General features: G+C 39.2%; 1 protein-coding gene across 2 annotated transcripts; it reads left to right on the top strand.

Annotated features, from left to right (window-relative positions):
• The first annotated feature begins 30,593 nt into the window (after positions 1–30,593).
• On the top strand, positions 30,594–61,123 carry CEMIP2 (cell migration inducing hyaluronidase 2). 2 transcript variants are annotated; one of them, XM_067315658.1, is made up of 21 exons: positions 30,594–31,099; positions 33,724–33,893; positions 35,351–35,539; positions 37,891–38,060; positions 41,318–41,527; positions 41,917–42,122; positions 42,709–42,778; positions 45,618–45,746; positions 47,499–47,587; positions 49,285–49,416; positions 49,931–49,966; positions 50,676–50,831; positions 51,666–51,843; positions 52,233–52,448; positions 53,203–53,411; positions 53,899–54,084; positions 55,372–55,591; positions 55,765–55,863; positions 57,016–57,164; positions 57,965–58,068; positions 58,591–61,123. In XM_067315658.1, the coding sequence occupies exons 1-21, from the start codon at positions 30,621–30,623 to the stop codon at positions 58,785–58,787; spliced, it is 3,594 nt and encodes a 1,197-aa protein (XP_067171759.1). In that variant the 5' UTR covers positions 30,594–30,620; the 3' UTR covers positions 58,788–61,123. The 2 variants fall into 2 exon arrangements, with proteins under 2 accessions (XP_067171759.1, XP_067171760.1); XM_067315659.1 differs by lacking the exon at positions 53,899–54,084.
• Positions 61,124–72,089: the final 10,966 nt, after the last annotated feature.

The following is a 72,089-nucleotide window of genomic DNA, read 5'->3' as shown; positions in this document are numbered from 1 at the left end:
AGATAAAAGGAGCTAAGAACTTTTGGCTTTATAAAATAAAACATTTTTGAAGAAAAGTGAAACTAATCCAAATGGGAGTGGAGAAAGCATGGGACACAGAAGTGCCAAAAATTAAAAGCAGAGGGGAAGAAGGAGAATGGAAGAATAAAGGGAAATGGAAGGGGATGGGGGGAGAAAACCCTACAAATAGACTACTTTTTTCCAATACCTATGTTTTGTCATATGTCCTTGGGAAAATGGTTGGTCTGATAAAAGAGGATAAGTATAATGGTGATGTGTATGTCTTAAAATATTCCTATGGAAAGAGACATCTCTATTTTTATTTGTTGATACCAGTACTGTAGTAGTGCTAGACCATGATGCAATGTCTCAAGTTATGTAATGAGCTCTCTCCAAAGCTCTAGCTGACATTTCTGGTGACCTTGGCTTATATTACAAGGTGCAGAGCTGTCTTGGCTGTTTGTGGCAGTGGAGTCTGAGTGTCTCCAGCACTGCACAGGAACAGATTCTAATGTATATAGTTAGTACAGTAGAAAAACAAATATGTGATCATTCAATCTGACTACATTTGAATTTTCTAGGTTCTTGTGATCTTATTTTTACCAGCCAGAAGGACCAAAATTATGGATTTCCAAAAATATCCACAAGTCTTACCAAAGGTGGTGGCCACCAGTTTGAAAGTTTCTAGTCCTGCTGGGAAAAAAAAAGCGCTTGCTAAAGATGTTGAGAATTTTATTCTACTTAGAGACTTGTATATTCTTCTCATATTCTACTCAGATTAGGATCTGTGAACGGAGGTGTGTTTTGTAAGCCCTCTGAGGTGGACCTTTCTTCAATCATGCTTTCAGTTGCACAGATAAGATTAGACTAACCACTTCAGGAGTAACTTTATTTACTTGTGTTGACTCTTAAGTTTTGAATGTATTTAATATAACACATTAAAATGACATTCAAAACTTTAAATCAAACTGGGCTTTCTTGAGAAGAGTAAGTCTGAAAGCACTCGCCTTCATTTTGTCATCTTCCCAAGCTTTTCTTTGGAAATTTTATAACAAAGTTTATAGGAAGATATAGCCATAAGCAGACAAGCAGAAACTTCTACTTTAAGAATATTTCTCTTTAATATTTGCATTAATTTTTTAATAATATTAATTTTCTCACACCCAGAAGTAGGCACTTCAAGCAGCAACAAACCTCAAATGTTGAAAATTATATGAAAACACGCTAAAACAGTGGGTTTTTTTAAAGGTTATTTTTGGATTAGATTACAACTAAAAACTTTATAACTGTGTATATGCCCTCTGCTGACATATACCTGAATTGCCAGAAGTTAATACATTGAACACTGTAAGTTGAGGAATCTTGCAAATGGCATTTGATACAGTTCAAAGGAAAGGCTCTGGGTCTGAGTGCTGTAAGAATAGGTATGTATATATTAATGTCAGCAGGAAAATATGAAAATTCACTATCTTTAGGTGATTTTATACTTACGTTTCAAATATGTTCTTGCATTTCAGGTGTTGGGTTTTTTTTCCTGACTTCTGTGTTACTTTACATATTTTCTTGAGACACTGCATCAACTGTATTGATAGTCCTTGTGCAGAATTGGCAGAACTCTGACCTGAAAAGAATTTTTTTTAACCTTCTTCAGCCTGACCTTTCTGCTGAGAATATGAACCAAGACAGTAACTGTTACAAAACAGATATTGGTACACATGGTATTAGACTGAGAAAACTGCTTGTCTTCTGTATACTTCCACATGGCAGCATCAGGCAATTCCCTTCCACTTTGTTTTCAACTCACTTTATAAACATGAATCCATCATTCTTTTCAACTGTTGGAGCACCGGTTGAAGATGCCTTTGAGATAAAGGGGGCTGTATCCTGTTAGCTATCTGTTACCCTTTAAATAGTATTTAATGGCTATACTGTTTGGGAGAGAATACAAGCTGAATGATAGCAAGATAATACTGCATTGTGAAATATAAAAAATACTATCAATTAGATAATAATTAAACTTCCATAGAGCTTTGTGTAGATAGTACATCCGGAATTTTGTTCCAAATAGAATGCATTCTGTAAAGTTTTATAAGAGATCTGTTTCCCTGAGGATGTTTATCAGTCTTTTGAACAAGGAAGAGGGCCCAGCCCAATCCGGTATATTAAAAACACATGTTGGGCCACAAAAAATCTCCCTTAAAATAAACTAGACCAAGCCGAGTTCTTCTGATTTACCTCTTGGGTTTTGAACTTTCAAAGGACAGTCAAACTACACTGCTACCAGCTGCAATGCAGAGGCTAAAAATACCCCTTTTTAAAAAGGACTTAAAAGTATAACTACTGTATTCTAGGGGCTGGACTTCATGGCAAATGTTGAATTAAGCTTCAAGCTAATGAAAGAGCTGTGGGACTTGACAACACCAAATACTAAATGCGCTTACATCTGCACTTTTCCTTATGTGCTCCTGCTTACAGGGTCAATTTGGATATTCTGCATTAAGGAGATTAAATGACCGAGCACAGGTGCCTGAGGTCATGTAAGTGGTGGGTATGCTGCGTTATGTGACAGGAAAGATCTCAGCATTGGTCTCTCTAATTCGCTGACTTCTCAGACTTTCGGACATCTGTAGTCCAGAGGAGGAGATTTCAGTGCTGCAACTGGAGGATCAGACAGGTTGCTGAGGGTCAGCCAGATACCAAATACAACAGTATCATGCTGACCGTATTAACTTTGCCAGGTTCATACTGAGATGTGGCTTTTTCATTGCTAGCATTATCTGAATGTTTAGAAGAGCCCTAAGCCATGAAGAGCTTTCCCCTAAGCTGTTCTTACTGATTGCTGTGAAAGGATTGTCGTCTCTTCCAGGGCCCTGTTATTGCTTGGTCCTATTCAAGTACAAGGGAAACAAATGGCCTTCACCTGACAGACCTCTTCAGACCCTAATTACTTCTCTAACTTAAGTTCAGACTCAAGAGTAGTCTAACAAAAGAAAAAGGCTTCCTATGAAGTTTGAGATGTTCTCAACTGCATCTAAAAATGCTAAAGGAAAGACCAGGAATGGTCAGGCTCCCCAGCCCAATAAAAGGGCAGAAAGTCTGTAATGGGAACTGCTGCCACTTCCCTCATTCCAAGTCAGGAAAGGGAATGCTTTTAGATCTTGATTCCGAAGTGCAAGGATACTGAGAACACTGACACCAAAACTGATAAAAACCTACTTAAAATAAACCATCTATGCCAAATCTTCCCCTTGTGTCCTCAAAGCCTCCAACTTTTGTAAGACCAGCATTTGTTGACAAAGTGAGAAAGAGAAAGCATGTAGCTGTATTCTGGTCCTTGCCTCTTCGTATTGGCAGGACCGTGGATCTCTAAGGATTCATATTCCAATCATTGGTCACTCTGAGGAGAGGATCCAAATTATACCCAGTCCCAGACAGCTTCTTGTTCTGACCAATCCTGTTCAAGGACATCATCTTTTCTGCAAGTAGAAGTAGCTCTCACCATACACGTCTTTGTTTTCCAAGTTCATGTGTTGACTCTCTTTGTTCTATGTTCCCTAGGATTACAGCATGATTCTGGTTCAGATCCAGGTGGAAGTTTTGTCCAAAACCTGCATGAAACAGGGGCCAACAAGAAGCTTTGTATATTGTTAAGCCTTTGCTTGAGTTTCAGTTTCAATCCGCAAACAGGCCTAAGTATTGTATTAGCTCAGCACAGGAGTGAATTCCACCATCTGTGACTCCTTATGCTTGTAAACAATGTAAATCATATGTATGCTGGGGAGCACTGTGCTGAAAACATTGGCCAAACCAGTCTTTTAGACAGTCTGTGTAATGCATAAAGCCTGCAAGGCCTTTTCTGTTCAATGTCTGTTACTGTCCAGCCATTACCTCAAATTCTCTAATGGGTTGGTTGTGGGTTTTTTTAGACTCCAACTGTAGCATACTTTTTCCTATGGTTTGGCTTGAGTTATGGTTACATTTCTCATCTCCATAAAGCCTGTGCTTTGTCTAATTCATAAATGGAGAAAATTCCTTTGACAGATATAAGCTGTTATTATACTATCTGGATGCTCAGCTCTAAGTTTTTAACTGAAAAATCATCATCTAGAAAATCTTTGTTGTCTGAGTTTCAGATGCATTAGCTACAAAGATGCAGTATGTTCCCAGCTGTAGGCTTTTTTCTTCTCTTGCGGCACACTGCTTGCTCCATGGAGTTTTGTGGAGGTAGGACTTGACTACAAAATTTTGGTATCAGTCCAACATGAGCATCTGGCTTGCTTAGTAAATCTACTTCTACAGCAATAAAACAATAGGCAATGGGGGAAGGGAGCGGAACCAAAAAGCAAGAGACAAATGACTGATCAGTAGTAAGAGAACTTGAAGGAAAATTAAGGGGTCGGCAAAAGTGAATTTTGCTGATCTAGTGGCATTTAGCCTCATGTGTATAAAAATGCCAAGGCTGCACAGAGAACGGTGTCCTGCCTTGTGTATGTGTTGTATACCATATACTTTACTAGGTATTTTTCCTGAGCTCCCCGTTTCCCTCCCCTCCCCCACTGTTTATCTTAAAATTTAGATGCTGATGCTTTGAGAAGACAACAGGAAAATCATGTTCTGTTTCTTTAAAGGAGCTGGTGTGTTGTGAAGTTGTTTTTTCATTGTTCCTTTACATGGAGCTTTTCAAGAATGGATGCATCTCAGTTGTCTGTCATTTTCAGCGCTCTCTGGAGGGCAAGTTTGAATGTGAACTATCTGCTTTCCCTTTCAGTGCTCTTAAACGTGACCAAAAAAAAGATTTTTAAAAAATGTAGGTGTTTTGAGCCTCAGTGTAATTCTTGAAGTCCTTCAAAGTCCATGTATCTGTAGGAAATCAAAGAGATTATCATGAAGTGTCATTGAGTTATCTACAGGATGTTACAGCCTACATTGAGTTACCAAATGAAGTAATTTGACTGCTTGTTTCTTTGCACCTGCAAAATAAAACCATGGAGCTGGCTTAAGTGAACTAGCTTTATTTTGTGACTGACTCAGAATAGGAACATGCAATTATTCTGAAAGGTAAAGATTTACTGATCTAATTGTGGTAGTATGTTGTACTTATCAGTTGTTGGAAAGTCTTAAATATACAGTGATAGGCTCTAAACCATTGCTGCTTGGGGAATAAGGTCTTGGCATTGCAACGAATACTACTAAGCAAACATCAGCTGAGTATTCAGTGGTGGCCAAAAAAGCAGGTGGAATTTAGAGATGATTCAGAGAAGAGAAGAGAATAAAAAGAAAACATGTTTTTAAATCCATGGTGCCTATATTGTGGACACTTCTGCAATCTGGTTCTCTCATCTTAAAAAAAAAAAAAGAAAAAGTAGCAAAATTGGCAAAAGAATGATAAAGGACAGAAGATGACAAGAGATGAAATGGCTTTCATGTAAGAAACAAATAAATACACTGTATTTATTTATTTAGACAGAAATAGAGATGACTTGGGGAAGTGTGGCTAAGTGGCAGGGAGAAGGAGAACAAGGAATGACTCTTTCTTTCAGTGTAAGAGCTGTGTCAAAGGGGTGGTGTCAAGAGGGGTGTCAAATGAAACTAGTAGGTGGGCATTCAAAACCAACCAAAAAACAGGCACTTCTTACAAGAAGTAACTGCACTGTAGAACTCCCTGTCACAGGACACTGTGGATGTTCTGAGTTTGCTTGAGTTCAGAAAGCAAAAAATTCTTTCAAGGGCTGGTGAATAAAAATATCCCATCTCTGGTGGTGGCAGAGCTTCAAATCACTGCAGGCCAGGAGAGCAGACAACCCAGTGTCAACGTTTACTTACCTTCTTCTTATACACTTGTCATCAGCTGCTGTTGGAAACAGGCAACACACGAACCTTTGATATGGTATGCAAAATCCCATTTTAATATCACTTTCTTTATTTTTTCCTAAGAAAGAGACCTAGGAAACCAATGATGGTCACTGTATTTTCACCTCAAACTCTTTTTTACGAGCTGACTTTAAAAAAAATGGCATGACTTTTGGCATTATTGAGTACCTCAACCTGAATTTCCAGTTGTTTAAAGTGATACAGTGAAGTGGTTCTGTAGCAGTGCAGATGCCTCTCTGCTCTGAGAATCTAAAGATTCATTTCAAATAGGCAAACAAACGTTTCTCATTTTTACATTTGGCTGTCATTCATGTGAGATACTTTAATTCCTGTTTTTGTAGAAAACAAAAGGTCAGGATGATATCCTATGTAGGGAACCCAACAGATAACTTTTCCTGTAACAGTCATTAGTCTTTGTATTTGCTCTTTCCCAAAAGGAAAAAGGTTCAGTCAGCCATTTGGTGACACACTGTGCTGGTAAAAAACTGAAAATTTACTGGAAGCAAACCCCTTCAGTTTTACATACACATACGATTGCTTTGATACAAAACAAGGTAAGCAGAAGAACTGTGATTTTACAATATTACTTAAAAGTGTGCCAAATGTGTTTTAATGCTATTTCAGAGAAGTTTTATATATGAGAAGAATTTTGAGGGCTATGATCTGAATGTATATCAGAATTGAAAGCCCGAAACTTTGTACAAAGTTTTGCAATACCAAGTATGAGAGATGTCTTGTACTACTTGATGGCATAATCTGTTTTAAACTTGGATTTAATGACCCCTTGATATGTGTTCCCTTGAAATCCTTGGGTTGCAATTTACTTGTTACATTTTCAAAAATACACAAAGTATTTTTACATGTATATGTTTCTTCTCAGAGGAAGTGAGTTACCAGCAAATACAGATTTTCAGCACTTTTGGCATCTGTCTTTGACAACAGTCGAGAAACATTGTAGATTTCTTCTTTTTTCCAGAATTATTTATTAATGCTTTTGAATTATTTGATATTCCTGAGCATTTCTGTTTGTGAAAATATGTATATTGTCTCTTATCAGCTATCTAGTAACTAGCTTTATAAAAAAAGAAAAAAAACCCACGAAAACAAAGTGTATGTGGAAGTCAGACTGCCCCTCTTTCTTCAAGATGAAGAGGACTCATTTTTGTTATATAACTGGCTGACTTGTATATATCTCCAGATCAGAACTGTGTGGTTTTAGCTCAGTTCTGCTTATTGTATACTTCTTGGTACCTAAAGCAAAATCACTCTCAATTAAGATCAAACTAAAGACTAAAAGTTTCAGGACAGAAATCTATTGCTTAGAAATATTGCGTGTGTAGTTTTAAAGTGATTACATTAAGCACATGAGATGAAACACAACCATAATAGATATTCCAGATAGTCTCCCTGAAGTTTGGTAAATAAACTTGTAGAAAATAATGTATTACACAGTTTTCAGTCTACCTTATAGTTTATGAAATGTCTTGTAAGAGCTCATAATCCATTATTTGTCAAAAAATTTCTGGCTAATATATAAAAATCTGTAGACTGTGTCTTTTTACTTAAGAGTATACTGCTCCAAACTCAACTGTCATGGGACTGACTAGACACAGGGTTTATGTGGTTATATACTGCTTCTGTTTCTTGACCAAATAAGCATAGTCCAGAAGGTTATGTTTCTGGTAAAAATCCTCACAGTTGCTCATTTAAAAATTAGTTTCCTTTAATATTTCCATTAAATGTATGCCAAATCTACTATTTCAGTTTGCTAAAAAAAAAAATGGCATATGTATCAATCCAATTCATGTTAAAATAAGTATTAAAGAAACCTGGAAGGTAGACACCTTCCCAAGGAAAGCCTTCCCAGGGAAAATGTTTAAATAAGGAATGCAATTGGATTACATGTTTTTAATAACACTGAACCAAAATGTAAACACAATGGGAAGATAATGTCTGTATTTCTTAATATGAGAATACTTAGTGTTTTGTTTGGTGTGAACTGTGACTTTGAAACTGTGACTTAACGATTTTACTGATTCACTATGAGTGTCTGATTACAGAGGAGAAAATCTAAAGATCACAGAAAAGTTTTGTCAGTTTTTCTTGCTGGATTTCAACAGTTTCTAATCTCTATATGACTCTGAATCTTGAAATTCTGACGTTTCCCCACTGTAAATTTCTGATAACAGCTGGAGTGAGGGGGGACAATGTAAGATAGGATTTTGACAGAACTCAGTAACAGATCATTAGTCCAAAAAGTGATTTTGGCCTGTAAATTGGTGCCCATGGTGTGCTCACATTCAAGTAATCTTAATAATTATAAACAGATGGAAAACATCCTTTGCCAGCTACCACGTAATACTTACCTCTTACTGATTCATGCTAGCAAATTGAACAGATTTCAATATTAAATATTTGATACAAAAAAGTGACTTGAGACCTCTGTAAAGCTATGTCCTTAAAGCCATGAAAAGACTTTGTATTTTGCAGTGACAGCAGATAAGCAAATTCTTTACGAATCTTTTACAGGTAAGATTGACTCAAACCTGCTGTGTATATTGCAATACATGAAAAGTTCACTTTGCTAGCTTGGGCAAATTGTTCGTTCAGTGATACCGCCAGCAGTTGAATAACTAAGTGAGGATACATTTAACTTGCAAGCTCTCTGTGTTTGTGATGGGTATATGTGCGGAATTTCAGCTATGCAATTGAGGGTGCTTATTATTCTTTAGGGAAAAATCTAGACCTGACATTGACCCCAAGCACATCAACTTGGGGGAAGTTTGTGAAATCCCTGAAGCACCTAGAGCAGACACTGCAGGCCTGAGCCACGCATCTCCTGCCAGCATCGCGGCTGTGGGGGAAAGAGTCACTGTCACTAATACACAGGAATTTGTGTCAGAACAGTAAGAACTGAACCCAGACTTCTGAACTCCTAAAGGAATGTGTTTGCCACCTGCAGGGGTTTCTTGTTTGTTTTAATGCTACTAATTTCAGTAATAATAAATTAGGTCTCTAATGACTTTCTTTACATTTTTTTCATAGACCTGCAAAAAGAAAATGAGTTGTGCATTGCTTTGTTTTGACATATGTAAGCAAAAAGGCATGACAGCTAAGAAGTTTTATAAGCATTAACAATTTTTCAATGAGCCAGGGAAGATTATACAAGGGGAATTATCAAAGGGGAATGGTAACATAATGTGAAACAGGAAATTACACTGAAAGTATTCTGTACTAAAATCTGGTTAAAAATTATTCAAACATTCCCCAAAATATGCATTTTAAGCTCTTTCATCATCTTTTTTTGAATTGTTGTTATACTTTGCTAACTGTTGTTAACTTTGGTTAAAACACAGTATTGGAAAATTTGAACAGGCTTTCGCCAAGAGCAAATCTTCCTTCAACCTAGGCAGCCTTTGTATTATTTCAGGAATTTAACTTTTCTTTGCCACCCAACATGTTAGATTCCCATAGAGGTAATTAAAAATACATATGCTTAGCGAGATAATGTAAAACACAGCTACTATATGGAAAAGGTATTATCACAGAGTACCTGGGAAGTAAGCCAGAAAGACTTAAATAAGGAAAGAAATATGCATGTTTGTGCTCTTATCCACAATATAGCAACAGTAAGCTTTCATGAATCACAAAGATCTAGATGGGAAGTCAGAGAAAAGGCCATAATTTTTTGCTAATAACTGAATCATGCTTGACACTGCCCCCTGGTCTAACAGTACTTCATTTTGTTTAGGAGGACAAGAAATTGCTTCTTTCTTACTTATTTTGAAATGATCAGAGATAGTCACCATATCAATGACCTCTTTTAATGTATCTTTTGCTACTTTTAAGCTTTTTAGGATATACATTTAGCACAAGGATTTGTCTGCTTAAACTCAGAGCAGTGTGAGTAAAGAAGTTGTACCAGATGTAATGCTTTAGTGCTATATTTGGGCTTGACACAGAGATTTCAAATATTCAGGTGATCTTTAAATCAAATCTTTCACATGCTTACAAGATTTAGGGATTGTTTCATCCAAATGCATCTATAACTTTTTAAAATTACAGCTAAGACAAGACCTTAAACTTTACTGAATGATAATTCCATTCTATAAGATACCTGGCGTTTTTACAGCTGACAGGTATTTGTGATTTGCCTAGGATTAATAGGTATGCACATGAGTGTGCATGTGTGTTTGTATAGGTACACCTGAATCAAATACTGGAATTGCTGCACAATACTGGACTTGCAAACAATTGCAAACCTATGGCCAGTCTCATTCGAGATCCCATCTCAAATAGATAGGCATAGCACAAGATTTTTCTTTGGAAAATACAAGAAAATAAACAATTATGCTCATGTGAGATAATCTTTCTGATAAAAATCTCTTTTGAATACTGCCTGAGACTGTCTTAAGCCTTGAATCATATGGATTTCTGTGGGTGTATAGATTAATATAAATAAATACACACACACACACACACACACACCATATATATATTTAGCTTCAGACTGCCTTGTGTATATAAAAGTGTTTCTACTTTATTCCTCTATATATTTGGTACCCACAAACACAGTGCCTATCATGTGTATCACTGAAATGAGCTCTTTGCAGGCTTAGGACTGGGAATGATGATAATTTTGTGTTTTGTGTTTCTTAATTTTGTTTACAAGTATGTAAAAAGTAAATAATTCTTTGTATTCTTGGATCCAGAGTTTTCCAATGGATAAGCAATGTTGTCTGTTAATGAAAAACAAAAGCATCTGAAGAAAAACACATTTTAAGTTTAGTCCTACTATTTACTGAGAACAGTAACCATCTGGCAAAGTTGCCTTTACAGATTTTTTTATTGTTGAAGTACCACATTAAGTGAAAATAATTTCTCAAAAGAGAAATTAGCCTTCTAATTATTTAATTGAATTTGGGAGGGTTCAAAAATTAAATTGGGTGCACATTTTGTTACAATGGGCATTCTCAAAGAATAATTCAGTGTATATATATATATATATATTTTGTAGAGGATTATATAAGGATAGTTGAAAGAGTGCCTTGGTAAGAAAAAAAAAAAGGCACAAATTTCAAAAGGTCAGACATATGCTAAAAAACAGGGCATAGCAGCGTTTTTGCCAGTTTCATTTTATATGAAACTAAGGCAATTTTCCCATCCAAATAGGCAACTGAGCTAATAATTGGTCATCTACATTTCATGGCCAAGCATTATATTACATGTGTAAATTGGATGTCCAGTGCCATGCTGAGTTTTTCTTTGTTTTTAAATTGGGCACCTTGTCAGCTGAAATGCTTGAATTTCACACCACAGAAAAATAAACTGCTTCCAACTTGACTTGTCCTTCAACCAAGGTCATTCAAAAATGCAAATATGCAATTTGCATGTGCGTTTGCCAAAATAAGGCAAAGATTTAGGATCACATGAGTTAGTAGGATTGCGTTCCTTGGCATTTAAAAAATTAAGCTAGAGGAGGAATAGTAACATGGAGACATGACCAAAGAGAGAAGAAACTGCCTTATTCAGATAGCTAAAAGCTTATCTTCACTGTAGTGAGGTACTGATCTTCTTCAAGTTAAGGATCGTCCCAAACCATTTTGTGTCTATATGGACAAAAATGTCGAGTAACGTAGTACTCTAAACCTGAGCCCTCAAAGCCGGGGCTGAAGCCCAAGTAACGGGGTGCAATTGCAGTCGCAGTCTATGGCTTGGGCCGGTGCAGCTGCTCGTTCCATTTCTCTGCGTGGTGGCCGTCTGCAGTTGTACTGCCCCCAACGCTGCAGCCCGAGCGCGGTGCTCCGGCCTGAGGGTCCTGCTGTAGGATTTCAGACGGAGCTAACAGGAGTTGATTTGCAATTTGTTGTTCAGTCACTAGGTGTCTCCATATGCTGCAGGCAAGCACAGGATATGGTTACTGGTAAACAAAGAAGAAATAGCTAGAACTAAAGTTACGCAGGGCACTGTTTATGGGAATATAAATGAGTTATCACTTGGTTTCCAGCTGTCTGGAAAATTTCCAAGGAAACAATTATGTTGGAAAATGTTGGCTGTTCTTCCCGAGCCGTTTCATTCAAAGCATCTCGGATCCGGTCAGGGTGGTGGTTTCTTTCTTTTTTTTTTTTTTTTGGATTTCTAGTGAGGTTGGCCCAACCTCGGTACAGTGGGAGGGGTGGGAGGTCCCACGCTTAAGAGAAGTCCATTGTCAGATCTACATCAAAGCGAACAACCTGGGGGGCTGCGGCGCCCTGGAGCTGCCGCGTCCCAGCGAGAGGTAAGTCCCGGAGCTCCCAAGCCCGCTGATCCGCTCAATGAAACTGATGGTTTTTTCCTACACGCCCTGGTGCCTGGAAGATCAGAACATTTGGGGGTTTGGTTTGATTTTAGTCCAAATAGGACTTAAAAAAAAAGAAAAGAAAAAAAAGAAAAAGAAGTTTCCCAGAAGCCAGGATGAGAGTTTCCAGGCAGCTCCGTCCCGAGGTCAGACGCCGTCCGGCTCCGACTCTTGCGCGCAGCTTCCCTGCGCATTCCCGGCCGGCCGGGCGGGCCGCGGCGCGGCGACAGCCAGCTTGTACTTCGCCTCTTTCGGTTTTTCACCACTGTTGCCCTTTCCTTCGCGTATGCGCGTCCCCCCGCCGCGGCCGCAGAGACACAGAGCACGTTGTGTCCCTCCCTCCCCCTCCTCCCTACGTGTCCGGGCTGCGCGCGTGCAACGGGGACGTTTTACGCCTCCCTGCGCGGCACCTGCACGCTTAATTTTTTTTTCCGCGCATCCAGCGCGGCCTTTGGCACCTCGCCGGCTGCTCCCTCCGCGGCCCGGCCCGCGCCGGGCCTGCGCGCCGCCGCCGCGCCGCGCCGCGCTCCTCCCCCCGGGGCTGCGCGGGGCGGCGCGGAGCTGCGCGGGGCGGTGCCGGCGGCAGCGGCCGGGAGCGACATGCGGCCGCGCTGAGCGCTGCGCTGCGGGGCGCTGGGCCCGGGTGAGTGCGGGCCGGGCGGCGGGAGCGCTGCGCGGAGCCGCGCGCAGCCGCGCGCAGCCCTTTGTTCCCGCGCGCTGCCCGCGCCGCGGGGCTGGGGCGGCCCCGGTTCCGTGTTTCGGGGCCACCGGGTTTGGCAGCAGAAGCGGGGTGGCAGGTGCTGCGCTGCTGCGGATCCTTTGCGCGGAGCCGACGCTCCTTGCCCTACGCCCTCGGTGCTGTTTCCAGCCAGCGAGACCCAGTTTGCACCGTTTCCACCGCGATAACATCCCCTCGCGTTTGGGTTAGCACGGGTTGCCTTTGCTGTTTGCGATAACCCAAGGCATGCTTTTCTTGCCCGAGGGCTTGGAAAAGGCACAGTGGGAGCTGCATATCCCAACTCCTCTAAGGAAAGAGGGTGTGCAGTGACAAATGTGCTGCGCTTCCTGTACCTCACACCTCGGATTAGAGGTGTGCCTTGGAGAGGCTGCTCTTTGTTTGTATTTTAAAGATGAGTTCGTGGCACAGATTCGGAAAAGGAAAGAGGTTTTATATTCCTTATTAGCTATAGAAATTAAATATTATCTGGGGCTTGACAGAGATAAAAGCAGTAAAAAAGATAAAGTGGTACTTGGAACTGCTAGGTGGTATCAGTCGGGTTTCAGCGCAGAAGAAGATTTGTAGCAGTGTATCAGTGTATGTGAAATGGCCTATCAGTAGCCTGGTATGAACTACACAGCAGTAGGGAGGAGAAAAAGACTCTGTTCTTACGGAGTCTGTAGTTCCCTGAGCTGCTTTGTCTGCAGGGATCCTGCATGCAGCCCGTGTGAACACAAAGTCTTCTGCCAGGTAGAGTTTGGGCTCCATGTTTAGCTTGTTTTTCTTGCTCTCTCCCTGCCAATTCAGCATCCAGCAGAGCATTTGTCGTGGGCTCCATCTAGGCAAAGTGTCCTGGAGAACAACAATTTTATATCAACTAAAGGTAATACTTTTTTTTCTTTTTTCTCCCCCCCCCCCTTCCTGAATCCCATTTATGGTTCAGGGTAAGAGGATTGTTGTGAGGTCCTGGCTAAAGCGAAACTGCAGAAACGTTCTCTGAGATCTAGTATCTGACCTGAAAGTTAGCTGTAGCGAGTGTTGTTTAGACACATGGATAGGTATTTTTTTCAGTTGGGGACTGTAGGGTTTCTTTAATTATGAACATCACTTTACATTAATAATATTCTATGAGGAAAGTGGTGGCAAGGGTTGGCTGGAAGCTTTTAACCTGTTCATCAGACTTGTTGCTAGCTGTTGAATTCTGGAGATACTAAGTGGTAGATGATGGTGGTGGTGATCCCTGTGTGAAAAAACTGTGTTATGTTTAGCAGGCACTGTGAAATCTTCCAGAGGTGTCCCAGCTGTAACTGATCCCATGACTGGAAGAGAGGTTTCAATCTCATTTTTTCCAATTTGAGAAACCAAGGGATGGGATAGGAGAACAGAAAAAAGTTGGTTTTCCTCTAATATGTGAATCTAAAAATAGGTGCAGTAGAATGAGATTTACTAATCCTAGAAGCTTGAAGGATAAGCCACAGGATTTTCTCAGTTAGTTAGTAGCCTGATTTTTCAAAATCTTGTTTGACATGTATTTGAATAGCTTATATCTGAAAGGAGATTAGGAGATTTTATTTCAGTGGGTAATGATAAGGTTTAGTGGGACAGATGATTTTCAGTCTAATTAAAATGCTTGAAAGCAACATCATTATAATAGATGCAAATATATACCTACATACCTTGGACAATCTGAACTACTTGAAACATTCTTTGATTATGGATAATAACTTATTAATTTGTTTTTATTACCAAATAGTCATTAAACTACCTTTATTAAGTATCCAGCATATAGTAGGAAGCTATATATTACACAGTTTTAGCAAACTATTTTTGTGTATTTTTAAGTTGATGCATTCTTTATTTCTTTGTGTTGGAGTTTCATTTGAAAAAAAAAAGTAGTGTTTTGGAGCTTGTTATTTTTCCTCAAATGTGAAGAGCCATAAAGGAGGATGGGTATTAAAAAGTCATGGATGTTATGCAGTGAGTCAAGTATGCTTATCTGATTTGTTGAACATGAGGTAGCCTCATGCCTCTTCACTGGCACTGAGCGGATCCCAGCTGTCCTTCCTCTTGGTGCTGCTGCCCTCCTCCCTACTGCTTGTCCTTCGCTTACAAAATCTCTTACAGCTTGGCCTCTCCTCTTTATTCACGTCCGAACTGGGCAGCTCGCAGAGCTCTGGTGGGCTCTGCAGACCAAATTATGCTGTTTTATACAGGAGATGGGATGGGGGGAATCTGCTTCTGACCTGCTCTGCAGCGATTGCTGAGGGTTGGAGCCCCAAAGCCACAGCCTCCACAGCTTCTTCTCTGGCATCTTCTCCCCCCTCCGCAAACTAAGGGACTCCTCAGCTGACTGGCTTCATCATGCATCTCTGCAAGGAAGCTTGTTCCACAGCTCTGTTCCTCTCCTTTACATGATTATGCCACTGATTTAAAAACTACTGACATAAATGAGTGGGAAAATTATCATCTAGTAAGTCTCACTTTCTGCATATACAAAGGCTTTGATAGCAGCACGTGATGTTACACAGTTGTCTAAAGTGTATCTGTGAAGTTCATTCTTTGGATTAGCAAAGGCAATTCCATAAAATCACTTAAAATATTCATCAAAAGAAGATGAAAATCCATATGTTTGTTTCAGCTTCTTGTTTGCTGAATCCAATCATGGTTAGATGAGATAGTAAGGTCCTTTATAAGTTGTGTTTTACTGGAAAGGATTTCACTATTGATTTAGTGGAGATGTTTTTGGCAAGACAGATGGGGACAACTTGTTTATAGATATGGATTTATTTAAATATTTTCTTGGAAGAGTAATACTACGAAAGGAAGTGGAGGGGGAATAGAAATCTGTATACTTTGAAGAAAGATGTGAGGAAGAAAAGTGATGTATTTGCCAATATGGAAAGGAAATACTGAAGATGTTAAAGAAAGCATACTTTAAAACTTGTATCTGATTTTCTGTTGCAAAGCAGGTTAACAAAAGGAACGAACTAGCTGCTCATCTATCATTTTGACACATAGGATTTAAAAAAAACAAAAGAAAGTAGTACAGTCGGTCATGCAAAATGACTAGCTGTACCTGGCAGGATATTGCAAGGCCTGGATACTGGGTGCAAAGTTCTTGGAGTAAATTCCCTAGAAAGAAATTTACCACAGTAATGCAAAATATGAATACAGCCACCAGCTCAGCAGAATGCATACTTAATGGTGGATCTGAAGCCTTTGTTTTGCTTTTAAAAATTTGCACCTATTGTCAGATATCCCAAATACTCTGTTTCTCTTTGTGATTCTTACAGATGGGAAATATTTTTGTTTTCTAAAGTTGTACTAGGGTTTTCTGTACTGTGGGTTAGGTCACTGCACATTATTTACTGGGCTCTCCACTCTTCAGTATTTCTGTGACTCTGGTGACTCTGTAAAGCTATGCAGAATGTAAATGTTCAGACATGCAGTCAAGCTACCATGCATTAGCTGAGGTGTAGCAAGTGTTTTTAGTGTGCACCAGAAACAGATCACTGTGGAATTAGGGCTTTGAGCTCTCATGGATTAGGTGATAGTTGCCCTACCCTTCTGCTGGAGGCCACCATCCCTATAGCAAATGGGAAGATGTTCCCGTGCCTCAGCTACTGTATGCCAGTCTGGCGCATTAATTTAAGTCGTCAGTTAAAGGTATATTTTGTGCTGATAATGTTGACAAAGAACTGCCATGGCTGGACTGAGGGATTTTGATATTTATAGGAGGTGGTGAGTTTGAAAAAGTGGGGGCAGAAGGTGACGGATAACTGGGAGTTTAAAGCATAGTACAAGAATGGCCATAGCATGTCAGACCAAGTATCTGTCCAGACAATTACCTGACGTCTGACAGCGGTGAGCAATAGATGTCTAGTAAAGACTGTACAGTCATACCACTGCTTCTAGCCCCTGGCAACTTACGGTTCAAGGACTTCCTAAGCTGCCAGCAGTGCCTTGTATGCAGCAATCCTTGGCTGACTGCTTTTCTATGACTTTGTTATTTTCTGAACCTACACAACCTCTTAAAACCCACAAAATCCAGTGTTATGTCATGTTCAAAAGGTTCTCTATGTCTCTCTCTTTCTTGGAAGAGGCATGAAAAGTCATTGACCTTTTCTGTGCCACTTGTGACTTTATGGACCTCTGTCATATATCCTTTTAGTCATCTTTTTCCAGGATAAAGAATCCTCTGGGAGTTCACGCAGCTAAGAGGTGCAGATGTCGCTGCTGTTTGCTCAGTGGGTGTGCCCTGGAGCTCTTGGCTTAATCATCTTTTAATGCAAACTCACGTAACTTAGAGTTGCCTTATGTTTGAGTCAAAAGAATGAAGGTGCAAAATTACAATAGACAGAAGGCAGTTTTTCAAGCAGCGTTGTTTTCTTCTGCACAATTAAAAAATTTTTTGAAAAAAATCCTTCAAGTAAGAGAAATAAGGGGTGACATATCATCACTTGAAATCTGAATTGGATGAATAAACTTGTAAGAGTAAGATTTGAGAGCTTTAGTAGAGAGGAAAATCGCAGTAAGTACAAAGAACTGGGATGAAGAAGAGAGAGAAGCAAATGCATATGCTGATATGGAGTAGAGCATATTGTGCTAGTGATCAGTATTTTAAATATAGTTTTGTGACTTAAGCCTTTCTTTTTTTTAACATGAAAGCCCATCAATATACTCAGGCGTTGCCTGAAGCATTTATGCTTATGTCCATTGACCAAAGCTAAACATGAGATCTGTGGTTTTTTTCCTACTGTGTGTTGTGTTCCGTACTGTCATATATGATTATAATCTTTTTATAAGGGCTTTTCAATCATAATATTTAATAAACTAGAATTAGGTATGTAGTCTTACCGTCCTCCTTTGGACTGCATTACAAGCCAGAACTTGATTGTCATCAATCACTCAAGATTGTCCCAGAAGTGGAGTTCACTTCTTTGAAATGTATTGCCATTGCATAGAATTTTTTTCTGAAGTGAAGTCCTAAGCTGTAGCAGTTTTGGATGGGATTTGTGTACTTTTAGAGACTGCAGATATCTTTAAATGCAGCCTCTTGTTAGCATCAGTATGACAAGTAATTAAAAAAAATTTGGTTTTAATTTTTTTTTGGGGGGGTGGCATCTTCTTCAGGTTCTCTAAGGCAAATGAAGTTACTTTCACATGGAAGCTGTCCACTTAAACAGACTTCTTTATTTGCTTAAAAGTAGGCTTGTACTTAAAGGTATCGCTTGAGCCGAGGGACACCCAAGTGTTCTGTAAACTGAGCTTCGCGGCATCACAGTGAGGCTAGCGACCGTTTCTCTCGTGCTGTAGCCTTGGTGCTCAAATGAACCGTGACTCTCTCAGCAAGCTAATGATGGATGCATGATTAAAATGCAGGTCTCCACTTTTGATCTCTTATGCAAATTATTAAAGCTTTCCTTTCTGAAAGGGTTGAAGTGAGAAGCATAGTAAAAATTACTCCATTCAGCTTGCCCAGTTGAGGATGCGTGCAGTGTTTCCTAGTGTGCTGTCTTGGATCCTCTGTATTTGAAACATGGGTAGATGCAGTTGTATGCGAAGAAACAGTTAGTTTCAGTGTAACTTCCTTGGGCAGAACATTCTGCTCATTTTAACAAAGAATGAAAACCAGAATAGTGTTCCCCAATCTGTAAATGATTTCTAAAGGAAACAAAAGGGAAAAAAAATGAAGTCCCTGGAAGTGTTAGACATGGCTTTATCTATAAGGACCACAGTTTGATGCTGTGGTTTCTGGCTTTTGTTTTAATGGGCAAGATCTTAAGATGTTGCGGTGCTCTATTAGAGCTCTATTAGAGCAGTACTAAAAATAGCAGTGCCTTGACATGAATTAAGAACATTTGAATGCTTATTGTATGTATAAAGCTTAGTGTCCAAGAATTAGAAAAGGCGGACATGTCTCAGCAACCTCCACAGTAAATACACTTGGAAAAGAATTACAAAAATCCCTACATTTCATATGTGAACTTTCTGAAGAGTTAGACATTTCATCTGCTGCTTTCAAATGCTTTCCTGATAATTATATAAGTGAAACTAAATGGCTGCTGCAAGCCTTATTCACACAAACTGTTGATAAAGGACAAAAACATACCCAGTTATCATTGGAGAGGGGAACCACTTTTTTTGCCCCAAAAGTCACTTTGCCTCTGATCTTTCAGGCGTCATCCTTAAGGGAGATCTACAGAACACCTCCAGAAGAGACTGGGAACTAAATTCCTAATAGCTCTGCTGTATGCTACAAGTCATAAACATGAGAGTGGTTTCACCTGACAGGCCATAATTTCATACTTGTTCCCACAGTCAAACTCATATTCCACATACTACAAATTACCTGTTTCCTTCCCTTGGGAAGTAATTTTATCACCCTCTTCCTCCCAAAATCTTTTCTAATCCATAGATAATAACTAAATTGCTTCCCATATCATCTGACACGTATGTAATTAAACTCAGGACAATTGTTCCCTGCTTGTATAGAGCTTTGAAATTTGCTTCTGCTTCTGTTTCTGACCTGGAGAAAGGCTTTATGCCCAAAATATTTCATTAGACTAACTAAAAAAGATTACTTTTACCTACATGCCTTGTCTTATATTGTTGATATTAGGCATGTGCGTACTTCTCCCTCTTGATCTGTGGTGCTTTGGGGAGGCTTGTTTTTGGAAATGTGATACTCAGTTTGAATCATTTCCAGTGCTTGCATATCATGTAATTTTGTGCGTTTTCTGTGTGCCTACAAATTCAGTTAAAAGGAATAGTCAATATACAGGAAATTCAGAAAATCTGGCACAATATGACTTTTTTTTTTGTTGCTGAACCATGTTTTTACTTCTTATCTATCTTGCTTACATCTCTGTTTCTCATTGACTATTGCTGTTTGCCCCCTGACTTTCTTCCGAAACCTCTGGGCAAGGGAGGTGACTCATTTTGGGGGGCATGCAACAGACAGTGTATGTAATAGAGGATGTCTCTAGCTTTACAATTTATAAAGTCAGTTGGGGTTTTTCAGACTGTTATAAACATTGTTGTGATCTCCTCCAATTACTTTGTTAATGCATTTTACTGTGTGCCCATTTTTTCCAGCTTTTCCATTGCAGCTGGAAAAGTAGATTCCTACAAACATGCTGTCTATTATTTTAGTGTATAGGCCTAATTTCAAAATAAAGGGGTAGCACAAAATGTGCAGCTGCCTAGGAAGGTGTATAGGTACCCCAGGTGTTTACTGGGAACTCTTCATTTTCTTAAAGGTAAGCTCATGCCATGCAGATTGTTTGAATTGGGAACTTCTAAGGCATTTGAAACATTGCCCTGAAATTAATAGCTCTAGTAGTTAATGGCCAGCTTGGCAGCAAGTAAAAGTGTACATGTCACACTGGAAATTTGCTTTACACTGCTTTCTGTGCAGTAATTATAACCACTTATGAGCCTTCTAATACGGATTTGTTGTCCCTTCCCCTTCTGCTGGGTTTCTCGCTGCCCTTTGATCGCATACCAGACAAGCCCATGTGCCAGGAAAGCAGCAGGAACCAGTGTGGCACTGTATTACATGAAGAAATATTTTTCCTGATGTGTGTAGGGTTTCCCCCCCCCCCACCTGCACCCCTTTTTTTATTGGTGATTATATACTCTGAAATTAAACTGTGTGGTGATAGGCCAGAGCTACAACTCGCAGTGTTTGATAGCCAAGAGCAACAGAAGTACAGTTTCGTCTGGTTTCTTTGCTCTTTTTTTTTTCTTGCTTTTGGACAGACATGTAACTAGGTTCCCTTAAAATACATTTTAAAGGAAGCATTAATTTCTTTGCACAGTACGGAAGTAAGCTTGTATTGTTTACCAAGTTGTCAGAAGATGCAGTGGTGAGCGAGGAGTTTTACAACCAGCTTGTGTTTTCCTACAATAATCATTTCACATCAGGAAAGCATGAAGTATCTTGGTGTATTTCTCTCATTTTGGGTGGCATCAGAAGATGTTTTGAAGACTCCTAAAAGGCTCCTAAAATCTGATGCCTTTTCAGGTAGTCGGCCCCGTGCTGAGGAACAGGTAAGTGTACTGCTTGCTGCTCAGTGCGTACTTGTGGCTGAGGATATTCAGCTATTCTCCCTTTGTTTTACGGTGCATATGCTTCCAGTTTGTGCCAGTACAGAGCAATGTAAGTTCATGTGAATGTGTAACTGCTTATTGCTATAGAATAAAGGCACAACTTAAAAGTGGTGAAGGAAGATGTGAGGAAATTGGAGATTTTCCTGCCTGTTCTGGGAGTCGTTGCCATCTGTCCATGGCAATGGTTTACTGTCCACCCAGCTCAGCTACCCACCAGGACAAAACTTACAGGTAATCACTGTACTTAGTGGCAGTGCAAAACAAACTGGTTCATTCTAAGGTAGTTATTTAAGCCAAGGTGGCTGACGTGATGAATATGAGAAATACTTTCCTGTTTGCTTATGTTAAGGAAGGGGTACATGAGGAGAAATCTGAACTGTGTGGAAGGCAATAGCATTACTCCTGCAAAAGGATGTGAATACGTTTAGTATTCCAGCAGAGAGGTGCTAACAAGCACCTAGTGAGCTGCGGTATCCAAAATGCTCTACCTGAATGTATTTGGAGCCTCACTGGTATTGATGAGCTGGAAGTAAGTGTTTCTATGTAACCCTAACTAAAAACTGTAGTGAATACAGTAATGGATTTGCAAAAATTGTGTAATACTCTGTTGAAGGGTGAAGGCCAAGAATTTCAAAAATACCAACAGAGCAGCCCATTTGAATGATGTAGCAAAAATGTTACGTTAGCAGATTTGCATTGAATTCTGTACAACTTTAATGGCAGCATTAATCAGTTGAACATTGTGCAAGAACTTGACTTTTACTGAAATCACTCTGAAGTAAGCTGCAAAGTGAAATACAAAAACTGATCTGTATAGTACAGTGGAATTGTAAGAGCGGACTCCTGCTTGTCCTTGTTGATGGCATCATCAAAAGCAGATACCTAGACTGTGGAGCTCCTTCATGAGAGCTCCCACTCCCATGGGTTTAGGAGATCCTGGTGACGGGAGCCAGCCCTCTCTGGTTTCCTTAATTGCAATGGTCTCCTGGATCCTTTGTTTTCTATACTTGAAAGAAGATGCAACCTTCTTTGGTATTTTTAAAGGAGCATAGTGTAGGCATGGGTCAAAGGGAAGGAGCAAACCTTGGTTGTGGGTGGAGAAAGTGAAAGTGAAAAAGCTGAAAAAACTCAGATGAATGGGAGTTTGCAAGAAAATGTGGCATTTAAAAAGTTCAAGCAGATTTCCCCCCACGCATGCACATTATACTCAAGCTGTATTTGCAGAGCCAAGTAACTGCACTATTCTCTAGGGCATTACTGGTTATACTGCTACTATTGCACTTGCATTTGTGTGGTGCTGTCTGAAAACTTCCACAGAATGGAAGGAAACAAAAAAGTCAGTAATTTAAATCAGTTTATCAGTGTGTCTCAATTTAAAAGAAAAGCCAATAGCTGCTCTAAAGGATAAAAAAGATCATTCTTTCAGCTAGAGAATTTCAAATGACACAGGAAGAGGGAAGGAAGTGTGGAAATAGTTACTCATGTTGTACTGAAAACTATATGCTAAATTTTTGATTGTACTAAATATCTTGTTATGGTTGCATTGCTTCATTTTTATTTTGTAAGGGGGAAGATGTTGATTCTGCAGGCTGCTTTCCACCCATCCCTGGGGTGACTGGTGTTTGCACTTGAATGGGATTCTTAGAAAACCTTTACAGTTAGCAAAATGAAGCTTGCAAAGGAGGATTAATGTTTTGTAACATATGAAACAAAATATGCTTGAAATATCACATCAGTGCTTTCTGTGTCTGCTGTAATGAATGGCTTTCAATTACCATTACTTTTTCCTTTAAAGTGGCAGCAGTATTAAGATGAAGCCTTAGTAGATAAAACTGTGGCATAACCAGTCTGGATTTAGTTTATATTGCTGAGCAATTAAAAGACTTATTAACTCTGTTTCACTTTATAGTCAGTGCTGCATATAAATGCTGCATCTGAAAACTTTTTAAGCAAGTCTAAGAAGTTTGGTATCCAAAACATGAAAATTCTCACTGCTGGGTCAGATTTTTTTTTTAATAAAAGGATAGTTTGATATCTGGTTCAGTTAGACATGAATATTGCCTTTGAATTAGTTGAAAAGCTCCTTCTCTATTAAGTTTTTAACCCTGCTTCTGAAACATAAAAAGTGATTAAGATTTTATTGTTGGGAGATGTTTAGTTGAGTTTAAAAGCACTTGTGGTGAAAGAAAGCTATTCCACAGTGCTCATAAAACTTTGGACAGTTAAGTTTGAGAGCAGAGGATTAGATTTGTGGAGTAGTTTCTCAAAGCACAGAAGGGAGAATGGTGAAAATCAATTTGCTGTGAGGAACAGGTGCAAGGAGCACTGGATAGCTGCTGGGGGATTTGGCGTAATTTTTGCACTGGGGGCTGGCTGCCCCAGTTAATGTTTCAGTGCCTTTATCTTCATTGTGTGTACATCTGGAGTTGCATTGTCTCCTTTGAAAGGGTAATCCAGCCTGTTCAGTAACGACAACCCCACTTGCCTTGAAACAGTGAAGTATCAGATTTTGCAGCGTGTGAGACAAAAGGCTCCTTTGCTGCTTCTCCGAATAAGATTACAGTTGTCGTGTTTCTCCTTCACCAGTGTGCCTGGCACTTCAGAGTATAGCTTTAGACTTCCCTTTGTTAATGGAAGAGAAAGAGGATCTTTATGGCCTTTCCTCTTTGGTAGTTCTTATTTTTATAGTTCATTTTGCTATTTAATATGCATGACTTCTGCTTAAGCCCTTTCAGAATTTAGTTGGGAGGTCAGGTTTCAGTTAGCTGAAACTTGAGCAACCTTCTCAAAAATCCCATCCCTAAGAAACGTTAATAAAAAAATACATGCCAGCTTTGTGAATATTCCTTACAATACAATGCAGCCGGAAGAAAGCTTGAGGAAATAATTGTATGCAGTTTTGTATCTCTTAAAGTAAACCAGGGAAGTGTGGTAGGTTAAAGCTATTGGAGAGTAATATTTTTAGTCAGCTTTTCTCCCTGGTTGCTCCAGAAAAAGATGGAACCAGAATACTAGTAACTGAAATAAAAATAGTGCCCTATTCAGGGTGATAAGTACGAAGATCTGGAACTGTCACGCTGCTTCCAAGCTTTGCGTCCAAACCCAGGCGTCTCAGCAAGGAGACAAACCATGAGGCTTGCTGAGCAAGGATGCAGATGACTTGCCTACAGGATCATTCCAGACACACCTTTATTGGCAACTAAGTCCTGCTGCGAGCAAATTGGAGCTTGCAGGCTCTGTATGCGTCCGCTAATTAAAAGTTGCATCAGAGTAGAAAAAGTGAATATAAATAAAGTTGCGTCTGGTACTTTATTAAATGCTTTTTAGTGCTTCTAATATGAAATGAAGACTTCTCTTTCAGTCTCTTCAATAAAAGAAAACAATGAGGAGTTTGTTCAGCTTCTGCGTGCAGAAGAAATACATTTAGGCATTCTTTGCATAGCTGTGGGCGAGAGGGGGTTGCTGGCTTTCTCATTGTTCAGCAAGTCATTTCTTAATTGCACAATACAAATTAACTGTAAAAACATTCAATTAAAAACACCTAGTGGAAATGTTGAGAAATGGTCTGTGCTTTACTGGGTCCCTGTACCAGATTCTTCTGACTTTAATTTTGTTAATGAAATTATATGTACTGTTGTTTTGCACTGTTACACCGTGGCGAATGACCAGTAGCTACTGTGTGACTGGTGCTGCATAAATAGCTGCTAAGGAGAATGCATGTGACTTGAAATTGATGTTTTTTTCTGGTGTAATGTACTCTCCATTCTGAAGCCCTGTCTCTTATTTTTTCTTTTCCCCCCTCTGTGTGTGTGCGTGTTGCAGTGACTTTATAACATGCAAGACACTGATCCCCGGGGGAGCTCCCCTGCTTTCCTTCAGCCTCAAAATGGGAGCAGTCACAGGTCGTCTGGGTATGTTCCAGGCAGAATTGCCCCTCTTCGCCCCCCACCGCCTTCTCAGAGCCACGCTTCAGCCGAATTTACCTCCGCCAGACAAGAAGCCCGGGCAACGTTTGCATCCTTGCCAGCGGAGCAGCACCGCCGCCGGGCAGAAGCCAACAGGCACAAAAATACTCTGATTTGCTTTGTCATTTCTAGCTTTTCGCTTTTTGTTGCACTGGGGATTTTTTTGGGAATAGCTTCAAAATATGCTCCAGATGGTAAGTTCTTGTGCAAACAAACTCATCCTAGAAGTTAAAGTCCGTATGAATTTAACTCAATAATTCAACATCAGAATAGTATTAAAGGTTTAGCACAAAAATGTGATACTTGCTGTAATTTTAACAGGGGGAAGATGCAGTCCTTGGGTATTAAGCTCAGCTCCTTTTTCTGTTATTGGTGTCACTTTTTTATATGTTTTTATTATGAATAATTTGATTTACTTGAAGGAAGAAGGCATAGCAATAAATAAAGATAATGGGGGTAGGGAAGCATGTGCTGAATAGGTGTAATTATTTTTGTATGTCAAAGAAGCTGTCTGATATTTTCGCAAATTGCAGACAAAATGAAATACTCACTGTTTGAGCAGTGACTAAGGAAGATAGTAAAAAAGCATTCAAGTAAAATACCCTGAGTATGTGTTTGCTTTGTTTTTAAACAAATTGAACAGGCAGCTCTCTGTATCAGCCCAGATTTTTAGCTGATCTTGGAAGTCTGGATAACTTTCAGGGAATCTGGGGCAGGGGGGAACCACATGTGCCAGTGGTGAAAAAGCATGAGCAGATGATCTTACTAACTGCTCACCGCTAGCTAGATATGCCTCTGGCAAAATATTGCTGAGGCTCATTATGAGATGCAGTTGGTAAAGGTTGGTAGTATATTTTGGGGAGTGGCTTTTTTTGTTGTTTTTTTTTTTTAATGTAGAATTGGGTTTCTAAAAGCTAAGTGTTCTGAACTGAAACTGGTTGACAATGACTATTGTGTGACAACAGGCTTAGCCTCTTGAATGGCTTTTGACATAGTAATAGCAAAGGTTCTGTTTCCCAAGTTAATACGATGTGTGGTGAACAAATTAGTTAACAACTGATTGAAGATTTCAGATAGCAATATTAAATGGATGCATATGTCTTACTGGAACACGCATGGTGATGGGTTGCAGAGATCTCTTCTTGAGTGAAGTTATAAAATTTGTATTTTCACAACAACGGTGCAGGAAAACAGAAAATTGAGGAAGTGGTAAATGGCAGGTTAGTGCTACCTTGTGACACAGATCACTGGTAATGTGGGTCCAGATTTGCAGTGAGTACTTCAGTACAGCCACATGCAAGAGAGATAAAGGTGATTTAGTCAGTTGACTGAGAAATATCTTGGGAAGAAAATCTTCCGGCTTTGATATCAAGATGTTAAAGCTTGCTGTTGCTAATTAACTAAAATTTGCAAGTTTTGGTGGATGTTTTAGTAAAAGAGGTGAGGTTTTATTATGTGTTGTGGACTATGATAAATAGTGGTCCCTTCATGCTTCACAAACTTCTGATGTGAAGATGGTTCCCCCCCCCCCTTTTAATATAAATGTTTTTGGCATACTTTTGCATCATTTGTAGTAGTTTACTCCTGAGTTGTACAGATCTTTTGCACTGAACATTTAGGTGTCGTTAGCACACGGTTGATGGATCACCAAGGATACTCAGGATGTTGCAGGAAGAGTAGTTGTGATTCAACCGATAACTTTTTTTTTTCCTGTGTCTATTGTTATGACTTATGTAAAGACTAAGGAATAATCCAAGGTCATGACTGCTTTCCTTCAACCTCTCATTGCTCCCTTATGGAAGTCCAGCTAGTTTTCAAAGTTAGTCATTGCGTTGTGTTTTTCTGAAGTTCCCCTGCATCATCTTTTAAAAGAAGTAGTATGCACTCTTTGGGAACCTTAACAAAAGAGAAATTCCACACAGGCACCAATGAAAATCTGACTGACTGGAAACTTAATCTCGCGGTATTGCTGTTGCAGCAGCTCCCCAGAAGACTTTTGACAGGCAGGAATTTTAATACCCGCAGCTGAAACCCAGCAGGTGCAGTATTAAAGTTAGCGGTACCAGTTCCAGCTAGGTGCGTTCTTGTTAAAGGGTAATCAGAAATCCATATTGTCGATACTTTTCGTGGCTGTTTAACAGGCCACAGAGGGAATGTGAGATTTAGTAGTAATTGCCTGTAAATCCTAACCCTCCGGCATACCTTCCCAGCAGGGAAAAGGATGCTTGTCTGCATTTCTGTGCCTGCCTCTCTTGTTTCCTCCTTGCTTTTAGCTTCCTGCCGGCGTCGTTATCTTCAAGCCGTGGAGCCCTGGAGATCACGGAGAGCACTGGAAACGCGGTTTCCCTCTCCGGGCCCAGCAGCGTGTGCTGCAGGGCCAGGGTTGCGAGGAGGAGAGGGTTTTTTGGAGGAAAGCTCTGCTTGGCCTTTGTAGTGCTCGGCTGGAGCTTGCCCAGAGTAAACAGGATCCTCAGAAAACATAGCTGCCAAACCGTGATAAACTTCTGCTGAGCATAATATAACACTGATAATTTTTTCCCAGAGGCCTGGAAAAGTCCAGACTTGGTGGCTAAGCAGGTAGAAAGCAGCTATTTAACTGCATGTTGAGAACTGTTTCCTGCCTTTTCTCCTGCCAGATTTCATATCCGTGCTCCAACATGTGGAAGGTTCTAGATTTTTTTTTTGTATTTTTTTTTTAACCACTTACAAAAATACCACATTTTTTTCCCCTAAACCTGCTAGAAGCAACTAACAGCTGACCAGAATTTTGTTAAAATTTACAGAAATGCTCCAAAGCAGAGACTTGACCTGGAAAATTTTCAGCTTGAGCGGTTAGCCAGGCTGTAACTGCCTAACATTTTCCGTTATGTGTTTCTGTTTTCATTTAACCTTAACCGTGGAGGCAATGACTGTGGACTGTAAAATCTAATTGGTAATTTTGGAGGTAATATATGGTGAAGTACTAAACATATGATGTTTCCCTGCAGCCCAGTGGAATTACTAAGGAAGAATTTCAAAATGCTTTTGCTGAGCACATCTGATTTGCTTGCCAAAAAGCTGATCCACGTGCTTTAAAAGCATACTCGCATTACAGGAGTGCTCAGTTTTGATTCTGATGGGCATGTCGTCTTTGTTAAAATGCAATGTGCAATAGAGTCGGGGCGGGGGGGATTGTTGCTTAGTTATAATGATATTCCTCATCTTTCTGACTCGACAGAAAAATGTACTAGATCTTACGTGAATCATAAAATGCAGAAATCATCAAGTTGCTGACTCATGGACACATTTCCCTCTGCTGCCGGCCAGGAAATAAGTGTTTCTTCACAGTGCGTGTGTGTAGTGTCTGGGGGAAGGGGCTTAGTGATCCTGCATGAGTCAGGTCATGACACGTGTGTTTTTTTCAGCAACTGCTAGGCAGTCTTGCAGATATCCACGCTCTTAGATTTTTGGCTTCCCACCATCTACTGAATTTCTTTTTTTTTTTTAATGATCTCTTCTTATGCTCCCCAAAAATATTTTTTTAATTTATTTTTTATTATTTCTGTATTATTTCTTACATGCCTTTTGGCCCTACTCAATTCTGCTAATTTTTCCCACTGGTAGTAAAGGCTTAGTTTCTGTGGGTTTCCTGGACTGGAAAGCCTTTGAAATGTGAAGAGTAACAGCAAAGGAAATAACACTTCTGTCAGCAAAGCTAAGGCTTGTGCTAAGTCTGTGTGTAGGTTTTGCTTTCTCTAGATTTTGCAAGAACAGGCTATTGCTGATAGCTTCCTCCCCAAGTTGCACTGTTTCAGATGTGTGGGCTTTTTTCTTCAGAAGATAAGATGTGAAAAAAACTTCATAGGCTCCACTGCTATGGAGTCTTGCTATTTTGACTGTTACTCTCGGTTGGGCTGTGAACCTGTTTATTTTGGCATCTCTTTGGTTGTGTTTTGCTTTAACAAAAACCTTTGCCGTCCCTTTTGTTTCCCCCACTTTTTTAGAAAATTCGGGAAATATACTTCCAGTCTGTGCATTGTATGTCTATGCTGCTGCATTACAGCAGCTGTTTATGCTCTGTCTCCTTTTCTGGCCTCATGGTATGGTGTTGTTGCCTTTGTATTGCCAAACTTTTCATGGGGTTTCAACAGCGATGGTGCGACTCTGCTCCACCTACTGTATAGCCTGGTGTTTAAGCTAACTTCTTAAGGAGTGCAAATGGCAAGTCTGAACCCACAATTCCTCGCTTCCTAGGAAGCCTTCCAGGAAGGTATTGTACATAGTATGTGAAATATGCCTTGTCCCTATTTCGGAGTTACCTGCAAACCTGGACCTGAAGCAGTGTTTGGGATGCTCAAGAGCAGGAGGGGATCAGCCTTTCTCACACAGGTGCCTGTGACCTCGAGGGAGGTGAGATTTGCAGGTGCCTTATAGCCATGTTAGTGTTTTGGGTAGCTGCCCTGGGACGTCCTGCACTCAGTACGACTCTTGCAAATCCGAGTGCTTGTCACTTACGCACCTGATCCAGACATTCCGGAAAAATATTAGATGTTGCGCTGGGGTTTCAAAGTGCGGTGTATGGCAACAGTTCAGTCTGTATGTGGTCCTCAGGGACTGAAATTTAGGCATAGGAATGCCTTCCTTCCTGTAAAAGTTTAGCCACTTTTCCTGCAGCCTTTTGGCTGCTCAAACGCAAATTGCAGCACCAGTCTCTGAAGTACTGTAACCACAGAAGGTGATGGGAGTCCTTTATAGGTGACTGACACCACCTTACGTGTGTTCATCTTAATGTTCCCTTGACTGCTATAGTCCTGTTGGTGGCAGGTTATTTTTAAAAACTGAATTTCACATTGTATTGCAGAGAATTGTCCAGACCAGAATCCCCGTCTTAAAAACTGGAGCCCTGGACAAGATCCTGAAAAGAGAGTTTTTATCAAAAAGGGGGATTTGTTTCGTCTGGATTCAGATGCTACAGTACACTCTATAGTTATACAGGATGGAGGTATGTAATGGCAAGATAAAAAAGAAGCTTCAATTGACTATATACTTTTTATTTTGTGATTATATGCAAAGTGCATTGGAATTTTATATTGCAGCTTATTGACCAGATCCTCTGCTTTTACTTTTCTGCCAGCTACCAAGCCAGAAGCATCAAACATTAAAAGGATGAATGAATGCTCTCATGCCCTTTCAGTGGGGCAATCACATGATTTTCTGTAAGATATAGTAAATGAAGGCTTGTGTAGTAGCTTTCCAGGTACAGGATCTGATTGTCTTCTGGTGTTAGTCATGGTGTGTTAGCAATTCTACCAAAAGGGCAAAAAAAAAACCCATGAGGAGGAATAAACTCACCAAATTCTCAGAAAGATAAATCACAGTTAGTAGGAGTTACTTTCCAAAGTATTCTTAAACATATTTAAAAGCTTACATGCTCATTTCATGTGGGTGGAAATTAAATCTTTTCTAACTTTTCTGTTACTCTTACTGGAGAACTGGGTTCTTTGAGTCTGCTTTGATATTACTTTGACTTACGAAAATATGTTTTCCTTTAGGGTTACTTGTGTTTGGGGATGATAAAGAAGGTTCTAAAAATATTACTTTGAGAACTCGTTTTATCCTGATAAAGGATGGTGGAATGCTTCATGTTGGAGCAGAGAAATGCCGCTATAAATCCAAAGCAACTATTGTTTTGTATGGGAAATCAAATGAAGATGCTGATGTGCCGGAATTTGGCAAAAAATTTATTGGTGTGGGCCCCGAAGGGACGCTGGAATTGCATGGGCACCAGAAGGTATCATGGACTCTTCTGTCAAAGACTATATATTTCTCAGGGCTGGCCTATGGTCATCATACATTTAAAAAGAATTTTTCCCGAGGACTAAATGTGAGAGTGATCAATCAAGACACAGCAGAGGTTTTGGAAATATTAAAGTTTGATACTCATCAGTTTTCAGAAGAAAGCTTGAAACTCCAGAACTTGCTGAAAAAAGAAAGTCCTGGTCGCATTGTTGCTATTGCTGTAGGAGATTCAGCTGCTAAAAATCTACTGAAGGAAACTAGACTGACTATTCAAAATCTTCTGGGAAGTAAGTTTGTCGCGGGATTGAGTTACAGGTAAATAATTTATTTTACCTTTTGTGTTGAGTAAAGTTTAGATAGACCTTCTACCCTCTTTTGGGGATTTGTCAAACTTTGTGTCTGTCCTTAAAATCTTACAAGGATTAATTATCAGCGTAGTATTTTGATAATGCAGAGACTGGTAGTTAACAGATATCTGTATGATAGGTTTTATTACTTATTCGTAATTACTGTCTTTTGCTGTTCTTTATAGAAATTAAAATTGGGTACAGTGAGGAGTTATTTCCTTTCAAACACACAGATAGCAAATAGGTGCTAGGTGAAGCTTTTAATGCATACGATTTGATATTTGGGGGTGCAAGGAATGACAAGCTAGAGAAGGACTACAGAGAAGGGGAGTTGATCAGGTATATCAAACTACTCTGTACATCCTGTCCATGCCTGTGCACTGTTGAAACCAAAGTGCGTTACCCCTTAACTTATACTTCAAGGGAAATGGTCTATAAAAGTATTTTGTTATTGAAGTACATTTGTAAGGTGTTTTTGTAGTTTTTGCCATTACTTTCTTTCAGTCCGTTGGGGCTCAAATGGTGGGACAAATAATAAGATATAATAGTACAGGTATAAGAAGAGTTACGTAGTTATAGTGACAGGTGTTAAAGCAGGAAACTTAAAACTACTGTGCCATTCATTCTGTTATTGTAAATGACTTTTTGCAGTGCATGTTTTGACTCTGGCTTGCTGCTGTACAGGTTCACAATAAGTGTGAAAGGGTTACCAAATCTCCTAGTTGTTCACCAGCTCTTCAGCTTCCGTAAAGATGGCTTTGTATAACCTCTTTTTGCTTTCAGAAAATCAGTAGTTTAGTTTTTCTGTTCCATTTTTACCCCTCCTTATCCCCTAAAGTCTGGATTCCAGTTATTTTTCCTTCCTCTGCTTTGACAAAGGAGTGTCAGAATATCAATCAAGATTACATATTACAACCTTGATTCCCTTCAGAAACATGTTCTTAAAAATAGCTGTGTAAAGATCTGGTCCTGTGGAAAGTGCTTTCAAGCCTGCTTGTGAAGCAGTTTCGTTAGAGGTACTGAGATCTACGTGTCCCGGAATAAGTACCTCTTCTGAAAGTCAAAAAGACCACGTGAAAGTTGTTTTCAGTACCTGTGCAGCCTGCCTTAATCGGGATGACGGGTTCTGGTGTTCGTCTCTGCCTGTGACAGCCACAGCAAGTAATCTAAAATGAGGAACTTCTTTAACCTGCTGCCGTGAAGTAGATATCTTTTTTTTTCTCTCTCTCTTTTCTGAACTGATTCCTGTCTATTTTCATTAGTATTAAGAGACTCTTTAAGCACATAAAACTGTGTTGTTCTGCTCTCTGCAGCAGAAGATGGACAAGCAACTCATTTCTTGATGGTCACCAAGGAAAAGCAAGGTCATTTTGTTAAACTTGTAAAGCTAGTAAAACAGAGTTCAGCATGATGATAAATACCACATTATGTCCTTCTCCACTTCTGTCTCTTCATCCAAAATAGGATGTGCTAAATTGTGTGATAATTATTTTAAATGTTGGTGTATGGAAGATTCACCTTTTTTGCTGGTCAGTCATTAGCGATGGACTACATCCAGCTGACTAGACCCTGTTTTCCTTGATTCAAACCTTAATGATAGATTTTTTTTTCCAGCTTTTTAAATGATGTTCTAGTCTGCTGCCTCTGCATGTAATTATGGCATTGCGGATCAGTAAAAGACAACAAAATACTGTGATATTCAACTTGGTGGCAGCTCTCTGTGCTGCACAGTTCGTTTTCCATTTTCAAAAACTTGGATTCGTTGAGTGGAGCTGCGGGGAAGTGGAAATACATCAAGGACAGTTCCCGGCTCCCCACAGGCACCCGGCCAAGATAACTGTCCAGCTGAGGGAAGGGCTAGCGGAGGGAAAAAATGAAATCCTTGGCCTCAGCCTTCAAAAACTTCCACGATCACTCATCCGAAGGTTTTAAGAGAGTGTGTGAATGTATATATGTGTATACATATATATTTTTTATATATATAAATATATATATAAATATATATATATATATATATATTTTAATGAGTATCCTGAAAGATTCAGAAGATATTGCCAGTCGGATACAGTGCTCCCCAGCAGCTGTGGCTGGATGCGTGTGTCCCTCCCAGCCTGATGCAAGGACATATCCTGGGACTCTTGTGTAAACGCTGCTTATGGGCAGCAGCTGACAGCACTGCTCCAACAAGAAGCGTCAGTGCTGCCTCATAGTCTGCCTCTGCTCCAGTAAACCTGTTTGTAGACAGGAGCCAGAATTACTTCTATCACTCATCCCTAGTGGTTTGCTTTTGTTTTTCTAAAAAAAAAAAAAAGTGTATCTTGTTGGATGGTGTATGAAAAATGTGTCTGAAAGGCTTCTCTTCTAAATGAAGTGATCTCATATTTGCCAGTTTGTATACAGAACATCCAGGTGTTTTAAACTATGCTTTTTTGTATGTATGTCATTTTTCTTCTACTGCTTTTTAAAATGAGTTTGGGAGAGTAGGCAGAGGGGTATAAATACCTTCTGTGTTCCTTGTCTTGTCCTGTGCTTGCTTGTGAAGAGTTTGTTTAGGGAGATTATGTTTAAATATTTGCTTTGGTTTTTTTTCAGGCAAGCCTGGGCTTTAGTTGGTGTCATAGGTGGTGGAAATTCTTCCTGTAACGAATCTGTGAGAAACTATGAAAATCACAGCACCGGTGGGAAAGCTCTTGCTCAGAAAGAATTTTTCACAGTGGATGGTCAGAAGTTTGTTGTGAGAGCGTACAGTGAGTGGAACGATGGTAGGAAAGCATTTGCTAAAACTCTGTGGGCCAGGGAAAAATAAGAATCTGTATATGCTTTTTTTGCTAGAACTCTTCATTGCAATTCTAATTTCTGATTTTTTGTGAGTTTTGCTTTTTTGCCACACATGGCCTGGCTGTTGGATTAAGTACAAGGACACAGTCTTTTTCCAGTACAACCTGTTTTCTCAATCTAAATTTTGGTCTCAATCTAACTTTTTCTCAATCTAAATGTACAGTATGTGAGAGGCGTTACAGTAAGAGGCAATTACCATCTTCATTTTTAGTATTTTAGGTAGAAATAAGGATTCTAATAAACCACTAAAATAGATCTTTTGTTTATTTTAGCAATGTCAATCATATATATTTTAAATTTAAGCTTCTGAGATGTTGATTATGATCCTAAAGGGAAAACTGTGTACCAGTCAAGAAAAATTTTATCTATGTTACGAGTTTCTGTTCTTTATGATGGTGAACTTCAGTTCTCTCATCAGCATTAGGCAACTATTTCCAAAGCTGATTCTCTGTTATAAAGAGCCTGGAAGACCTACCACTCATTTGCTTTTATCCTTTAGTTGTTTTTCAAGAAGACCTTTGATCTGAGTTTTGTTGTTTGTGGGCAGTCATCTTTTTCTGCTTCTGAAATTGCTGAACAATATTGGTTTTGCCTCAGAAGACTTTTTTAAGGTAGTCAAATGCTTGTTTTTAAAGTAGTTGAGCTATTTTTACTACCCTTTTTACTATCCTTATATTGTTTGTTATGGTCCTATGCAATCATATTGGCTCACATAATAATAATAATAAATTAAAAAAAACACTCACCAAAATATATCTTTTACTTGCTTGTTCTTAAAGGTAGGCTCCATTATAATGGTAAGCCAGATCCTGATTCAGTTCTTCCTTGTGCAATAAATAAAATGTTAAATGAAATTAGAATTGCTGAACTTAGGCAAATCCATCAGAACACAGTGAAATTGCATGTGTGTGTGATTTAGCCTGCCAAACCATTTTTAGCTGTGCATAAAATGAAAGTCTCTTTACTTTGGCTTTCCAAGCCCTTGACTGCATCTGCAAAGTTTTAAAATGCAAAAACATATCACTTTAAACAAGCAGAGCTAGTTGGATCTACAAATTGTTGCTGTCTGAAATATCAAATTTCTAATAGATTTTACTGATACTGACTGATTTTTCTTTTACCGATACAGTTTTTACCATCACTGTTAATTCCATCTCTTCCCTTCTTTTTATTTGAGATCCACCAAATAAGCAGACTGTAATGGTATTTCACACTGTCACATTTCAGAGCAGAACTGTATGTTAGAGGGCTTTGAAATGTGTGAAGTCTCACAAATTTCTTTTTAGCCAGAGCTTAACCATCTTCTTGAAGATGGTTTCATATAGAGGTGGATATAATCTCTTATTGTATTCACTCCCCTCTTTTTTTCCATTTTTATTAGGTGTCCCAATTTCAGGCTTCCAGGTGGAAGCTGTGGGTGGAGTGATACTGAATCTTCTGGATGATGTCAGTAGCTGGGAGCCTGGAGACCGTATCGTAGTTGCAAGCACAGATTATTCAATGTATCAGACAGAGGAATTCACTCTCCTTCCCTGCCCAGAGTGTAGCAAACACCAGGTTAAAGTCAAAGGTATGGGAACGGTCAGCATTTCCTGAATCTTGTGTGAGATACATATTGGCAGTAATGCACCCCAAACAGGCCCTTTCAGCAGGAACAGTAACAGCCAGTTAATGTCTCTGTCTTGCCTTGTTGCCATATACAGGAATATACATTTCCCCTTACTATAAAATTGCTCTGTACAATGTCAGATCTGCCTCTGACCTCTGATGCTGACCATACTAACTTTTCTTTTGCCTTTCTTCCCAGGCTCAGTGAATGCTTTAGTTTTCATCCTGGAATGAATTATGGTTGCGTTCTCTTCTTGGCTGCTTTCTGTTGTTTCACTAATCTTCTTTATACATGTTTGGATTGTTGTTTTGGTCATTACTCTTTCTTTTGCTTGTAGTGCCCTTCCAATCTTCCAAAACTTGTCATTATATTTTCTCTGTTTTTATAAAAGGGAAAAAAAGAAGACGACAGTCTTTGAACCTGTCTTTTCTCTTCCTCAGTTTTCACATCTGCGCCACCCCCCCGGTAAAATGGTTATGAAAATAACTGGCAGTTCTAAGCCTGCACCCGCACAGGATATCCCAGGCTAGCTGCAATTTGTTTTCTCTTTGGGTGTGATGCGCACAAAATGGTCATATGTGTTATTGCCCATTTCCCTTTTCACCCTCTGACTCACGCCGTTTGACTTCACGGCGGCCTCCCATGGGATCAGCTCCTTGGCTCTGCAGATGTGTGTCTCTTCCTCCTGCCACCCTGCTCCCCCTCCAGCGGCCTCCTCCTGGGAAGGCCTGTCAGCCTCAGGGCTTGGGCTTCCTGCGTCGCTCTCTTTGGGTGGTCTGCAGGGTTAGCTGCAGCTTAGCAAGTCACTTCTGCATCAGCTGCGATGCTCCTCTCCTCGTGGAGATTTCGGTTTGTCCCATTCACCTCTGTAATGTGCGACTTCCTCTTCTTCAAACAGCTCTTATCTTCTGCTTCTCGGTTCCCAGAGCTTTACTAGTGTACGCCCTCAAACTTTCCTGTTCCCCTATGTCTTCTGGGACTGCCCATTTATATGTCTGCTTTGCAGCGTTGTTTGCCTCCCACGGTGTTCGTTAGCTCTGATATGTTCTACTGCACTGGGAAGTCCTAGACAGGAAAAAATCTTATATAAATATACCTTATTAGACACCAGAGAATACCAGTGTGCATGAAACCACAGAGCTGACTTAGCGCCAGTGTGCGTAAAACATCCTTGGTGTTGTTCTTAAGTTTCTCACCTCATATGTGTTATTGAACTCGATAAGGTGCAAGCTTGAAGTATGAAGTCTGAGAAGACTTTCTGTCGCCACTGAATAGAATATATGCAAACTCTGTTTCATCTTGGAAACCATGTACCATAAGAAAGCAGCTGCTTAAGAATCTGTATACAATTTTTTTTTACAAGATTTACAATATGGCATAAAATACAAAATTTCATGTTTTGTGAAAATAAATCCTACCAGAACTGTGTCTAGATTGTTAAAAGATGTTAAACATGATGGGCCAACTCATCTCTTTTGTTTCCCTCCCCCAATACAATATTGAGTCTCCTTTTTCATAATAAGGGAAGTAGTTTTTAAAAAAACAAGAACCAAAAAACTATATATTTATTCTGCAAAGAATGAATTTTCTGTGGAATGGCAAATATGACATAATGAAGAACTCACCATCTTTTGAAATTTTTTTTTTCAAAATTTTTTTTTGCTCTTTTGGCCCTTTTTTAGTTGGAAAACAAAAATGAAGACGTATATTGATTTATAGGAGGCCTAGTTGCTGTCTCCTCACTTGATGTGTGCATGCTGTTCAGATATGGGAAGTACAATAGGTAAGACTTCAAGAAGAGGAGTATAGTCCCATTTTACAGCTTTGTTTTCCCATTTTATTCTTAGCAAGATACAGAAATTTAGGGTAACTACCTTTTGATAAGGCTTGCATGTTTTGTTTTATTTTTCTCCTATCCTGAACAGCTACAGCATTTATTTGGGGAGCTGTTTTTGACAAAAATGGAGGTCTTGGTCCTTTTAGTAAAATGAAAAATACATATACAGCGCCTTGTTTTGGAATGAAACATGCAGTAGCATATTTGATCCCTAACACTAAGGTGCTCATGTATCACTGAATCAACCATGTCTGGAAAAGGGGAGTTTGGTTTTTGCTTGCTTAATGTTTATCAGCTGCCACTTGTGTGTCTTAGCATAAGAAAAGCTGAGAGCTTTTGAAAGCTTGTTAAGATAGCAGAATGAGAGTTTTGGTGCGGAAAAATAGTTTTTCCATATAAAATAACTAGTTTCATTTTTAATCAATGACAACTTTTTCACTTTTTTTTTTTTTAATTCAAAATTGTTTTTGGACAGAAAATCCTCAGTTTCCTCATATGGGAGAAGTTATTGATGGCGTGGACATGAGAGCAGAAGTTGGAGTCCTTACAAGGAACATCTTAATCAAGGGAGAGACAGAAAATAAGTGCTATCATGGAAAGGAGTGTCAGTTTTTCAGCTATGATACATTTGGTGGACATATCAAGGTATGAAAAAACACTTTAAAATAGCTTTCTGTAACCTAAAGGCATATTGAGGACAAAAGGATTAATGCTAAAGTTGGAAGGATTTGAAAATTTGGAGAACATTAATTCATATAGCTGCTTTGCCTAGAAGACTCTCTTCTCAGCTTTCTCAAAGTTAAATATAACTCATTAAGACTTAGACTGCAAAATTGGGGCAAGAGGGTATCAGTGCTTTAAATGTTGTAGAACCATACTTTATATATTGTAACTTTTTGCAACAGTGTTTAAAACTTACAAGTGACTTCCCTATGTGTTCAGCATGTAACGTTATAGAATAAAATTTGATTTCCCTTTTCTCCATCTTCTTTCCCTTTCCTCCTTTCCTCCTTCCCCAAATCATGAGCATTGAATCCTAGAAGTCTGCCTCATCTCCTCAAGATGCCTCAAGTAGTCAGGCACTGGAAAGGAAAGAAACTAGATATGGGTTGGAACACTTTTCTTTCTTTTTCTTTTTTTTTTTTGTACTAAGATTATTGTGCAGAAGTATATCAGCTCTTCATTCACAGTGGAGAAGTTTGAGACCTTGTATTTTAAATGCAAATTTATTTGTGCTTGTTGTGTGTTGGTCACAGTTTAAATCTCCCTTTTTGAAACATTGGGATGCAGATTTTAGATTTAGAGGTGGACATAATGCTGGGAAAGCCCTTTCCCTTTTGTGTCCACTTTTGTTTTGTGAAAGCAATGTAGAGTGGGCTGTAAGCATGCTTTGTGTTTGAGATAGTGTAATGAGAGCAGATAACACAAACTGTGAATCTTGCAAAGCGTGACCTTGCCACAATAGGGCGAGTACAGCAGGCCTGTCAGATGGCTAGAAGATGGAACAGAAAACAAACATTTTGAGTCATCAAAGTTGTTAAATTGTTCCCAGGAGCCTATTCAAAGTTGTTGGGTGTCTGTTGGTGAACCTAGACTTTAGCCCTAAAAGCATTTTTCAGCTTTTCTTGGTCTTATGTGCTCAAGCAGAGAGCACCAGGCATTAGCAAATATTCATGGCCTCAGGGATTTTAATCAGCCTAGGATTTCTGCCAGTCATGGGGACAGTAGCATAAAGCAGGTTTAGTGGCAATGGGTAATGAGGCATTAGTTTGTAGCTTTACTGCTTCTTTAGTGTTCTTAAATATTAAGAGTCAGATCTCAAAGGAATGTCTGGATTTGACCATCCATCTGCATTTTGAGCATACAAACCTTAGCTGTGCAATGAAAAACTCCAAATGGTCCTCCACTATATTACCAACTTCCTTTGAGGACTCAGCTGTATGTATGAAAATGATTATATTTGTTAAATATCTAGTGCAGATGAGTTAATAACAAAAAAATTGTTTTTTTCAATTTAGCTCCTTTGGATTTGCTGCCTGAGCATCACTTTTGCATTTGTTTTCTATTTTCATATCAGGTTAGATGGAATGAAAAGGCATATTTGTGCTTTCTCCCATTATTGGTACAACCCCATTATCTTAATGTTTCCACTGCTTAATATTTTTGCCTTCTATTAGTAGCTTTACTATGCATGATTCTGAAGGCAATTTCATATCTTTCTTAACAAAGAAGTTCCTCTTTGAGGTCAAATTCCAGCATCCATTTGAAGCAACATAAATGTGAGTTGTCACTGAAAAGGAGGCAGTGGTAATGCAGAGGCTGTTGGAAGACCTCTTCATATCATCTCTTTCAATGGTGACCCACACTTATATTGGTTTAAAGTGTGTGTGAAATTGCAGCTTAGAATATGGGATTCTTTTTTGGAATTGTGTGGTGATCCCCATGTAGGAAGCTGGGCAATTCTCTGGCTTGGTATATGAGGCAATTTTGATGGAGAATTCTTATTTTTCCCTCAATTCAGTGCTAAAAGATGTCTTTCATGAGCTCTAATTTAAAAGAGCATCTGAATCAGCAGTAATGGTATTACCCCAGAATGAGAGCTGTTTGTTAATTCTGGCATTTCCAGTTTCTCAGTTCAAGCATCAACACTTGGCATTCCCACCCATAAAAAGGTGGGTGGAAAATCAGGTAAGGTGTTGGGCTCAAAAGGTTGTGATTAGCTGTACCAAGTCCAGCTGCTAGCTAGCTCCTAGTGGCGTCCCTCAGCCCCCAGTTGTGAAGCCAGTGCTGTTTAACATCTGTATTTAAATGACTTGGATGATGAGGTGGAGTGTGTCCTCAGCAAGCTCACAGATGGTACCAAACTGGGAGAAGCAGTCGGTCCATTGCGGGGGAGCTGCTACTCAGAGGGGCCTGTGTAGACTGGAGAAAAGGGCTGACAGGAACCTCATGAAGTTCACCAAAGGCAAGTGAGAAGTCCAGCATCTGGGGTGGAATAACACTGTACAAAGGCATGGGCAGGATGCTGACTGGCTGGAGAGCAGCTTTGTCTACCAGGACCTTTTATGCAAGAAATTGACCATGAGGCAGTGATGTGCCCTTGTGGCAAAGGCCAACAGCATCTTGGGTGCTGTGTTAGCACAAGTGCAGCCAGCAGGTCCAGGGAAGAGTTCTTCCCCTATGTTTGGCACTTGTGAGACCATGTCTGGAGTGTCGTGTCTGGTTTTGGGCTCCCCAGAGCAAAGACGACATGGACACGCTTTGCGAAGGTGCACAGTGATAGGGCAAAAGGGAGCTGGAACCAAGGGGCAGCAAGGCAAATTCTGGTTAGATAGGAAAATAAGAGGGAGGAAACAGTTGCTGTCATATGAAAATCTGTATCGTTAGAGGTATTCCTTGGACAATGGGCTGAGCAAGCTTCTCTAAGCTGACCCTCTGTTGAGCCAAGATGATCTTGAGAGTTTCTTTGAATCATCTGTGTTATTCTGTGATTCTGTTCAATTAAGCCTCTCCCGGACTGGTTTAGGTACATTGGTACAGCTTCATGGTGGATGAGCCCTATGTGGTTGGCCTCTATTTATCTGGATGGCATGTTGTTGTACATGAAGAATATTTAACATATCAGCTGGTAAAGACCAAACATATAATGTAGCAATATAGTGTCTGATGAAATTTGATCTGTTTTAGCCATACATAGGCTTTGCTTTTATTCATGAAGGGTACTGTTTCCTAAAATGGGATCTAGAACAAGAAACTAGTGATTGTTCCAAATAGTCTTGCTGGTATTGTCTTATGATACCTGTGTAGATCTGACAGAAATAGCTAATGTATTAGCTTAAATTTCCACTGGTTAAAAAGTAAGTAGTTTGTTATTCATTCTGGACATCTCATTATGTTTTCAGATTCTGAAGAATTTTACATCTGTTCATCTCTCCTATGTGGAGCTGAAGCAAATGGGGCAGCAGCAGATTGGAAGTTACCCTGTTCACTTTCACCTCTGTGGGGATGTGGATGAAAAAGGAGGTTATAGTTTTAAGACTTATGTGGAAGGTCTTTCCATTCATCACTGTTTCTCCAGATGTGTGACTGTTCATGCAACTAACGGCTTGCTGGTAGGTGCCAGGACAGTAAAACTACACCTTGTTGAGATAAATGTTAAGAAGAGTATTTAGAGCAAAAATAGTCCCCTTCCTTCTTCAAGTTTAAGTGTTCAGCAGTGTGTTTTTTATGGCAATGAATAAACAAGCAAGTGCAAACAGTAACTTTCTTTTTAACAGATCTTGCTGTTCTGTTTTTTTCAGATCCTTGCAGGCAGCTAAGCTCTCCAGGCGTAGTAGTGTGTTTGTAAGGGATAAATAAAACTTCATGTTTGAATCATCTGAACTGCTGATCCTGAAGCTTCGTTTGCAGCTGTGCCAACATAGTAAAACTAAATGGCCCTTGTCAAATAAATCCCAGTCAATGCTATTGCTAATGACATAATGAACTTGTATTTCTGCAGATAAAGGACACCATTGGCTATGACACACTAGGTCACTGTTTCTTCATAGAAGATGGCATTGAACAGAGGAATACTCTGTTCCACAACCTTGGACTAGTCACCAAACCAGGCACTCTTCTTCCTACAGATAGAAACAGCAGCATGTGTATTGGCATTAGGGATAAAGTGTATGGAAGTTATGTCCCAGTGCCAGCCACAGACTGCATGTGAGTATCTCCTGGTGAAAAAGCAGAATCAAACTGGTGGCAGTAGTCAAACTGCTGAGGGTCTCTTGACAATACAGAGAGGAGAACATTTTTATGTGTAAGCTAATGAATACAGAGACCTTGAGTGTAATTCACATAGCAGCACTGTTTAGAAAAAGAATTGGTAGCTAGCCTTTTATTAAAGATTAAAAAAAAAAAGTTGTTTTTTAGAAAGATCGTTATTTCTTGTGGTTCATGTTCAAAAGACTTTTAGACTGCATCTTTATTTCTGTGCAAAAGCCCCCATGTTCTCAAATTGTTGCCACTAGTTTTTCTTCATGGCATTAATCTTTTCTAGAAGCTTACTAAAACAGTTTATCATTGTCCTGAGTATTTGAAATGGTTTAAAATCCTGTGTATTGAACTAAAAAAGAAGCATTTCCATGTCTACTAAAATGTGGGGGGGTTGTGATTTTCCTTCATATGTAAACTAGTGAATTTAGACATCAGATTAGCATTTTCTAATGTGCTTGTTATGAAAGGTAAGAGACTTCCCTAAGGGACCTAGAGCTTCTGAATAATAGTTTGTTTCTGAATAATATTTCAGGGCGGTTTCAACCTTCTGGATCGCTCATCCCAACAATCATCTCATAAACAATGCTGCTGCAGGTTCGCAGGTGAGGCATGGTGGATATACTTCAGCACAAACTACTCATTGCCCTGATGTTCACAAAATGTGTGCAACGTTATACTTAAAAAAAAAAAAAAAAAAAAAAAAAGCATTTCCTTTTTTGCATATGAATCTCTTTGTACGTTTGGTAGCACATTGGTGTTATAAGTGCAAATTCTGTCTAAATGTGCATTTAAGAGATACCACCTTTGTTTTGACTGGAAGAGAGGAGATCTCTTCCTCTTTGTAGTTTCTAGTCCTTATAATAATGCGTGTATGTGTGTGCGCATGTGTGCATGCATGTGCGTGCATATAGATACACATACATAGATATATACATACATATATATAAATCCTTTTATTCCCAAGGAGTTAGTGCACTGCATTTTAACAGTAAGGCTTCTGTATCTTCTGTAATTTCTGTCATGATTTTACTGTTTGACTGCTTTTTAAGCTTTGGCTTTATAGCTTCATTCTTTGGACTGAAAAATAGTTCATTATACAGGAAACAGCATAGCTAAGATACTTTTTTATTATTGTTATTGACTTTGTTATTAGTCATTTGTTTCTCAGCAGTGATTGCGTGATGCATTTTTACCTATTGTGAACATTATTGCATATCTTTTGTCACAATACAGATCGTGGAGTAGGGGCTGGAGTCTGCAGCTTTTAAACTGGATAAGAGGATGATATGTGTGCATTGTTTGGAGTGGATTGTTTTGAAGAGATCAGTGGGAATAGAATAAAGGAAGGACTTCTTAAGGAAAGGACTCCCGTACTGAAAGTAGAATATGTGTGTCAGTGCATTATTATGACTTAGGCATAGAATACATAAAAAATGGAATTAATGGAACAGGGTTCAAAATACTGAAATGAGTTGAAATATCTGTAGTGTAAAAAAACTTACAAAATTCTTATTCTGCTTCTTGTGTGTTCTTGTTTGTCTGGAGAAACATTTTTCTTGTTAACTGTCTACTGTTAGGAAGGATCTGGACAAACTTACTGAATCAAATCATTCTTCTGTTTCCTGCTCAGTATCTTTCTGTTTTGTTGGCTTTATGTAAAATTCCTTTACCTGTTTTCAGTATTGCAGACCAAGTTACAGGAAACAGCTTGCATGCGTCTGGTGCCTAAAATTTGCAAGGTCTTTTCTGCATTTGTAGTGTCTCCCAGAGAATGTCACTTGCTTTTGTTATCTCGGTGTGTATTATCAGAGCGAGCATTTGTATATGGTACAAAGTTTAGCGGCTCTGATGTTCATGCAGGTTAAGTCAGCAAACCTCCCTTGCAGGGACATAATTACATTAGTATAAAAGGGCTACACTTTGTCATGTTTAAGAAACTAAATACTCAGACTGTTGCTATAAATTGCACTGTAGAGCTTTTGCTGGCATAAATTGTAACAATTCACAAGCAAATAGAAGAACTCCACTGCCTTCTCCTTTGTTACACAGTGAAGCCTATTGTAAGGCTGTATCAGCAAAAGATGCTTTTCTTTTGTTTGAGCTATACATGAGAGATGCACTTGTATTTCTTAAAAATAACATTATTATTCTCTCTGAATACTTCTAAGTGCTTAAGGACTTTTAAGTTTCCTTATTAAAACTTTTTTTTTTTTTTTTAAGCAGCAAGATGTGTTTTGGGTAAAAATTATTTGCTTTTGCCAAGCATGGAACTGTATTTAATTATATGTGAAGTAAGATTTTGGTATTTTGTTAATGGAACATCCACATTTGCTTAGCATTGTTAACCATCAGAAATGATGAGCTGTGCCATTGTTAGAGATGGAAATACGTTACTGAGAAGCAGAGTTTCCAGGGGTGTTTGGAAAATGAGTATGTTCTGTCAGAGTGAAATCTGTGAATTCTTTTAAGCCAGAGTGATTTGGCCTTTTCAACATTTCTTGAACAGTGGGGAGGATGAAAACTCTTTTTTCCTTTCATAATATAGAGCACTCAATATGCAGCAGTTCTCTGGTTTCTGTTTAACCTTCTAATGCTCCCTATGCTTTCCCCCCTCCCCCCCCCATAACTTTATAAGAGTGCAGAGCATGTAGTTGTGCAAGATTTTTTTCATACTTGTGTTTGCTGTTCTGGCACAATCCCCGTGCCACCTCTTGTGAGCCCAAATGTGGTTAGAATATGAACTTTTATGGGTCTGTCTTAGCAGATAAATGTAGCCTCTTTAAGAACAGGGATGTTGAGGAAGTGGAGAAAATTAACAGACACTGAAATTATTACTGCATGTTATTGGCACAGTGCTCTGAACTGGCCAGACTTCTTGATGTGCTTTTCTTTTTCTTTTCCCTGAAAATTCTTGTGAGCTTATTTTTTTGGCTATGTCACTAACTTCTGATGCGAGCAGAAATGAACAAACCTTAGTCTGACTAAGTAGTAAGGAGGAGAGAAGGGTCTTTTGAATATTTTACAGTAACTAGCATCATTTACTAGTAACAAAAGGAAACAAAGTGTATATATAAAGAAGTGTAATTCAAATGTAAAAATTACATGAACTCGATGCTTTTTTGTGATTTGAAATATTAGAGGATTTTAAATGTATGGTGTTGCATAATTTCACTGAAAAGCAAAACGCTTTTTAATAAATATTATTCACTAGAATGCAGTCTTATTTGAAAACTTTTACTTTCGCATCAAACAGTTGTTCAGAGGATTTACTTTGAAGAATGTATTCCATTGTGCAAAGTTAATTTTGACTTTGTTCATATCTGCTGCCTTACTTAAAGTATCCAAGTTCTGTTTAACACAGAGCTTAGTTTGTGATTAGAAGTAAATACATCAGCACTGTTGTATCTCTTATAAGTAATATTATTCTCTCCTTATTTGCAGGACGCTGGAATATGGTATTTGTTTCACAAGTTTGCTACGGGAGATTCTTATGGTTCAGCCATTGAAACTAAGTCAGAGCTTACACCTTTAGGAATCTTCTATAACAACAGGGTTCACTCCAATTTTAAGGTAGTGCACTATCTCATAAATAAAGAACTTTAAAATTTTTTGTTATTTTTCTATATAAGGACTCATCTGTTTAAATGATAATCCAGTTGGGTGATGGCTTGGGCTGTTACTGACCTGCATGAGTCTGTCTAGGTATTGTAGAACAGTTTATAAAATCATGTGCATGGTTTCTTGCAATGTTTTGCTTCAAGTACTTACAGTGTTTAATATTCTCTTAGAGCACAAACAGCTGAAATCAATTAATACTTTTAGTGAAATACGCTGTCTCAGGAGTAACATTTTCAGATGCGATTCTGTTTTCCTGGCAGCATTGTTTCCTACTTTGAAGAAAGCTGGTCCCAGAAGTATTGAGATTTATTATGGTTGTGATTCATAGAATAGCTGTGACGTGTTTTCCTGGAGTCTTTCATGTACAGTAACTCGGGTATTTCTACATGGTGACACAGTTTGATTAGGGATTATGCTTCCAGTTGCCTTTAGAAGTCTGCCTATTGGCAGCAATTTTTTGTTAGAGGGTTCTCAGTCTAGGTGCAGGCTTTTCTTATTGTTTTGTTAAAGTGATTTTGATCTTTTCCATGTTCTGCTAAGCAAAGTCAGTTCAAGTCCTTTAACTGATGCTTTCACTTGGAAGATAACTGCAGTCTGTATAGATATCTATGACATTTATAAAGCTACTTAACTTCAGACATCTATTTTTGTTAGTGTGAAGCTTACCTAAAAAAAACCAGGATCAGTATTTATTTGCAGAATCTTTCTCTGTCAAAGTCTTGGATGTTTTCTTACCAAAAAAATATACTCTGATTTTACTTGTTAGTACCTCAACCACCTAACTGTCAAAGTGTAGGTGCACCATTTTATAGAAGTTATGTTAAGGAAAGGTCTATTTGTGACTGTAGGGCAGTTTTTCAGATTGGAATTAAAATGTATTGAAGCCAAAAGTGCATTGTAAAGGGAAAAAAAAGTGTTTCAGCACTGTAACTGCCAATATCTTTAAACAAAGATAGGAATTTGAGTGCTAAATTACATGTTAAAAGAACTAACTCCAGTAGCAGATCCGAAGATCTACTTGTACAGCAACACTCACTTCTAATCATAATTTGGATCACAGGTAAAGGTAGCTGTAGTGTATTTATTTTGTTAAATTAGTCACACAAATGCTTCCTTCTTATTTTCGAAAGTAAATTTTTTCATACTATATTACTGAGTTTCAAGTTGATGATGATGATTGCTTGGGTGAAAGTTAGCTTTAGTGGTAAAGGTGATTGAGTTTTAAACTAAAAGACAAAACAATCTTGCACAGTTCATTTTTTTTTCCATTGGTGACATGTGTGAGAATATTTTGAATTCACTACAAGATTGGTTTCCAGATTGTCCAGAACAGCATGTGGAAGAAAGTCTAAAACCTCAGATAATCAGATGATGTGAAAGAAACTTAGAATGAACTTTAATGATTTTCCAGGAATAGGGGGTATGTGTGGTTTGGTGGGTTGGTTTTTTGGGTTTTTTTTTTTTTTTTTTTTTTTGATCCCATGTAATTCCCCCCCCCCCCTTTAGCATAGATTATCTGTTTTTTTTCTAGAGAATATGTCAGCTAAGTCCAATTGAAAGGTCAGACAGTATGTAATATAGTGTATTGAATGCATTGTAATTTTTTAATTTTAAAAATCTAATGCTTGTATTTATTGCTGAAGATAACTAGTTAAAAGCCTTCAGTGCTGGATAGTATGAAATGTCTTTCCTTGTTTGTTTCAGGCTGGTTTGTTCATTGATAAGGGTGTTAAAACAACTAATGCCAGTGTTGACGATCCCAGAGAATACCTTTGTTTGGACAACAATGCAAGGTAAAGGATATTCTCTATCAAATCTGTGAAAAATGGATAGGGTCTGAGATTGTTTGTACATTCACATGAGGAAAAACATATTCTAAATATTATTATATTAATATTAATTAATCATTATATTAATAACTGAAAAATAAGGTCATACCTTTTTTCTGATATGTTCATGTGTTTTAGGAACAACAGAGCATGGTGTGCTTTAAAGGAGCTGGCTGTTCCTCCTGAGCCTTTGCCCAACGTGGTTTTCAGCCTTTTAGAATTCATTTTAACCATGCTCTGTTGTCACGGTCAAAGTATTTTCTGGTATTGCTGCTAAAAGTAAAGGTTTATTTTAAAATCTGTTTTTCTGATTTATGGTTCAGTCTTAAATACTTGTTTGAAAAAGGCGTACAAGTGGTAAGTAATACATACACTTGCCTTTCCTACTGCTGAAAGTTTCCTGGCATACCTCCTAGAGTCGGAGTTCATAGTTCAGTGGTACAGTTTTATAGTAAGTTATTTGCTCAGATAGTGCAAATCAAACACATTGAGAGGCAATGAGACAGTGAGAGACAATAGTGGAGAGTTTGGGAGATTTCCAGGTTATATTGTGTCTGGTTAGTCTTGTCCTGAACTTCAAATAAAATATCTGTGCTTAGTGAGCAAATGTCAAATGGGAGGGAAAATACTGAGTAGTTATATTCATCGATATTCTGTTGTGATCACTGAACCTTAAAAATGAAAATATAGTTCAGGAAGATTACTGTATTGATTACTGTGCTGATTACTTGAATGTAATGATATGAGGTCACTAATAATTGTGCATGGAATCAGACTTGAGGAATTTTAATATTAATCAAGGATCCAGAGACTGTCAAAAACAAGCATTCCCTACTTCTTCCCCCTCTCATGTGGAAACTTCCAGAGACAGGGATCGTGATACAGCAGATCCCAGATAGAGGGCAAGATGGTTGGGATAAGGGGAATAAGTACTTTTATAAAAATTTAATTTGAGCAGATTATGTTTTATAATCTATTATGTATTATAATGCATTTCGTCTGCAATTTTGAGGTTAATTTATGTGACAGCTTCCACCAGTCTCTAATCTGGCCGTTTCTTCCTGTTGGCTAAAATAGATCGCAGCCATAAGTTACCCTATGAGACCATCTTGGTGGCAGTATGGAGTGCTCACCTGAGCTGACATACAGGACCATCTCAGGTGCGCTTGAACAAGGAGCGCTCCTCAACACCATGCGAGTTCGAGGCAACAGTCAGACAAACCTCCAGCCTTTTCTTGCCTGGTGCAGGGCAGCCTTGTGTATGTATCCTGCCAAGGAGACTTAATTCCCTCCAGCAAACTCTCATGTTAATGCCGCAATAGAAGTGGGGAGAGGATACATAAGGCAGGGAGAAAAAGCAGGGGGCTAAAGGGGGAGTGAGGTGCAGCCCGAGAAGTTGAGGGAGGTTGAACAAAGGGCTGGAGAGTTCTGAGAAAAGAGAAGCTCCCACACGATTAGGTCCATGTAGACACTTTTCTAGAAATGGAGAACTGCAGATGCGCTTAGTTTTGGTTTCTGTCACTTCCAAACACGAAGCAGAGTTGATTTTGCCTCTCCGATGAGTGTGAGTGTTTAGCTTTCAGTCTCTCTCAGCCCTACACATATGACACATATAAAACAAATAGTATTTTTATTTTAAGCATTTGTTTTCTCTGTCCCAGGTTTCGGCCTCATCAAGATGCAGACCCTGAAAAGCCCCGAGTTGCTGCCCTGATTGACAGATTGATCTCTTTCAAAAACAACGATCATGGGGCCTGGATCAGGGGAGGGGATATCCTCATTCAGAACTCAGGGTAGGTATCCAGAGGTAAACAGCTGCATTTGGGTAAGAAGTTTCTCCAGAAGATGTGTTTATGACAATGTATTACAGCAGGGTTGTAAGAGAGGACTGATGCTTAACTCTGGGAGCTTCTCAATATCTTCCACTACTTTCACAATATCCCAATACTTTAGATGAAACAAGTTTATACATGGTTAAATGGGAACCTGCCTTAAATGGAAGCACAAACTTTGCATAATAGAAAAGAATGAAGTCCAAAAGTTGGTTAAGACCATACATTTGGACTGAGATTTTTATGACTTCCCTGAAGCTATCGTGTTTCCGCTTAAATATATATAAAAGATTACTTGATCTTTTTTAAACATCAGCATTTTTATAAGAGTAATTTATAAATGTGGGGGGGTTCTGAATTTCATTAATACAAAAACTCAAGCTTTCTGCAGTTCAAAACAGGATGTGCTCTTATTTTACTGAAGGATAACTCAGAAAATATGACTTGAAGCTTGATTTGAAAAACTTTCTTTTAGGTTTGCAGACAATGGAATAGGTTTGACATTTGCTAGGTGAGTACTTTGTGTTAATCACTTGTGTTTTTACTTGCTTAAAAGTTTAGAAAATATAAATACTTCTATCAAAATTAATAGGTATGTCTGCACAAGGATATAGTTTCATTTTGGGGCCCAGATCTATTTCCAGGGGTGCAAAATATGTTATTAAGGCTGTAAATTGACATGGCTGTCAGAACTTGCCCTTTAATTCAATATGTGCTGGCTTTACACCACAATTCGCTGCCTTTTCAGCAAAAGGGTCATTTTTATTCCAGTGTTTTTGGTATAGTACGACTCCTTAGGCAGCTTTGGTTTTCTCCCTGAAGAATTGAGTAGAAAAAGGAAGAGGATGAGTCTTTCAAGTGAGCAGAGTCTCATTTTAATACAAGAGAATTAAATGACTTTGGTAGAATGCTGAAATTGTTGTCAGTTTAGGTAACAACAAAATGGGTCTAGAATTGTGGCTGTGGGCTCTGAAAGCGCAGGACTACAAGGGGAGAAAAGAAAATGCAATGCCAGTTCTGCGCAAGTGTATTTAGCCTTTTAAGCAATTAGTCTGAAATATTGTTAATGATTAAATTTATTGCTTTAAGTATCATAAATGAAGTGTAGACTGCTTTGCTTTTTGAAGCCCATTGTAAAAACAGAAATAGTACCATGGCTTGGTGTTTTCATCTGCTGGAGAACATTAACTAAAAGCTCCTCTCTGAAATTGCTTTGATAGTGATGGGAGCTTCCCAAATGATGAAGGTGCCAGCCAGGAGGTATCTGAGTCTCTGTTTGTAGGTGAGAGCAAGAATTATGGGATTCCTAGCGGCCAAAATAAATATTGGGGAACTGGAGGAATAGACAATAAAACGCGCACTCTGCCTAGAAATCGGTAAGTATTTTATGATTGAAATAACTACTGCCCCAGAAATTCTCTTTGTATCAGATATAAGCTCCTTTCTTCCATGCTCTGTAGGAGATGAAGACTGTTGAAGGTGACAAAGTTTTAACATTTTGCATGACAGCTGTGTCACTCTTGCCTTTTTGCAAATTGTTTTGATTTTATGCCACCAGAAGATTTTTATTCCTTACCAATTTAAGTTACCCTACTTTAGTAATGAAAGTCTAGTCTTTTAAAACATTTGGTCCTGGAAGAAAGAAAGAAAAAGCTTTCAGATAAAGGGAATTCAAGGGACAGTTTGGGACTATGGTCTAAATCTGTCTGTGATAATGATCCTTTCTTTCCCCCTCTGACTTGATGTGATGCTTGTTTAACATGGTGCCAGATCTTACCCCTTGCCACAGAGGTGAAAGCTAGGTCTAGGCCAGACTGATTTTATGCCACTTAGCCGCTTGTGAGGGCTCACTTATTTGAGAGGTGAATGTGGTGGTGATTCATGAGGTACTCAAGCTAGTTGAACAAGTGGTAGTATTCTTCTACAGTGTTCCCCCTCTGGGGAAAGGACGGATTTGCAGATGGACTACGACAGCTCGCTCTTCTAGCAAGAAAATTCAAAGAGTCAAGGCTTGGGAGTTTGAGTCATGTAGATAAGTCTAGAAATAGGTTTTCCTTTACAAAGATCTGATCTGTAAGTCATTGTCTTCGTGTTGCTTTCCAGATTCTTGAATGAGAGAAAACCTATTTCTAACACCAGTTGAGGCTTGTGATGGTTATTGTTACAGGATGCTATTTTAAAAACCATTAAATATTTACTTGTATTAACAGGACGTTTCCAATCAGAGGTTTTCAAATTTATGATGGACCCATTCATCTTACCAAATGCACATTCAAAAACTTTGTGCCAACTCCAGACAGATTTACCAGTGCAGTTGGTTTCTTGATGAAGAACGCATGGCAGATGACACCTAAAAACAACATTTCTCTTGTGAAATTTGGTTCGAATGTAAGTTTGTTACAAGTTTGCTTTTAAACCTGTAAGAGGCTTTGCTTTCTTCTTGCTGTATTTTTATCATCTAAGGGCTCCAGTCATCTTTTCCATACATCCTGTTCCAGAATTTATCTTTTGGTGGGAGGTCACCCAAGGTGTCCTTTGTCCCCTGAACAAAAGGGCATGTTGTTTGAGATGGAAAGTGTGTTGCAGTAAAGATCTGCTGGGCAAAAAACCTGACTTGAGCCTACTACCAAAAAATGAAATTCTGTTTGCAAGATTCCACTGCCTTTGCCAGAAGGTTTTTAATCAACTCTGTCAAATTCCTCTATTTCTGGAATTGTGCAAGTGTTAATTTGTGCTTCACCTAGCAGTAAGTTAAGTATTTGGATTGTTATTATCAGGTTTCTCTGAAAGTCTTCTTTGGAAAACCTGGTCCCTGGTTTGAAGATGGAGATCTGGATGGTGACAAGACCTCAATATTCCATGACCTGGACGGTTCGGTGACTGACTACAAGGATACCTATGTTGGCAGAATGGATAACTACCTGATTCAGCACCCCAAATGCATTAACAATACAGAATGGAATGGAGTGATTTGCAGTGGGACGTATGCTCAGGCTAGTACTGTTGCAGCCTTCTATTTTAACAAATCTAGAAAATGAACAATTGAGGGGATAGCATACAAAATTCCCTATCTTTAAAAATACTGAAGGATTTCTTTTTTTTAATCTAAAGTATTTCAACTACTTTTATATGTATTATATGTATTTTCAGGCAAGTTCTGTAATTTGCATAACTCTCAGTATGTAAACACAGAGTACAATATTAAATGCAGCAAGGTAAAAACAAAAGTTTATTCTGTGAGTTTACACAGGATAAGTTCCATGTTGCACTCCTATCTGCTAGGACATTTTTACACTGGAGATTTTCTTCCACTGGAGTACTGTCTTTTGTTCATGGGCTGGGTCTTGTTTTCTTGTTTTTGTGGTTTTGTGGGGGTTTTTTGTTTGTTTTTTTAATGAAAATATTAAATACAGCTTTCTGAATTACAAATCTCTTGCCTAGAAAATTCTGATTTCTACTTCATGTTGGGTATGAATTTGGCCCAGCACCTTAATTGATTCTATACCTTTCTTTTCCTTTCTCCATCCCCTTTTTTAGTCTATAAAATGGGCAAAATCTACAGTCTTTTTACAAACGGCTCCTAAAAAAGAGTTCTGTCTGGGTCTTGCATTGTTCAGAACCTCAGAATGTAGCATCTCTGTTCATAATGCACTGATTATTCTTCACTAATTCATTTGTTTTTGCACTGATTAAAAGACTGTGTCCAAACCCTTCCTCTTTCTTTTCTTCCCCCTTAATATCCTGTAGGTTTACGTCCAAACATGGAATGGGCAGAACCTTTCCATGACCATTGTACGAGATGAATACCCGTCCAATCCCATGGTTCTGCGAGGTATTAATCAGAGAGCCATCTTTCAACAATACCAGCCAGTAGTGATGCTTCAAAAGGGCTACACAATACATTGGAATGGAAAAGCTCCAAATGTCACTTATCTTTATCTCATTAACTTCAACAAGTATGTTTATTTTATTTATTATTGTTGATTTATAAAGCAACATTGAAGTAATGTCCTGCAGAATTAGCATGCATGAAAGTTGTCAACCATCAGTGAAACTGGATATTGACTTTTTGCTACAAATATTAAAATGTGAAAAGCCTGAGCTTAAACAGCAGGCCTGCACCTAAAGTTAAAGGTGTTTTTAAGGAAAATTATTTGGAGAAGAAAGTGTCAAACAGTGAAGTTATGCAGAGCAGGAATTGAGTGGTTTGGCATACTTGATCTTGTTGTCAGATAAACTAATTAAATATCTGAAGTATAAAATCAAACATCATAAGGGTAATATTTAATGAAACATTTTGTGCAGAGAGAGAAAGAATGATCTGGTTTGAGGATGTGGGGGGATTTCTGTATTCCTGTTGCTTATTTTTTGAATGATCCGTTTGCTGCACATTGTCATCCAAACTGTTCCTGTGGTGAATCATACATTTGATTTTATTTTCAGGAATGACTGGATTCGTGTTGGTCTTTGTTATCAACCAAATACGGATTTTGTTATAGTATTGGAAACCTTTCAAAGGCAGTCGTCTGCTCTGTCGACCAAGACAGAGCGTTATACACCTGTATCTTCAATGCTGGAACTCGAAAAGAATCGATCAGACAAGAAGTTTTATTTTGACAGCAGTACTGGGTAACTCCTTGTAGCTTGGCCCTGCAGGAAGGCAGGTTGTTTAACCTTAACATGGCCAGTTCGATACTCTTAAAATCAACTCTGAAATATCCGCATAAGAGGAAAGCGATTTCAAAAGAGCCCAAAGCATAAGTGAAAGAATACTTTACGTGACTTCAAATTTCCAAAATACAGTGGTTGTCCTTAAAATATTTTTCCAAGAATACCACAGTTGTCACAGCTATTTCCTGCCCCAGGCCTGGGGAAAACATAGTACCTGGAGTGCTGCAGAGCAGTGTCTTTCAGGAAGAAATCTAGTTACTTTAAGTCTTAAAAGAAAATTTGTGCCTTCCTGTTAAACTGAAATTTCTAGAAATTTCAAGAAAGGTTTTGGTTCCACGAATGTTTTGAAGATAGTACATACCCATTTCTGAAAATACTACTCTGTTTTCAGAATTATCTGAAGTACTTAGAAGTCCTAGTCTCCCCTTCAAAAGTACTTCTGACACTGACACTTCTTGGAAATTTAAGATACAGTAAACTTACTAGAAAATTTCTACATACATCACTTGCAAATTTTGTTCTTTAGTTTATAAGCAATTGATTAATACAGGGCTTTGTTCCCTTATATGTTACTCTGTCCATCTGTGGTAAATGTGCTGATGAGTGTAGCTTTTAAAAGACATTTAAGTTTCCTTTGTCTAAAAGCTTCCGTGATAACAATTAAATGATAGAAGAATTATTATCGGTCTCTATGCCGTGGGAACAATAATGACCACTACGCCCTAAAATGCGTTTTCAGGTGTTTGCTTAACATGCAAAAATGCAACTACTTTGTCCAGTGTTGGTGGGTGAAGACGAATATCCAAACAGTTACTGGGTATCTGTCAAGATCTATGATCAAAGAAAACGTTTGTGCTCTGCAGTTTGTTTTTTGTTTCCTGCAAGCCTCTGTTTTGGGGCGTGGCTACTCTTTTCAGAACAGATCCATTTGTAATGATGTCCCCTGTAATTGTTGGATTTCAGATATGTCAGCAGAGACTTTCTAATTCTAAAAACTGTAGATATTTTGAAATAGCTTAAACAATTGTGCAGAAGTAAATGCTGATGTAAATAGTTATTTCCCTGCTTCTTAAAATCACAGTGTAGCCATTAAATTTTATCTAAATATGTATCTTTCTAGTAAATGATGTAAATAGTTATTTCCCTGCTTCTTAAAATCACAGTGTAGCCATTAAATTTTATGTAAATATGTATCTTTCTAGTAAATGATCTACTTTTTTTTTTCTTTTTCCACCTTTTGCATAGATTACTGTTTTTATTTCTTCAAGCCAAATATAATAGGGATGGTCACAGTTATTGCTCATCTCAGGGATGTGAAAGGATCAAGATTGTGACCAAAGATTCAGCAAAGGGGATCAGTAACTGCATGGCAAAAGCTTATCCAAAGTACTACCAAGGGCCAACTGTCATAAAGCAAATGCCAGTAAAAACTACTGTACTGTGTAAAAAGTGTGGCGCAACTCAGGTAAATTATGTCATTATATTTATTGTCAGGGCTAGAAACAGAAATAACAGCCTTGTTGATGATTAGATGGGTACATTGGCTTTGGAGCATAGATTATTTGAGTAAGTTATACCTGGTGTGATGTAGATGACATCTGCACGTGTATACTTAAAAGTGTTTTGTTTGCTATCCAGATGGTATTCACCAGTGATCCTCACAAGAACTACCTCCTTGTGCAGATTAATTCTCCTGGTAAAAAAGAGTTAAGTGGAGGTCAGCAAGCATTTATTTCTGTAAGTATTGCTTATGGTTTTCTTCTAAAAAGCTTTCTCTTCAGCAGTTTATATTACAGGAGTTGTACAGCTTTACGTAATGCTGAGCTCGCTTCACTCAGATAACTGTTGGTTCATAGTTTAAAAAAACATCAAGCTAATGTTTTTCCCTCAGAAAGTTAGGCTCCAAAACCCTCCATTATGTATTCAAATCCTTTGCTGCTGGAGGGAAAATCGTGCTAGTAAAGAAGAGTTTAAACTCTGCACATTCCTGTTAAAATCTGGTTTGTTATACGTTGTTGATGGCTGCTTTTTAAAAAACTATTTGTTAAATAATACTTTTTGCTGAAATAATTTTTGTGCTAACCATTAAGCTTTATTAAACTCCTTCAAAACTGCAATTACAGAAGAATACATAGAAATTTCTGTATTTGTTCTGATGCTGTGCTGATGTGTGTAGTGCTGTGATATTGTATAAAACTTGGTTTACTTCGATTTTTTTTCTGTTTGGAAGCTGAAGGAGACTTGTACGTGATGCTGAAGATGATAGAATTCTCTTTAGAATTATCATTATTATCCTCCTACCACAAAGCTTAAAGTCTGTATGTGACAGACATCCTGCAATTTAAATGCGTTGTCTTGACTGAAATAGTAAAACTCTGAATTATCTAGACAGACAAATCGATCGTGATCTTTTAGCACAGCAATCTTTACACAGAAGCTACAAAATTTAGGGGCCTTTTTGCATTTTATCATAAGCAATAAGAGCATTTCATGGGAAAAAAGGGGCTAAAACTGGGACTGCCGCAGAGGCAGATCAACTGAGCTCTTGCAAGAAGCGCAGACAGTTCGGTATCTGAATGTTAGCTTCCCCAAACAGGAGAACTTACAAAGGCAGGCAGTAACTCACCTGAAACATATGATCTCCGCATAAAAGCAGGTGACTAAAGACTCCCATGCAATTTCAGAAGTCCCACCGAAAGTCTCTTCTCCAGGAGAAAAATGAAGAGATGCTAGTGAGAAGCAAGTGTTTTGGGGAAGAGTTGTACACCATTGTGTCTAAACCAGATGAAGATAACTTTGAGTGTAGTAGAATAGCTGTTGAATTCATAGGTAACTTAAAAAAAAAAAATTGTGTTTTTTTCCCTCCCATCTTTTTCTCCTCCCATTCAGGTCAATGACACTATATTTTCCCTCAAGGATAATGGTATACTTATTGTTGTAGTAGATGCCTGCATTGGCACAGTGTCAGGAAATAAATTATTTTCTGAAGTAGACATTAAGCGTGTAGATGGATATTTAAAGTCTGGAATTCCACAAAGGTACGTGTAATGAACATTTGTTTACAGTATGTCCCATAAACTGTAGTTCTGCATGGAAATATTTTGCTCTCTAACAAGGATTTCACTAACCGTGTTTATACAGAAGCACTAAAAGTGAACCAAACATGTATGTTGAGGGAAAAAGAGAAACTCATTTTAACAGTGCACTTAAATGACCTTGTTAAACTGTAAGTTGCTGTTCTTTTAAGCTAAGAAATGTTATTGCATGACATTTACTTAAGGAAATTTGCTTTTGAGGTAGAAGACAGGCTACATTGGAAAATTCTGCATGTTCCAGTTTAACTGCTTCATTTGATAAAGTCTGAAACTATCTAAAAATCTGAACTACGTCACAGAATGTTAAACTGCTAGGGAGTGACTTCTCTCTCTCATCCAGGGAGAAAATTACTTATCACTAAACCCATTTTAAACAAGGAGAAAAAGTTAGCATCAGAAGTATCAACTTTCTAGTATTTTAATTTTGTATCAATGCTTTCATGTGATTTTTTGATACAAAAATATTATTCATTAAACAAACTGTATTTTAATCACACTTCCAAATGGTTTTGAAATTAATCTTAAAAGTCAGTTTTGTTTTTTAATAACAATTATCTTCTAAAACAGACTATTTTCTAGGAACGCTTTCTCAGAGAATGTTATCTATGTCCATGTATAGCATTGCCATGAGTATTATTAAGCAAGTGGGCTATTAGGCCTGCTAACTGTAAAAGCATGCAATAAAATATTCAGAAAACTTAGTATTTATAACCATTGCCATCTCTGCATTGTTTCTGATGCAGGTCTATAGTTCTGCTGAGCACAAGAGGTGACATAGACAGTCCTAATATATCAGAAGCCTTAATGTCCCTGGGGACAGCCAAACCGCCTTACCTGCAGAGCAACGGTTGGTGAAGTTTTGCACATTTCTCTTCTCCTCAGACTTTTTTTCAAAACCAAGATTTTGTGCCTCACCCAGCAAACATGAGGGGTTTTGGTTCTATTTTTAAAAACTTCCTTGTGCCAGTCTAGTGCTTCCTGTTCTAACAAAATCTGAATGTAGCGATTAAAAGCGGTTGGTATTTTGAGGGACGATTGCTTTATAGACCACATGGTCTAGACCACACTCTGCCTCACGGTTCTAGTTCAGAGCCCTGGCGCAAGTCCTGTATTGAGACGGCAAGCTTATAACTGTCATGCATGTTGTGTTTTCAAATAAAATTTTCAAAATATTTAATGACAAATGACAAAAAAATGCAAATTAATATTTCCTTGTTAGTTGCATGGGAAGTTGAGATTGGATTAATGCACTAAGGAGTCCTGGGGGGAGAATATCACAGCAGTGTGTTATTTTCTTCCTGAGCCATTAGTGTGTTGTACTTGAATGGACTTGGCTGCTTCTGTAATACCAAGCTGTTTTTTCTCACAGGAAGCATGGCCTTTCTGGGCTTCAAAGGAAACTTTAAGCCATCCTGGATTAAGTTGTTTACCAGTCCTGCTGGGCAAGGGCTAGTTCAGATAGAGAAGTATATCCCTTTACAACTGGAAGAGTATGGCTGTGCCAGAGCTATCAAAAGCCGACGGAAAGACCTGGAGCTTCTAAAGAAGGCTACAAGATCTCATTAAAGACTAAGATGTACATAAATGCTGGGGGAAAAAATGTGAACTAACTTATTTTTAATTTATGGCATTTTAAACTATATTGTTATCCAAGTAAATCATGTTATTATTTGACAGACGTTTGCCAACATTGACCGCTTGAATGCCAGTCTGTGCACCTTCTAGTTGTACAAAATATTAAAGAATTTATTAGTATGTGTATAAACAGGTTTCAGAGATTTTTTCAGATGTTTGTATTTACTGTAAACAAATTCTTTCTGTTTAATACTCCTTTGTATTTAAGAGGGTGTTCAAAAAAGCCTTAAAAGTTTTGATAGCAGATATTGGAGTGCATCTTGAATTACTTGAAAGATTAACATTAAAATCTCTCTTTCTAACAGCTTGAATTGGTCATCTTAACTTAATTTGCTTTTTCCCTCTGCCATTTACATGTTTTTCTGAGAGGTCATTTAGCAGTCAGCTCAGTTACATTCTTTACCTGCTTTCCAAGATACTAAAGAGCAATTCCTTTTCTGCATGCAGTTCGGGCTCAAGGGGCTATAACCGTAGCGACATTTTTGCTTTGCTGTATGAAAGGAGGAGAGGAGGAGGGTTTCCAAGATCCAGCCCAGGGCAGGGGGTTATGGGCTGCGCAACAGAGATTGCCAGGGCTATTTGCACCAGCGTGGCATACGGAGCAGGGAAATCTGCGGCTCTTCGGGATCGCTGTTTGCCGTTCTCCCCCAAAATACGCAGGAGTCTGTAAGAGTTACTTCAGCAATTAGTCTGGGTATTAAGGCTACAATCTTGGGTACAGGTTCATTTCAGCTTTTTCTTCTAAAGCTTTTAACCAGCAGGGCAAAACTGAGAAATCATTTGTTACTTTCAGTTGTCATGAAGCTAAACTTCCACTCTTGCAGTGATTTTTTTTTTTTTTTTTTAAAGCTACACCAGATCTAACTTTAAGTGAAGAAAGTAGAAAGCTCTCTCAGTTCTTTCAGTTAGTCATGTTTTATCTTTTAACTTTAACTTTGACTCTCTTAATATACTCAAGTTGATATTTCCTATTGATTTTGTACTAGACCTGTTTGGTTTCTTTTGGTTTTGTCACACCTATTTGACCCTTTCTGGGTGAAACACATTTAGAAGAACTGAGACAGAGCTGGCCTTTCTTGGGATCTAATCTTTGAAATTAAATTTCAGAGGCTGTAAAGGTGCATTTCATAATAGGGTGCAATAGAGCTAAAATGTAGCTATGGTTCTAACACAACTGACATAGTTCCTTCTCCTTATTGTACGTGTTCTCATTCATTCCGTCTGGTATAACATATCTACCATTCAGAGACGCTTTGTCCTTTGAATTTAACATGGAGTGGCTGTTGGAAATGAACTACACACTTATCTTCTCCAAAGAAACTGAACCCCCCCTTTTTTTTTTAAATCATGCTTTAAAGGGGAGAATGCACAATAGCAGACCTATTATTCTGCTCAACTAAAATATGCTACCTCAGTGCTACAGTTAAACTGCCTGTTTTTAATATCTTTGTTCTTAAGTGGGAGGGTAGGGGAAAGGAGCACAACACAAAGTGGTGAAGTTAAACAGATGACTGATGTTATTTTTATTGTAAAACCAAGCCAAATGGATGATTACGTATCTTGCAGTTGTTCTGATGAACAGTTCTGTTTTAATGTAAAAAAGGCATTTTGTTAGAAAAGCATGTGGTAAATCTTTAAGACTAGCTATAATGTTTGATGTTAATAATGCAGGGCAATGTGGTTTACTAATGCTGTGAATGCAGTAACGATAGTATTTGTGGATTACAATGGTCTTAAGATTTCTGCTATTCTTATCTGTGGGTCGTGCTCAATACAGAAATCCCAAACACAAAATGGTCTTTGGGCTTGTGAGGTAGGCCATTATGCATTAGATTCAGCTGTTCTAAGCCATCTTGTAAAAAATCATACTTGGAAATGTCAAGATAATTCCAGTGTAAGAGATGCTGAGATGAACAATCGGACCTGCAGTTGAAGCGTCATCTTTTGTGTAAACCTAAATACTTGATAAATAAATTTTTACACCTGACAAGGCAATGAAAGCTTGAGCTAGTCTCTTCTGTCCTTCTATTAAGTAATTTTGTAATATATGTTCTGAAGATTATAAACCACTTTTTTTTTTTACACATCAATGGACCTGTGAGGTTTATGGCCCATATTCCACTTTCATTCTACTTTGGAATTACATTCGGAGAAGAGTTGAGAGCACTGGGAAATATGGATGCAAATGTTTTGTCCAAGTTGAATGGGATGACATCTGGATATCCTGATTTAGAAATGGTTTCTGAGTAAATGTTCTTAGAACATGTAATGGCCTCTTTTTTATGTATAATTTATGCTAAAGTAAACATAAAAATGAAGTGATTTTTCGGGATCTTTTTGTGTGTGCAAGTTTATAAGTAATAATGCTGATACAGAACTGCTTGGAAGAGTTAGAAATGTAAATATCTCTTTCTCGTGTGGCATTTCCAGTGAAATTTTCAACACGCACACTAGGATTAGTTCAGTTTTGTATGTTTTGTGTAATTGCTAGTCTTGGATCTCAGAAGATCACATGTTGTCCTTTAAATATCTGTGAAGTTCTTTAGTAGAAGATGGTTTACTCCATCTGCAGGGTGTGAACTATGATTTAATAGCTTTCTTCCATCTCTGGTGCAAATGATGTCTGTGGCACATGTTTTCAGTAATAGTAGAAAACATCACAGTCTCTCATTATTTCTATTTCTGAGAAATGACTCTATGATGAGCATCACTCACTAGCATATACTGCACATTTCTGCTTTTTAATGATCTTCTGTAAACCTCCATATGGCAGCATGTCCTGGAATTAATTTTTCTTTTTAGTACCCCTGTATTGATAACAGATTCTTTTCTGTGCTACCACAGTGAAACGCAAAGTATTAGAAGATATGACTAGATATACTCACAACAATCAGCAGCATGTACAATTTCCTTTTGGGTTCTTTGTAGTAGCTAGCAAACAACAATAAAATAAGAACTCATGTCACGATCTAGTAGTTGGACATGGATGGAAGTAAACAACGGTTCAAGAAAAACTTACTTGCAGTATCTTCACCCTAGAAGCCCTACATGCATTTCTCCTCTCCCCATTGCTTCCCTCTCTGGCCATAGAGGCTGGCATGCTGCTCCAGTTAGGTGTCTTATTCCCTAAGGAATTTTCTTCCCAATGTTTTGCTGTCCATGGATTCTTCTGATTAATTGACCATCCTTCTCTATTAACTCTGTTTCCAAAAGATGTTAGGGATTGGGTTGTACCTCTCCTGTTTTCCCAGTCTTTCAGTCTACCAAGCCAGACTTGGGTATCCAAGTGAAATCTGGCTCTTTTAACGTAGTCATTACCCAAAGTAGACTTCTTCCTTTAAAATTCTGGTGTTCCAGTGACTCTGATAGTAGCAACATGTTTAACATTGGACAGATGCATGGAAATTGCTTTTGCAGATAAACATGAGGCATAGGGACCTGCCCATATCAGACCAAAGGAATTAAAGGCACAGAACTCATACACATATCGATCTCCACTGCCTAATTTGTGTACAGTGCCACTTGTCGAGTACCAGACGGGCCCTTTGTAATCAAACTTAAGCCCAGAGGGTGAGCTTAAGTTCTTTGACAGCTATTTTGTTGAACAAACCCAATTAAATGCTTTACAGCCCAGGATATATAATTAGAATGAATACTGATATGAAGCTTAGAAATGTCAATACTCACTCTTTATACAAATAAGTAGCTGGGGGGGGGGGGGGCATGGTTCTTACTATTCTCCGGTTTATTTTTTTCACACTTAAGCCATTGTGTACTCTTTTTTTCTTTTCCCTAGGGCAGTCTTACACAGACCCCATGACATCACTGTTAGTTAATGACATACAAGGCAGTTTCTAAAACCAGGCTAATAAATCAAGTTCACGCTAATAAGCATATACCTAGCAGTTACTGCTTATACAAGTATTAAAACAGGATCTTAAATGAACTGCAAAGTTGCTAGGCATACATGTGGATGTGTAAATAGCTATACTAAATGCAGTTCCCAAAGTAGATTCTAAAATTACAAAAATATTTTTGCATACAAATGGTTCTTCTGTTTGCCTGTGGAAACCTTATATTTGGGACCTATGAAAGAGTAAATGGCAATGCAAACTGCCAGGGATTTGCTCTGAAGCTGTGAAAGTAGTTTGCTACCGGAGAACCCCAGGACACACACAACTCAGTGCTGAGCTTACTAGGGAGGCAAATGCTGTGTTCAGGAGCACAGCCCAGTGCAAGCCTGAGCCAAAATCATCTTTTCCCCCTGACAGGTAGATCCTGTAAATGCTAAAAACAAAACATGGACTCCTACCTGTAATTAACCAAATTCTGACCATTCCAGCTCTTAGAAGACCCTTCAACACTCTGTGCGTTGATTATAAACATTAAGAAGACTCATAAGTGTTATCAGAAGGTATTGAATTGATCAGAGATGTGCTGTTTGCCAGAATACTTGCAATATGAAAATATAAAGTGAGATGGTGTTTCTCATTAGAAACAGACACAATAGTCCAGGTGCAGGCAAGCCTTTGGGCTCTGAAGAATGTCATTGCAAGATAGGTATCTTCACACTTTTTGTATACTTGTCATCCCACAAATGTTAAGCCAGTGAATAATCAGCTTCAAGAGCTTAGGTTCACAGGAACAATGGTTGATTCTAAGGTATGTTTTTTTGTTCATGAGAACTGTTGCAGAAGTAATTTGGTGATTTGTATCTAAAGAGTGTTTAATTCTGCTTTTCTCTTTCTGGTCTGTTAACTCTTGATTTAACTCTACTTCTTGTAAATCAAGCTCTTATACTGGATCTGTTAAGTTCCTTCTTAATCAGCAAACCTAACTAGAAGCAAAGGACACAAAAAAATGACACCCTCTCCCAATATAACAGTAGGTGGGGGTGTGAGTTTTGTGTATGTTCATTGACTCTTTTGCATATTTACCAGTGTAGCCTTCCTAGCATTGATACATTTATAGTAGTGTAGCTTAATTTGCATATAGCAGATAAACTGCCTCAATACATTGTGCAGCTTTTGTCCACTGGAAGGAGGGAAGCCAATTTTTCTGGGACCAAGAACATTCAGTCCACATGCACATATGCGAACTACATTAGGAGTGAGGTGCTCAGATCTTCAGGGCTGTATTTGAAATCCAAGGCAGTAATTAAATATATAAATAGCTTCATTTCCAGTCAAGTAGCTGAAGTTCATTCAGAAAGCTGCTTTCATAGGCTTGGTCAAGGCTGTCCTGGAGAAAAGGCACAGGAACCAGAAAATACCCAGAACAAGAGCTGAGTCATCAGAAAAGAGCTTAGGAAAGGAATCGCTATATGTGTGCTGGTTTGATTTTTTTTTTATTCAGATAAAGTATGTCACAAACAGGAACGGGTTCCCTTGCAGGAAACAGCTCTTCCGTAAACGGGCCAAGGAACAGAGTGTATTAGGCCAAGGCAGTGGCAGAGCAAGCAAAACAAGCACAGCGGCTACTGATTTCCTTCCTCTGTCATGCCACAGCATAATTTATTGCAGAGCTGTAGAGAAGCAATTAGTCTAGCTTTCAGCGTGGCTGTCATCTCTGATCCAGATACGAAGTAACGCATGCGCTCATCCTAGCAGATATGTAGATCAAAAGGTACCAGCTAGGGAAAAAAAAATGCAGGCAGCTGAATGTATGTGCTATCAAAATATATTTCCCTGAGTTATTAGCAGAAAAAGGGAAGTTCTCTTATTAAGGAAATTGTTCAAGGAAAGATTAGCAAGAGGCTGTAGAGTGCTTCGACTGAAGAAAGTGCTATTTTTGTACCTCCAGTTAGCTAGTGTTCATGAAGCCAGAAGTGAATGATATGCAAAACCAAAACCTACCCCTTCCCATTTTACAAGCAATGCTGGCAAATGTGGAAAAAGCCTTCAAGCACATGCCATGGCCTCCCACATGCAGTAAACGTACCAACGTGCCCGCAGCAAAGCAGAGGTATCTCACCTGCCTGCGCAGAGCCAGCCGGCAGGAGAAAGGATGTTGCCAAGGAACACCAGCATAAAACAGATGCAGCAGCCAAACCTTTTTGAAGTGAAACATTTTGAAGTGAAGCTGCTCAAAGCACAACTTTGCTCGAGCCTTTTAGGAGTGCAAACTTCTACAAGGTACGCCAGTCCTTGGCAGGCTTGCATTTATTTGTAAGAGGTGCTTACAGCGTGAACCTGCCATGTGAGCCAGTGGGAGCCGTTGTGGGTCCCTGGCTGTCACTCACCACGTGTGCTTGCAGCTCTCATACCTGTAGTCCCAGAAGACGCAGTGCCAAGCAGCAGCAACTGCACTTTGCTTTACTGCTTGGCACCTGCCCAGCACATATCAGCTCGTCTTAAAAAGAGCTCCCTGCTGGGTGCAGCATCACCATTGCGCTGGCTGATGGAGGGGAAGTTGCTATAATAAGAGGAGGGTCACTTTAATTAACAGGTTAATGTGACCCTCTAGATTGAAACCCTGATGGATTGAAACCCTGATTTCCTCCCTGATGGAGAAAATTAGAATAACCTCTGGGTGAACTTAGTTGATGCTATTTGCCGAGCTTCCCATAACAAAATGTAAAGCACAGGTTGTCATGAGCACAGAGGAAAGAGTGTCTTGGGTGGGAGCACTGGGGAAATGAAGGAAAGATTAAAAGACGCACCGCAAATTACTTTGACTGAGGAAGAGATTTTTCTTGTCTCTCAGCTCGCACTCCATCTTGAGAATTATTTTCCAGCTATTCCCTACTGAACGTCTCCAACAGATATCCATCTTCAAACAAAAACCTGTGAGTTAGCTATTGAGTAAAATCTGAGGCTCATCTGCTCTGGTTTTGAGCATGACCAAGGACCGCATTTTAATCGGCCAACGATGACATTCTCAGATAGCTCTGCAGGCACAAGTTCTCTTGCCATTTTACTCGGTAATTAAAAACACAGCAGCAAAACCTCAGAATCTGTTGATTCTTGAACAAACTATGGCAACAATGCACTGGAGACTGGGAGAAATTGTACCCCGTGGAGAGGCAGGAGTCTGGGTTTCTTCACTAGTTAGGTCATTTTCTGTAAAGCTGTGCTTCTATCAGAGTAATAGCTATTAGTCTGTGGGCTGTAAAGAGCATATCTGCATGGCAAAAAAGAGCTTCAGCGTGTCAGTGCCAGATCAAAAAGCACAGGTAGAGAGAGAGGAAAGTAACTGCACTGGGATATTTGGTGCCAGCTGATGATCGCAATAACCACCTGCTTCAAACGCGTGGCAGCAGGCCCTTGGCCTCTGCCTGCAGAGCTGCTTATTCCTGAACCAATGTTCATGTAATCTCTTTATATATTGCGCTGGGGGCTCATGTCTCACACATTTCCTCTCACGGTATATCCGAAGGGGCAGTTTCCATATATGTCACATGAGTCCTCTCTTCCTTGCCTGTTCCAGAGGTCTTCCTCCCCCTTCAGTTTTTTTCAGATGTCAAATGTCTAATGCTCAAAAGTCAATTTGAGCTCAGCCTTAAACATCCATTTAGATGTTCTTCTCTATCCCAGTCTTAGTCATTGTGGTTTCCCACACCCATTAAGGAAAAAGGCAGTCAGCAAAAATACAGTTATTATTAACCCTTCCTCTTCTAACGGAAGGGTGAAATTAAATCCTAACTCTGCAGATATCTAGAGAACATTGAGAAAAATCAGGTATTTCATAATTTGCATTGGCTATTTAGATAGACTGCCAGCAATTTCCCACCACTTTCTTCTGTTTGTATAAGAGAAAGGCTTTTGACTGGCATTTATGTCTGCATCGGTAGTGTCAGCAAAGCTCTCTGAGGCTTTTATTGTGGGACATGCTGAACGCGTAAACCATAGCTGAGCTGCAAAGTTAGAATCAAAATGTTTCCATTACTGTAAAGGGAAAGCCTAAGGTCCTTAAGGGCATTTTAAAATTATTTTTATTCTTTGTATTTTGATTAGGAATTATAGTATTGTTATTCCTGGTTTTTTGTCTTTTTTTTTTTTTCCTCAGGGCTTTTGATTTCAGCAGAGGGCACTGTGACCTTACTTAGAACTCAATCTTTTAACTGAGCCACTTAGGGATGGAAAAAAAGAATAGCATTTCAGTCCTTAAATCACAGGGTTACATATACAGAATTTATTTATTCTCCATTTAAATCACTCCCTCATCATCCCAGCTAAGAGACTGGAAACAAGCAAGAAAAACCACTTCATGGCATTAATAGATTAAAAAAACACCAAACATCTTCCTCTTTCATAGGGGGAAAATTGGCTAAATAAAGGCCTAGACTCTTTTCTTCTAGAGTAACATAGTTCCCACTGTACAATTCCCATTGGAGGGATTTTAACAAAGCCTTTCCAGCAGCTGCTATATCAGAGGCTAAAAAAATCCTCTCCAAACCCCCAAGGCCTCGCTGGGGTGTACAAGTCACTGGAAGCACAGCCTGCTGTACACTGCACTATCACCCGCACAGGGAAAAGCTCCCCCCTCACCCCCCACACCGTAACAAAACCAGGGGATGCCGGCGCTGGCTGTAGGGCTGGCGCCTCGCTTCACTGCAGGAGCTGAGTGCAAGCCAGCACCTGGTTTCCCCTTAGGCTCAGCTTCTGCCTTTAAGCACCAACACATATTCATTTTCACAGCCTGTTTGAATCTCTGCATGAGTAGGTGCTAGGAACTTGCAGCAGCACAAGGAAAAGGAAGCGAGGTAGAAGAAGCAGTGAGAGGGTCTGAGCGGTCTCCCTCGGCTACTGGCTCACCCTGGGAAAAGGGTTATAGATATATTTGTAAATATATATATAAAATATAAATATATAAATATAAACATATAAAATATACATACCTATATTATATACACATATTTATATCTATAGACACACACACACATATATAGCATTAGTGATAAAGCAGGGCTGAGGCTGCTTAATCACCCTCCAACTGTTTTAGCGAGTAGGTTAATCACAAACTTCTGAATTCACCAGCTGATAAATATTTGGAATTCAGCGCTGCCCTGAATTTGAATTCAACCTGCGACTGGGCTGTCTGGCCATGGAGGGAATCTGTGGCCTCACAGATGTGGGGCCTGAGGCACTGGGTTTCTCAGAGGTTTAGTGGCCAGACTGTGTCCAGGTGCTGAGGGAGGTGGGTTTTGTCAGGCTGCTCGGCTCCGAGGGATTGCTGAGAGGGAGAAAATCACAGCCGTGGCTTTGCACTTCAATATTGCTCAGCTTCCTGCGCACTGCCGAGTGCCTTCGCAGCAAAGACCCCAGGTCAGACGGGCCAAGGGATGTGCATGAGTCCCTGAGAAGGAGCTGTGGGGGACAGAGTTGTCTGTTATTCAGCATACAGAAATAGTGAACTCTGGTACCCAGAGTTCTTCCAAAATCTTGGCAGTTTGTTGAAAATTACAGAGCTTTTGCACAAAAGGAGAGGCTCAGTTCACAATGAAACCATTACAGTATAAACATATTTTTAATATGGTGAAGAACTAGGACCCATAAACCAAAACAAATCTTATGTGAACTTTTTAAAGATGAATTGGTGGCGTTGTTGTTGATTCTTCAGGAAAAAGGAATCATTTGCTTTTTGGAAAAAGCAAAACTATTCTCTGCAGAAGTGGCTCTGACTGAAGGTATAGCAATAGCCACATCTGGCATTACAGAGCTAGCTGTGATGCAGTAACGTGGTTCCCTCTTTGTAACACGGTGTAGGATGAACAACTTCCTAGTGAATAGGAAGCAAAGATGTTGCCTCTAAGTGCACTTTACTGATTCCACATATTCAGCTCTGCAGCTATGCAGAAAATGCCAGGAAAGAAATGTAGAGTAATGTAGAGAGATCTTGCATGTGAGGCAGTTCAGATAGTTGATTATATTCCCTATGGGATAAATCATTCATTCTTCTAGGTGTGTTTGTGTATATATGTAGCTGTTAACAATGAAGAGATTAAGAAAGGTCAAAAGAGTGCTACAGGGTAGTAACTCCATCCTTTGAATTTTCTGCACTATCAAAGTGGATTATATCCACAATTTTCAGCTGCCATTTTATCCAAAGGAATCATCTGTATTCCTCACAGATCATACATAACTTGGCAGGAGATACAGCAGTTGCTTGAAGCTCTCCAGCTAGGAAAGCTTATTTAAGATTTCTCCATTTGTTTTGCATGTTTTGCATTTCTCTGAGGAAAAACAGTTTGTCTTCAAAGCACTGCTCTCTTCTTTCCCTATCTCTCTTTGGGATTAAACATGCTGTTGTTACAAAGCAGAAATGTGGGCACCAGCTTCTTGTGCTTTGGACTGCAGGCTTATACACCTAGGCACTAAGGGGTTTTGTTACACCATATGCCTATTATTTGTCATTTTAGGGACCTGTGACCTGTTCTGTGTAGTTGACCAGCTGGTGTTGATTGTGATCCATTTAAATCCTGATTGTACCAAAAGGCATCTGGGAATGTGAAGGCTCCTTGTGATATTACGGTTTACAAGCATTTAAAGCCAGTGCTGGAGATAGATAAAGGGGACTTTTCTGCAGGAGAGGTGGCAGAGTCCTGCAGTTTTGGGATCAGTCCTGAGAGTTGTTTGCAGCCCCATGGGCATGCAAAATACCTGACAAGCACAACAGCGGTGTACTGCTTATGGCAACATCATCCACCACCTTGTTGGCAAGCTGTCCTGGTAGTAGCTGTCAGCAGCATCCCTCTGAAGAGAAAGATGCAACATATTAAATAGCAGACCCACCTGCACGTAAAAGTCTCATGCCACCCCACGAGTGACTTCTAGCTAATTACTGCTCCTACTCCACCCACCATACCCACAGGAAGAGGTGGATCAGTTCAGCTTCTCTGACCTTTTCTGTCTTTGATTTGGGGGTAAACGTGCCAGCTGAAGCAAATAGGGCTGATCTATGACAGTGTGAGAACAATGTCTTGTTCTTTAATTCTGGTTTTGGTCTTTTGCAGTGTTACCACCCTTGCTGCTTTCGGAAGATTGATAGGTTTCACTGCATGGCTCCACATGCCTGGTACAGTTCCCTCAATAACCTCTGTGGCCAGTGTAGCCAGGATGGCAAAATCAAACTTCATCAATCATATTGATTCTGACATGCGGTAGGATACACCATCTGAAAATCATTTGCATATAAAAAAGGTTCTTAGCAAAGCTTTGCTTTTGAAGTCACTAATACAATATTTGGATTAAGGCCTGTCATAAGATTTTGAATTTCCACATGATAAAAGCAATTTAAGTTATCACCCATAAATATTGATTTGTAAGTCAGTTTTAAGGCCTTGATCTATAGAATGACTGACTTAATCATCCACCCCACTCATCTCCCTTCCCACCTCTGAAGGTCAGGGAAGAGATATGAAGTATTTGAAAACTCAAATTCCATACGCAGAATTTCAGCTGAGTTAATACCTAGGTGCTAAAAAAACAATGCTTTATCTCAATTCATGTCAGTAGCTCTGCTGTTACTTGATTTTAAATGATGCCATTCCAAATCCTATCATGTTTTAAAGTCTCTGCTGTATCTTATTTTGAACCTGCAGACAGCGCTGGTTCCTGAGAAAGCAGTCTCCCCTCTGTACACTGAACACTTATAATATAGCCATCATTTACTCTTTTAATTTTTTCTGTTCTGTGAAATACGCAGTAAAATCTTACCTGCTATACTGTGGTTTGTTTGCCACTACCATGCATGTATAAAATGGGGAGGCATAAAAGATTTTTTTAAGAAAGATTTAAATGGTTTAACATTCTGGTGAGGAGAAGGGCAAAAGAGACACACTGAGTATCTTTACCGGCTCAGGAAGGAAGAGGTGATGATCGCAGTGATGTGCTTGAACACATGACTGTGTTATGCCACAGCATGACTGACATAAACCCCCCCCCCTCTTATGGAGGTGAGTTGTGATTTCTATCTATGGAGTTTTTAAGAAAAAAAGGGTGTTTTTGTGTGTGGAGTTTTAATCATTTGTGGCAAATTCATTGCAATAGAGGTGAGTTAGAACTTCATTCTGCTGGGGTAAATAACATTTCTGTCATCTAAGATCCTCACCTTGCATTCTTTGTGGATTAAATTACAAATTACGCCCATGGAAGAACAGCGCTGCCCTCTCAGGCTTCAGTAGACTGGAGAAAAAATGAGCTGTGTGTAATCCATTTCACAGACGTGCATCTGAGAGGAAAAGGTTGTCTGAGGAAGACAGCAGCGGCACTGAGCAGCTCTGGCATGGAGCAGAGCTTGGAGATGGGGGAGCCTTCCTGGGGAGGTGAGCAGAAACGAGTATAGGAAGGCATTAAGGCTGATCTCAGGGCAGCTCAGCAGCCAAGCATTTTCCACTGAGGAAGCCACCTAACCCTCCAGAATTTGAGGTTTCTTTTAAAAATAACCCTACTTCTCACTATGGTGGAGAAATCCTGTTGACTCAGGGTCGAGAACAAGCAAGAGCCGTGACGCAAGCATCAAGACCCTGGTCTCCCTGCGTCACATTACAGTGGATTTAACAGGGGTAACCACGAAGTCAGAGCACGTAGCTCTCGCGTGGCTGGTCTAAGGCAATAAGGAAGGTGGCAACGGCCTGACGTCCAGCATGGTAGCACCGTTGGTGGCAGGAGGGACGCGGGGCACAGGCGACCCATCCTCAAGTCCCGCAGGAAGGGATGGCGCCCGCGGAGTGTCCCCTGAGCAACCTGCAGTCATCCGCAGGCTCCTGTGCTGGATACCGCCAGCCCCTGCAAGGCAGAAGGCACAGGTGAGGCCACACTGCGGGAATGTGAGGAAAAAGAGGGATGATGTGGTTCACCAGCCATGCCATAGCAATTTCTTTCGTCCACCCATTCCCTTCCGTCCTCATCCTAAGGAGGCAGCATCACTCCTAGTTTCCATATTGATTATACTAATGCCACTGGCATACTAATGCCAACATTTCAGTCATCAATCCAACTGAAAACTCTTTTCCTGGCAAATGGTTTAATAAAATCTTTTAAGGGTCTTTCCTTTACAAATATTGCAGGCTCTGTGACCACGTATGAGAGGCTGGGTTTTGGTTAAAAAATGGCACAGGCAAGTCACTAAATGTTTGTGATTATTTATTGTATAATCACTTTTCCCTAATTTAGGTTTGATAGCTGTGAAACCAATTCCCCCACACACATTGGCTGTGGTTTCTTGTTATAATCCATGAACAAATCCATTGATACTTGCTGACTTCTTTTTGTTCTCTCCCTTCTCCTTCCC

This window comes from Apteryx mantelli, chromosome Z, assembly GCF_036417845.1.
Source record: "Apteryx mantelli isolate bAptMan1 chromosome Z, bAptMan1.hap1, whole genome shotgun sequence".
NCBI lineage: Eukaryota > Metazoa > Chordata > Aves > Apterygiformes > Apterygidae > Apteryx > Apteryx mantelli.
Note: the sequence above shows the minus strand (reverse complement) of the source record. Positions and strands in the feature narration are given on the sequence as shown.

Coding starts and splice junctions, on each gene's coding strand:
- CEMIP2 (XM_067315658.1), top strand. CDS start 30,621: ATGCTTCATGTTGGAGCAGAGAAATGCCGCTATAAATCCAAAGCAACT. Junction 41,528..41,916: donor ATGCAACTAACGGCTTGCTG/GTAGGTGCCAGG, acceptor GTATTTCTGCAG/ATAAAGGACACCATTGGCTA. Junction 58,069..58,590: donor GCCTTACCTGCAGAGCAACG/GTTGGTGAAGTT, acceptor TTTTTCTCACAG/GAAGCATGGCCTTTCTGGGC.